Source organism: Thalia democratica, chromosome 4 (genome assembly GCF_965202585.1).
Source record: "Thalia democratica chromosome 4, ktThaDemo2.hap1.1, whole genome shotgun sequence".
NCBI classification, from domain to species: domain Eukaryota; kingdom Metazoa; phylum Chordata; class Thaliacea; order Salpida; family Salpidae; genus Thalia; species Thalia democratica.
This window is the reverse complement of record NC_139168.1, coordinates 52,567,877-52,639,965: the sequence shown is the minus strand read 5'-3', so window position 1 is coordinate 52,639,965 and position 72,089 is coordinate 52,567,877. Positions and strand designations below refer to the sequence as shown.

The 72,089-nt window shown below is 25.3% G+C and overlaps 3 protein-coding genes across 6 annotated transcripts in view; all 3 read left to right on the top strand.

Moving 5' to 3' along the window:
* Positions 1 to 26,177: 26,177 nt before the first annotated feature.
* On the top strand, positions 26,178 to 47,551 carry LOC145833719 (uncharacterized). Of its 4 annotated transcripts, none has more exons than XR_014369760.1 (8): positions 26,178 to 26,448; positions 28,048 to 28,237; positions 28,610 to 28,703; positions 29,201 to 29,254; positions 29,358 to 29,504; positions 32,992 to 33,167; positions 40,477 to 40,609; positions 46,697 to 46,832. XR_014369760.1 is itself a non-coding variant. In XM_082940872.1 (8 exons), the coding sequence occupies exons 1-8, from the start codon at positions 26,402 to 26,404 to the stop codon at positions 46,908 to 46,910; spliced, it is 1,227 nt and encodes a 408-aa protein (XP_082796998.1). In that variant the 5' UTR covers positions 26,178 to 26,401; the 3' UTR covers positions 46,911 to 47,551. The 4 variants fall into 4 exon arrangements, 3 of the variants coding, with proteins under 3 accessions (XP_082796998.1, XP_082796999.1, XP_082797001.1); XM_082940872.1 differs by having other exon boundaries at positions 40,305 to 40,609; positions 46,697 to 47,551; XM_082940873.1 differs by having other exon boundaries at positions 40,305 to 40,609; positions 46,705 to 46,871.
* Positions 47,552 to 68,057: 20,506 nt separating this feature from the next.
* Positions 68,058 to 69,096, top strand: LOC145835280 (transcription initiation factor IIA subunit 1-like). Its single transcript, XM_082942851.1, has one exon. It carries the CDS (start codon positions 68,098 to 68,100, stop codon positions 69,094 to 69,096), a length of 999 nt encoding a protein of 332 aa, XP_082798977.1. The 5' UTR covers positions 68,058 to 68,097.
* A 1,229-nt stretch (positions 69,097 to 70,325) lies between these two features.
* LOC145835281 (uncharacterized) overlaps positions 70,326 to 72,089 on the top strand; it is a 5,461-nt gene continuing 3,697 nt past the window's right edge. Inside the window, exon 1 of the mRNA XM_082942853.1 lies at positions 70,326 to 70,476. Within this exon, the coding sequence (XP_082798979.1) occupies positions 70,350 to 70,476 (127 nt within the window). The 5' untranslated portion in view covers positions 70,326 to 70,349. The remainder of the gene's footprint in view (positions 70,477 to 72,089) is intronic.

The window sequence follows — 72,089 nt, the reverse complement described above, 5'->3', positions numbered from 1 at the left end:
CTAGCTTAATAAAATAAAACTTACCTTAAAATTTTATTTAAATTTCAGATAAATAATGAAGCCTTTTCGTAAATAACAGAACAAAACGATTTGGGCTTTTATCTAATCGATCACTTGTCAACTTTTTGTAAATAGTTTATACTTCTTGAACTTATTTTCATCCATAGAAACTAGTACCTCTGGATCCCTGTTCTCGCTTTAACTTAGTTTGTATAATCGGAATCCAAACAATACCACAAACAGACACCAAAAGACCCATACTCAAGCATACAGGCCCTAACATTTGAACTGAATCAAATCCATAGAAAAACAGTGCTGCCATAGCAATACCTACACCAAAAAGTATCCCCCCTGATACTATTACAGCAATTGGTTTTTTATAGAGTTTTTTTCGAATCGCTTTCTGACGCAACTCTGCTGGATCTGATGATGTAACACGATTTGACGAAGTCATAAAGCCTTTAACTGAGTTGCCGGTTGTTGCAATAGTTGCTGGAGGTCGGTGTTTTGGAGCAGTGGCTACATTTAAACTTAATGCACCCTTTGAAATTTCTGTTGCTACTCGACTAGCTCTTGAAACTTGACTAGCAGGTAAAGGTGATTTTTTAATCAAATCACCGTTTTGCTTGAATGAAGCCATATTTACACCATTACCTTGGTGGCTGATCGAACTTAATAAAGGTTCTTGGTGTTGGTTTCTTCGATTTGAAGGGTTGTAGTTGTTTCGAACCTTTTTGTTCGTTTGAACATTAGAGTTTACCTGATGCTTGTCCTGAAATAAATACTGCTTTTATAACCTAACAAGATTTTTTAAATAGAAGTGTTTTAGATTAGCAGATTAAACTAACAAAATACAAAATATATCAAAGTTCACGAATTAAATTGAATTACTTAACTAACAGTTAACAAAAAAAGATCAAAGCATTTGAATAAAAAGTATCCAGACGAAAAAGGAATAAATACACATTCAAAGTTTTTAAGCAGAAAACTTTTTAAATATTATGTGAATAAAGTATTAAAGTTACATAATGCTAATAGGAGATAAAAAAATACTTACAAAAAAAAACTAAAATTAAAAAAACACTTTTCATATTTTTAGTGAACCTAAATTCGTATTACAAAGTATTTAAAATTTTCCATATTTTTTTGATAAATATCTTTTATGGATGAAAATTTTTGAGTAAGAATTAGTTTTGACAAAATAGTAAAAATATAAAAATAATTTGGTAAATAATTGTAAAAGGGCAACTAACAATCTATTTAAGTTTTATAAGAATAAGCAACTTCTACAGTCGTTAAAAAACCATCGCTTTTGTAAAAATATTACATCTTAACTTATGCTACGAAAATTTGACGTATCGGTAAAGTAACAATGGGAAAAAAGTTACAACTGTGTGCTGATAGAAAAAGCTAGCAGGGTAAATTATTAATGTTGTTTCCAGTTCCCGATAATTTTTTGCAGACGAAACTGTTCAATATGATCGCTTGGTGGTGCATAAGTTTTGTGATCTCACAGAGTTATCTATCGATAATTCTATAAACAAAAACTGTAGACAGATTATAAACAAACCTGACCATTTAAACTGTATTCAAAACAGTGAGACATCTTCCGATTAAAACAATAATTTTATATGCCAAGTTATGACTATAACTTTGTCAGAAAAAAGTAATTTTACAGTACATACTGAAAAATAAAACTAAACTCAAATTTTATAACCTCTTATTTAAAATGAAAAAAGTTAATAAATTAAATTTTATTAAAGTGTATTAAACTTTAATAACTTATGCTTTTTAAAATATACTTACAAAGTTCAATATTTTTTTTCTTAAAAATAGTAATATATATTAACAAAATTAATTATTAATTTTTACGGAAATGCTTTTTTGAAAGTATAAAATGTTTTTGAAACTGTTAAAGACAGGTTACTTGTTTTAGTTAATTTCTTTAGTGTGCTAGCTATGTTATTAAATAAAACATTTACAGGCTTTAAAAGCTTCTATAGTATTTTTTTAGTAAACTATGGTTTAAAAAAGGCTATCTTATTAAAAAATGTTTTTTTAACACAGTAGTCTGCAACTTGTATTCGCACTTTTGGACTAAAATTTTTGTGATTAAAGTATATTAAAAAAAAAACTTTAAAAACCTTATAAATAAAAAATTATTAAAAATATAACTTTCAATCATTTAACTAATTAAAATTTTAACTAATTAATTCGTACTAAATTTAAATACACAAAAATATAACGATTCAATTTAAAAATAATTAATACAATGAGTATACTCTTCTAACAAATTAAAAATTTATAATTTTACATAGATAAAGAGCACAACTTTTATTTAACTGTTAATTATTAATATTTGATAAGTCAAAAGTTTGTTACAATGCTATTTTTTTCTCTATTAGTTAGTCAATTGTACTTCAGAATGAAAAAACAAATATAAAGAAAGATATTAAGAACTAATTTAACTTTAATATGTAGTAGCTAGAGCTTGTAATTTTCTTTTTTGTAAAAATCAAGTTGGGAACTTTAATTATTGTATTATTGCATAATTACTATGTTGAATATAATTTTAAAAAAACTATGCTATTAGTTTAAGGTAGAAGTGACGATAACATAGCCATAAGTGCAAAACTATAACTGCAACCTTAGACAAAATTCAGATTAAATTATTGTAAATTAGAAGCCTAGCAAGCTAAAAAAAGTTATGAAGCTACAAGAAGCAAAAATAAAATATCTCAGTTACGACGCGTGATGACGTCATAGGGGATATAGAGCAGTTTAAACTTTCTCGAATGCTAATGTATTTTATATATATCAAAGCATTTAGTTATATTAAACCTTCAAAATAACTTAAATATTAAAAAACAAGATATATATGTTTACTAGGCAGTTTATGTTGCTCCGCACCCCTTATTACTCCTCACGTGTCACCACTTATGTATGTACAGTAAACTTATTGAAATTTCATATTGAATAAGTAGAAAAACTCAAAATTCTATTAAAATTTTTTATTTAGGTTTAACATTCTTACTTTTAATAAAAACTTCAACGTTTCTTATTTATTTTACATAAATGTGTTGTAAAAAAGATAAAATTTTAGGATTTTATTGTCAAAAAAAAAAAAACAAAAATTATTTAGCATCAATAAATAATTAAATAAACAAACACATAACTATATTCCAATTAACATGTTTGGCTGGAATCTTTATTAGTAAACGCTTAAACTTATATTTTGAACAGAAAATTTTATTTAACTATTTTATAAAAAAACTCTGTAGATTTTTAACAAAACTAGGTTTTAAAAAGGTACAGTTGTTTCAAAACTATTGAAAACTACATTATAAAAAGATATTAAAAGTAGACATTGTCAAACTAAGTTTTATTTCTAGTTACTTTGGTTACATAGAAAAAAAAAACAAAAAACAAAACTAAAAAAAAAAACTAACGTTTTACTTGTAAAAGAATAAAATTTATTTTTTTTACAACTAATTTATTAGAAGTCCTACAACTTTCTATTAAACAAATTGTAATAACAGAATCACTAAAGTTAGATTGAAAAATAAATTAACAACATAAAATATATAAATATAAACTATAGCAATTTTTTTTTTTTAAACCTTTATCTAACAAAAAATAAGGTCAAGAAATTGTGTCTATTGTGCAAAAACTTTTTAATTTTCAAAAAATCCGGTACGATCCAAAACTGTTAGTGTAATTTCTTAGTTGACAACCAACGTCTGGTATCTTATTTTTTTAGTTTTAGAAGTTTCATAGGATCCTTTAACCCAGCAACTCCTTCCAAAAAAAATTAAGTTTTCAAAACGAATGGTACAAGCTGAAACTGTGTGCGAAATTTCAAAACTGCCAATTAGAACGATGTACTTTTTTTGAATTTTTTTTTGGGGGGGGGGGGGGTTAAAGGAACCCTGTGAAGCTTCTAAAAAAGGTACCAGACGTTGGTTGTCAAATAAGAAATTATACAAAAAATTGATATTTTTTAATTTGAAAGTTTCATTGCGTCCAGTAAACCCAAAAAAAAAATTGTGTGAAACTTCATGGTAAAAAAATTAACGTCCTGTACTCTAATTTTTATTTTATAAGTTTCATGGGGTCTAGTAAACTGCAATTAAAAAAAAAATTTTTAAACTTCTGATCAACATTAAATAATTCAAAAGTAAAACAACTTGTCTCTCTCTTATCACTTTTATAAAGTCTTAAGATTTTGGTATGATTACATGATTATGTTAAATGAAATGCTTTTCAATTTAAAAAATCTACAAAGTCTATAGACTTTAAACCAAAAATTTCAAATAAACCTTAGTCGTTAACACCTAAATACACCAAAAAAGCTAAGTAAATTTGTTTGTATTTTAAAATAATCTTCTAGAAGTACTAAACTAAGTATAATTGCAAACAAACATAGTAGTTTATAGCTAAGGAAGTGAAACAAACGCGCAATTTTTTGCAAAAAATATACTTTGCCGTTGTTCAGATTTGCAGCAAAGCACCAAGCTACGTGTCTGCTGTACATTATCATACAGTTCTGGTTTAACAGTGTAAATTAGGGGTATCGATAGAGTACGCCTTTTAAGAAGTAAACACTAAATCTCGAAAATGATGGGCTTAAAAAATTTCAAAAAGCTAACTTTTTAGTATATTTTTACTAATGACTAAAATTAAACAAAAAATTACCCAATATAATAAATTCAAGTGTAAAACAACTATATTTAAAATAAAGTACCTGACTAAATATTTGTCAAAATTAAAAAAAAAATACACTAAATTGTTTAAAAATTAACTTGAACTTGTACCATTTAAAAAAAGTGTAAGTGTTCACAACCAATGTTAAAAATTTTAATTGGAAAATAATTCATCCGATTTACTAACATTTAACACTTTTCAATTTAACGAAAATATTTTTTAGACTAATAAATTGTCGATAAAAATATAAACTACAATTTATCATAATCAATTTTAGTACGTAGATATAAATTATTTTTTAAAAGTATATAAAACTGCATCAAAACTGTAAAATATGCATTTCATGTACATAAGGTACTAGACGTGCCTAACCGATGTCAAAGTGCGTGCCTAACCGATGTCCCTTTTGTATAATAAACAATGGTTATGCTGAGTTCTCACTAATTAACTGTGTTCAAAGTGCAAACTCAAGCGGTAGACTACTGTACTGCATAAAAACTAACAAAAAATTGATAACAAATAATGAAATGAAGAAAAAATAAGCATCTAAACTAACTATATTTTGGATCTATAAATTAAATGTAATCTTTTACAAATTTTATCGAGCAGTTGTTGCCTCATTAAAAACGCACAATTAAATTTGGTTTCGAGCTGATGATTCTTCAAAACTAATTAGTTTTAATTTGCAAACATGCTAAAAGTAAATTAAAAGTTTTGTCTACACTTGTGTAAAAGATGTATAAAACAATGAGTTTTTCTCATTACCATTTTTTAAAGACATAAATTTCTAACTAAAATGTAACTTCTTTTCAAAATGTTTACACTACACAAATATTAATGAAATATTTTTTATGTTTACGCTTAAAAAGTTACTTCTTGACTATTATATATTTAATTCTTTGTTCTAAAGTTTGTTTTTATTAATTAATTTATGAACACCTTTTTTGAACAGCTCAGACTTATTTATATTTTTGTATATAAATAAACATGACAATTAATTAACATTTTTAAAACTTTAAATTAAAAAAAAAGAATATATAAAGAAAGTAAACTTATAATTACACTTGTAAAGGTAAGTTTTTGTTATCTTTGTCTTAAAAAAGTATGGTGTTATCAGAACTGTAAAAAGTAATAAAACTCAGTTACAAAAAAAAGAATATGTAATAAAAAAACATTATGATTTAAAAATAAATTCTTAAAGTGATTTATCCAGTTTAGGTAAACCAAAAATTTAAAGTTGTTTTGTTTTTTCTCAATAATTTATGAGTTGATTTTATGTGAAAAACTAAAAAAGTATACTAATTCAACAATACAAGCTATTGTTTGAAATAAAAAGTACAACACAAATGTCTTACTTGCACATCATGACTTAATCTGTAATACATTGCTCTCTGTAATTATTTCCTACTTCAACTAAATTTTATTAAAAAATAGTTTTGATAAATATTTAGTTACTAATAAAAGAGTTAATTTAGTTAAACTAAAACATATTTTATTACGTTGCAATGAAAATTCCAAAGTATTGTCATGACAAAATATGTCAATGTGTTTAAAAAGTAATGTACTTCATGTATTTTAAATCCGTATAAACTAAAAAATTGTTTAAGACAAGTAAAAAAAAAAAATTAAACTTTTATATAAAAACTTGAGACACAACTCATTCGAAAATATTTTGTTGTGCGAAAAAGTGTAAGATATATTTCGGCTAACCTTTTTCAATTACTACTGTTAGAAACTTAATTCTAAAATAAAATTTTGAACAAGTAAACAATTTTAAATTACATCATAAAATGCACAATTAATAAGATATAAAAAAATAAGAAATTTAATTATATAGTGATTAACGATTTATAATAACATAACATAAATTAATTAGTAATTTAAGTAATATTAACACACGTACAAAAATAAAAAAATGAAACAAACAAACCAACAAACAGTAAATGAAAATAAGAGACAAACTAGACAAAATAGTTATAAAAACTTATAGATATTTGATTTATAAACGTACTGCTGTTTGCAAAACTTAGGTCTAAACGTTTTTGTAAACAAAGCTACTTAAACGCTTAGATGATGTTCTTTACGTGCTTTACTTTAATTCGAAAAACGACTATCATTATAATTTTTTGCACATTTGTAAAGTTCAGCAATTGCATATGACCTATTGGATGGTTTTATTAAAACCCGTATCGATCCAGGTTCTAAGGGATTTTGGTCTAAGTTGGTCTTTTCTATATATAATATTCGGGAAGTTCTGCCGATATACAGAAACTGTATTGTCTATTTTGTCTCTTATATTTATTTACTGTTTGTATGTTATTTTATTTTATTTTTGTACGTATACTTATCTTAACTAAATTACTAATTATTATATATGATGTAATAATAAATCGTTAATCTATCTCTAACTAACTTTTCTTAATTTTATTAATTGTGTATTTTCTGATCTGTTTTAAAATAGTTTACTTTCTCAAATTTACTTATAATAATTAGTTGCTAACAATAGTAATTGAAACGGGTTAGCCAAAATATATCTTACATGTGTTTGCTTAATAAAACGTTTTCGAATGAGTTGTGTCTCAAGGTTTTGTATAACATTTTCAGTACTAGAAAATTATTAAAACTTTTATTAAAATAACAAAGTTTTTATAAAAACATATAATATTTTGTAAGCCTTAAATATAAATCAGACCACTTAAAAATAACAGAAATAGATACAAATAATATATTTTTCTACCTTAAAGTTAAAGGAAAATAATTAGACCACAAATTTCAAGTTATAAACAAAGTTTTATATTTCTAAACTTATACTAGCTTAAAATTTTTTAAGAAACTGTTCAATATAAAAGGTTAAAAAAACTAGCTTTTGAAAGTAAAGTGAATTAGTAGATCTTAAAATGATTTTTTTTAAATTTTAATTTAGAAGTTAAGCAATATTTTACCATTTTGAAAACTAAATAAAAAAATGTTAGGAATACTCTCACACATGCTCTTAAATATGTACGAAGCTCTGAACTAACAAAGCGTAATCATAGTTTTCTAACAGAAATAATATAGTATCCAAGTTTGAAGGTTAAATGTTTGTTTAAACACTTAAAGCTAGTTTCGTTTTTTTAAACAAGCTTTATATTAATAATTTATTGAAAAATCTTTTAACAGCCGACTTTAAACTTCAATCTTTAAGAATTGTAATAAATTTTTAGAATTAACTACAACAATAATTTTGAATTTTAAATGTTTTTAAAATTAAAACATATTCTAAACTTAGTTACTAAATAAACTAAACCGATTTATTATTAGCTAAAAGTAAGTGAAAAGTTTAAAAGTTACTTGTAAATAATTTTAAAACTACTAAGTAAAAACTGTATAAACTTTGCAAAAATTTTAAGAATTAGTTAGTTTAAAACTTATTATCATTTGTATAAATATTACTTAGATTTTATAGATGTAATCAAAGTTAAGACACATAATGTTTTTTTGAAGTTATATAAAGCAATTACTTAGTATATGAAATATATTTTTCTTCCTAAGAGTTTGTTTCTTTTCTAGTTATTTAAGTTTCTACAAGATTTAAATGTACAAGTCGCTTTTAAAAATGAAGTGACTCAAATTAATGAAGAACTGTTTAATATTTAGTGTGCTTTTTTATATCTAAATTACTAACTCCTTGGTATATTTATTTTAAAAAATTCTAATAGTTAAATCATTAACTGAACCTACTGTTGAATTAAAAAGGCAAAAGTTTTTAACTAATTTTTAAAGTTTTTTTTTTTTTCTTACAAATAAACTAATACAGTATACTGTTTAACTTTATTTTCTTTTGTGCCTGTTTAAATATTTTATCTCCTTGTAGTTAAAATAATAAGTAGAGATCAATTGCCACGCTTGGTATTTTTAAAGGTTTTTACTTTAGTAGTACGTATACAAATATTTTTAATCATATATGAATTATTTTTTGACAAATATACGATATTTAGCTAAAAACAAACTTTTATTGTGACAATGGATCACATAACCTTGAAAATTGGTTTTAAAAAGTTTTCTCAATAGTACATAAACAAAGTTTTACAACTATGTGTGCAGTAAATTTGTTAAAAACAAGATTATTGCTCAGAACTGCACTCTATCTGTTCTCCAATATAGGTGCATGTATTTAAAAATTTCGAACTGCTTAAAATTTTACAGTTTAAAGTTTTTTTTTATCAATCATAAACGCATTCTCATTTGTTATCACATTAACCTGTTGGTTTTCTTGTACCTATAATTCAGTCTTGTTTTTAATTATGATTTCACATTTTGATGAAATTTAGTAGATTATTTCACAGAGTAAACATATTAGTTCCATTTGAAACTTAAAATAACTGTATACTTTATCTATTGGAAAAATAAGTTAAATCTATTAGAATTGTAACTTCAATTCTTTGTCAAAAATTAAATGAAATGTAAAAAACTTTGAAACGTGTTAAGGTTTCACTAGTTTTAAAATGCGAACCATGATCGTTTTAAGAGTTTTTACTTAACTTTTCAGATATATATACTTTAAATTTTCAAGGTGAGTCAATTGCCCCAATAACCCACTCAACGCATCGATCCTGATATAGATTTATATTTATAGATCTTAAAACTTTAAAGCTCAAAATAGGTTAAAATAAATGTTTTTCTAAAAGCACATAGATTTAAACTTTCACAATTTTACCTATTTTTTACAGTTTAAAGGCCTGAGTTTATTACATTAAGCAAATTTTTTCTACCGTTAATTTTTGAATTTTAAATTGATTTGAGTTAAATGTCACATTTTTTTTATTGAATTTTTTTTGCTTAAGGACATTTTTTTTCTTTTATAGCTCACATAGTAAAAATAAGTAGCGTACAGCTTAGATGACAAAAAAGTATTTCTATACATTAGCTTTATTTACTGTACTTTAAGCTTCAAATATTTATCGTGTTCTATGTTTTAAGTATTAAAGGCAAACTTAAAGCTTTTTAAGAACAACTTCAAAAATAAAAGCTAACGTTATTATCAATAAATAAAAGCAAAATAAGATAAATTAGTTTGTATAATACAAAAAAACTTACCCTAACTTTCCTTCCTGCTATAGCGGCCCTCATCCTACTTACTTTCTTTGTATATATATATGAAATAAAAATTTGTTGGTGCTGATTTATAACTGCAATAAGATATAAATTATTTTTGTTTACTTTAATTGAAACCTACAATTTTTAATTAACTTATCTATTTTCAAAAATTAAAATAACTATTAAGGGACGAAAATAAACTTAAAAAGTAAACAAGAAACTTAATTTAATAAAAAGAGCATTTTACGTTTTCATCATTTAAATTATTTATTTAGTAAAATATATTGTAATTTAAAACATTCTATATTTCATAAAATAAAACGCATTTAAACTTCATTGATTAATTACAGTATTTTTATTTTATAGGGTTTAAGATTTGTTCTGTTAGAAAATTTTTATACTTTTTTGTTCGAAGCTTACCACCTTTATGCTTAGTTAAATAAATTTAAACAAGTATGATATCATAACTAAAGCTTTAAAAATAAATTCTACTATAATTTAAAACATTTAAACTAAAAAAAACTGTAATTATTCAAGAAATAAATTTTATTTTTTGGAAAAAAGTTAATTCAAAAATAAAAATTATAATAAAGGTATTTTAATATTATATTCATAACTATTGACCTGTTAGAAAAATTTAACACATTTACGTAGGCTAAGTTTAAAGGTACGAAATTAAAAAAAAACACTTTTAGTTTCTAAAAGTTAAGCAAATTATAATTATGTGTTTAAAACTAGTTAAGTTTTTTCAAAGTTTGCACTAGTGAAGAATACTTGTTTGTAGGAAAATAAGAAACAACAAATATTTAGTTTTAAAACATAAAGGAGGTTTTAAAGGTTTAATTAATAATGTATAGAAATAAATGCCGAATCAACAGCATAACTGTATAAAATTTTAACTGTATTAAATGATTTATACTTTTTGGTCAGCTAAAATTAAAAAATAAAACTACAATTTTAATACCTGTTTAAGTTTATTTTAGATAATGCTAAAATCTTGTTCCGCAAGACAATAAAAAAGTAAATTATTCAATGCAAACAAAAGTTTTGAATAAATATGCTTTATTTAATATTGAAAAAAAAAAGTAAATTTTCATTAGTAAAAAAGCAGTAACAATAGTAGTAAAATTAACTTTTTGAGGTTTACTATACACATTTAAGTAATTTTTCTTGTTGACAGATATAAGCGAAAATACTGAAACAATAATTATTAGTTATTTTTATATACGATATAAAAAGTTAAAATTCAAAATACTAGCAAAATTTTTCAAAAAAAAAACTTCAATATATTTCTAACTAACACCAAACTATTCTTTTATTACTTACGAAAATGTAGTAATTTTTTAAGACATTTTTATACTAAATTCATTCAAAGCATATTAACTTTCTTAGCTCTTTAGCTTATCTAAACTACAAAACGAATTAAAACATTACTAAGTTTTTTAAGTAGCTTGTATGCAAGTTTATATTGAATTAAGATTTAAGTTTTCTTTTTAAACTAAATTTAGTCTCAAATGTAGCATTAGTTTATAAAAATTTATGATAACTATATGAACTAACCAATCATACTAATACTTATATTTGTTAAAACCTTTTAAACAACCTTATTACACTAAAGTTTTGTATACATTATCCAAAAAATAGTTTTGAAGTTTTTTTGAAAGTAAAGTAGTCTGTAACAATGTTTTATTCTTTTATAAGTAACTAAAAGAATGAAATGAAAACATTGAGTAGCCTTTTTTAACTTTATACAATAAATACAAAATATCAGGCGAAAAACCTTCAAAACTTAAGAACAAAAATATTTACCATATAAGCTAATTTCGTTTTAGAACTTCTAATGTTGTTGTTTTTTTAATTAGTATTATTTGAATAATTTGTATACCAAATCAAAGTTAACCACGGAAAATTTTTATCTACCTTAAGTTAATAAAACTGCTATCGTCTGACGATTAGAGTAAGTTAGAAAAATCAATATCTCTATGAGCCTTATGATAAACAGTCTATTTAAGTTAAAAAATATAATTTTGTCCCTTTTAGAATATAACATGTTGTCTGTACTTTAATTAAACTTTCAATTTTTGTTAGCTAACTGACATACTAATTCTTATTTAAACTATTTTATATTGTCTATGATTTTCTTTTCTTTTAGTACTTATTTTTATTTGTTAAAAATACTTCTACAAAAATTTAATTGTAAGAAAAACAAAATACGTGTTTTTTAAAATTTATGTTTTGTTAGATTAAATAAATCTTCATAACCTGAACAATATTTTAAAACGAATTTGAAAAATTGTCTACTCACATAGCTGAAAATTTGATGTCTTAAACAATTTTTTCTTGAAAATATCTTAGTGCAACTTTTTATGACAATGTTTTTTTTTATTTCATTAATAATTAAAACTTATGTGAAACTTGTTATTTTGCAGAAATAAGTTATTTTATTAAAAAAAAACTCTTTTAAATACTTATTCATAATTGTCTTACCCTTTCTACAGTTTAGAAAGTAGTATTTCAATCTAATCTTGTAAATATCCCAGTGGATTTTTCCTTGTACAATTCTTTTATTTTAGTTTTTTACCTTATTTGTGACTATATTTCTCTAAACCTATCGAAATTTTCTTACTCCAGTACGATAGTGTTAAAAAATTAAATCGAAAAAAAAAATCAAAGTATTTAAATTTTAGCTGTATAGAGGTTTTATTTTTGTAAAACAAAAATATATTTAAAGTCCGCTAACACTTGATATTAAAAATAAACTTCTAGATTATAATTAAAATTCAAAAGTATTTTTTTTAAATGTATAGCTGTAAAAAGTATATACATTGAAAATTATAATTTTTTTTTAATTAACAATTATAAAACTAGAACTTAAAAATTTATAATTAAAGCAAGTTGTTTATTAAAACAACATTTTTTTAAAGCCTCTAGAAACGTTTAAAGAGGTCTTATATGTATGAAAATATCGAGTACCGATTAAGCTCTTCGATTAAAAATTGAATTAATTGCAAACAGCACTCTATGTGGTGAAATAAACAGTATTTTTTTTACTTTTAATTTAGCTATTTTTACACTTCTTAGACTATTTTGTTGATAAAAATAAATTACTTAGATTTCTTATTACATTTTTATTAAGTTTTTGATGTATAAATTTTCCTAACTAGTCTTATTTCATTACTTTCCACTTAGTTTGTTGTTTTAAATGTACTTGGAAAAGAAAAATACGACAAAAAATACATATACCTATAAGAAACACAGTCATAGACTCTGTATTATACACAAACTAATAACTGAAAACTTTACTTGAATTATATAACTAAACACAGTCGTAATTTTTTACTCAAAAATCGAAACTTGCATACTTCACGTTTTATAGACAGCATGTTTTTGTTTTAGTATTATTCATATACATAAAAAACTTGTTATTTCTAAACTTAAAATTGCTTTGACGAATATGCAACTTGTAAACAGTTTTTCAAGTTTCTTTATAGCAGTAGAAACAAAAGTTTACAAATTTACGCTTACAACTTTGCTACATTGATGACATCAAACACTGGTAACTTCAAAAGTAAGTTATCTGTTAGACCATAATAACCAAAGAAGAATCCCTAAAAATTAAACTTGTCTCAATTTATCTTTAGAAAACAGGTAGTATAATTAATGTTTTTTGAAAATTTTAGTTTATTGAACACGACAAAGAAATCTATGCTCAAAAATAACTATACGACATGATGTATAGAAAGTCATCGAGCTACACATTATTTATTTACTTTATTTATTTTGAGCTATATCGAATTAATTATTAAAATATATAAATAAATATTTAGATTAAGTCGGTGAAACTTTAATAAAGCTGTTTTAATTATTGATTTAGGATGTTAATTAAACTATTCACTTACAAAACTAATTTTTTTTTACAGAAAAATACTTATAATAAGATTATGACTTATTCAAAGTTGTTTTATATAATCATTATCAGCTTTCTTATTTAGTATTTTATTTACAAACTACTTAGTAAGTTATTGTGTAATTTGACTTATTCCATAACTATATCTTTTATATTTTTTAGGATAGTTATTGTTAATATTAAAAATGCTTACTATTTAAAAAACTAAAAAGTGCCTTGTTTGAATTTTAAACATATATAGTTATAAACATATATAATATATATACTTACTACTCGGTAAAGTATATAGTTTTCAAAGTTTAGATATCATGCATTAATTCTTTTTTACTTGTAAATTTTAATTAAAAAGAGCATTAAAAATACTAAAGTTATGTTAACTAAACACTAGTCCTATACAAATAAAACTTAAATCAAGCACTAAAGATTTATTGTAAAAATCGTAGCCTTTATATATCTATCAAAAAAATAACAAAACATACTTTTAATATACTTTAACTTTCACCGCTTTATTCAAAAATTTAAAGTTTTTCTAACTTGTTTTGACTAATTTAGTCTCAACATTGTTTTTTGAGTATCAAAAAGGTTTAACAAAAACTTAATCAGAGAGTTGTTACAACAAAAAGTAATAGTCAATTATCAATTCCTGTTAATTTCATATAATATACTAAAAGTTTTATAAGTTGTAGATAATCTAATTTTTTTATAGCATACTATAGATAGTTTTTAGCTCCGAAAACTAAAAAACTCAGTAAGCTAAATAATAAGTTGTCGTATTAATAATTACCTTAAAATGCATGTGTAAGTTATTTTAAAACTTACTGTGTTGATTAAGTTTTTAAACTTAATTATTACATGCTAATTATTTGTCTTAACTTACTTTATTTTAAACGTTTTGAAATTACTTAATAATTTATTATACGACGTTATAAACACAGCACTTTAGAAATTAAAGTATTTTCGATGTATAATCATAATGTGTATGTACTTTAGTTTAGAAAAATAATTAGAAAAACTGGTATACTACCTCGACTAAGACAACTTTTTAGTGTTTTAGAATTTTTTTGAGATAAACATAACTTTTTTTAAACTTCTGATACATTTGTTTAATAGCTCGTATATTTATTGTAATCACTAGTCTAAAAACTAAAAGTGAAAATTTAAAGTTTTTAAAAACTAAAGTTTAAAAAAATTCAATATATAAAATGATCTACAAATTTGACTTTACTTTATTTTTACAACTTTCAATAAAGTTTTAGATCTATCGTTTAAAGTAGGGGTGGGCAACGTTTTTCAATTAACGGGCCGAATCCGGAAATATTTAGTCCTTTGCGGGCCGGAGCATTTTGAATTAGTTATTTACCGGATCCAGCCGAATAATGACTTTATAGATCCGAATCCGACTGCATACTAATTTTAAGTCGAGATCCGGATCCGGTCGGATTCTAATTAAAATATAAGCTTCGGATCCGGCCGAATCTAGTTATATTGATACAGTGGATTCACACTTTTGGAGTCCTTAAAATTCACAAATTTTTCTCAAGTCTGACAACTTAAGATATATATTGAGACATGTCAGGTGTTAAAACAATGTCTATAAGTATAATTGACATTTAATTGACAAAGGTACGTATGTAAATGTCGTACTTAAAAAACACTTTGCTTGGGGTAATTTGACAAAACAATATTCCAACTAATTTAGAACAACACAAAACATTAGGACAAAATGGTATATTTATTACTAAACATTAATTTACAAAGTCATTTTTTAGCATGTTTTTAAAGTCAAATTCTTACAGTTTTGATTTGTAAAAATATGATGCAAAGTTTTATTAAAACTTTGTTATATTGACCCTTAGTGGGCCTGTCACTCTGCTTGCGGGCCGGATCCCATTAATGTTTAAAAAACGGTCGGGGGCCGGTCGTTTTCACTCTGCGGGCCGGATCCGGCCCGCGGGCCGTACGTTGCCCACCTCTAGTTTAAAGGCTCTAAAAGTCTAATAGGTTTTTTCAACTTGTGTAAATAATAATTTGAAAATAAATATTATTGTTTTGTCTATATCTTAACTTAGTTTCTTGAGTTTATTAATCATTTCATCACAATTGTATTGACGTTGAACTAGATTCCATTGGGAAAAAGCCAAATTTATTTAAAGTTTTTTTACTTTACTAGTTTTTTGTGAAACGCTTAGAAGCATTGAAATATTTAAAAAATTACTAACAAACAGCTTCATACAATTAAGTAGTTTCATTTACAGAATAAAAAAGTGTTTAGTTTTAGTATAACCTGGTTTCGTATCATTACATTTAATAACTAGGTATTATTTTACTAGTCACATTTTTTACGTATAATTGGTAAAAGCTTCTGTTCTAAACCAAACCTAATTATTTTGTTCTAGATCAGCACATAATTTTTGATATCATTTTTTAAAAAGTTATTACCAGGTATTAAATTGATTTTCTAACCCATTAGTATACTTAACAAAAGAAAAAGTTCAACTATTCTTGATCTGCAGAGCAAGTATATTTACAGATATCATTTGCGTCAAATATTACCTAGCATTTGCTTTTGGTGTTAAACTAATCTGACTTTATTTTGCTAGTGTTTGCAGAGTTTAACATTTAGAACTGAAATTTAAATTGCAGTAGACTACCGCTTAAGTACGCACTTTTTTTGGTACGCACCCCGCCTTAAATACGCACTTATCCAGAATGATTCCAGTTTTATTGCCTAATTTTTCAATCATCAAGTTTTTCCAGATTATTTTATGTTTCCAAGTAGAATGGCCAACCTGCTGAGTTGGCCTGAGACTTTCACAACTTTTAAACTAGGGTGAGTAATCCCGAGTAGTCTAAGTGGCCTGAGATTGTGACAGTCCTGTTATTAAATGTTAATAAACTAAATACTTATAAAGTGGTTGCAGAAAAGTGAAAAGAATAATGATATTTGAGCTGTAATGCTATAAAATAAATAAATCTAGATGACAAATTTAAAAAAACCTACAAATACAACATAGTTAAGTCATAATTTAATTCAAATGTACACACATTGATATTTGAAAATGTTTGGTAAACACAATGTAGTTTGGTACTTTGCCTCTAACAAAACAAAATACGAAAAATATGGCTTAATATTCTTTTTTATATCATTGACTGACATTGACTTTCTATATTAAATGTATGTATTAATTATGTAGAAACTTTTTATAGAAAAAATAAATCATTTTAAAATCTATTAAAAAATTTTGCATATTAGAATTATGTATTAAATGTTATTTAAAATAAAAGACTTGTTTATTTGGCTTAATTATTTGGTGGCTAGTTGTAAGAAAGAAAACAAACGACTAAATTTCATATTATACTATGTTGTCAAAAAATACGCACTACCCGTGCTAAGTACGCACTTTTTGGTCGGGTTCAATTTGCGTACTTAAGCGGTAGTCTACTGTAGTTTACTAAAGTGAGAACTAATATTTAATATTTCAAAATCTTTGAATTAAGTTTTCTAAATCCTAAGTTATTAAAAAAGATATAGTTCAACTGACCTTTAGGTCAAAAATGTACTGTACAGTTGACAACTATTTTTGTTAAGCTATTTTATAGTTTCTGATAAAAACTGTTAATTATTCTAGTGAATTTGTAAACAAAAATAAGTTGAACATGAACTTTAGATTAACTTGTTCACTTTGGTTTAGCTGATTGTCTGAGGCTAGATTTTCAATTAGACCTATTTCTACAACTAGCCCTTTTACAACCTAGACCTTTTTCTGCAACCGAGCCGACTAATTAAGGAGTTTACGCTTAGGGGTCGTGTCAGGCGATTCCTGGTTCTTAGTATTTATCTTAGTCATAATAAATTGTCATAATAAATAGTCATAATAAATAATCTTGTTTGCTAACTAACTGTTTAAGAGTGACTTCTAATGTTAGTCTTAACAATACTATATGCTACTTAAACTATTTTAAAAAAACTAGGCATATATTAATGGATGTTTTTACTCTATCAAAGAGATATACAAATAACATATTAAAAAAACTTTACACATTCAACATATAATTTACTTTTGGAAATCTATTAGGAATAACTAAGTTAAATAAATCTTTTTTGAAAAATTGTATAAACTTTAGTGAAAAAATAAATTTAAGAGATTTATAAAAATGAGCAACCATGTAAACAAAATATTTTACATTAAAAAATCAAAACAAAACAATTAAAACACCATTATTACAAACAAACTTTGATATTCATTCTCTTAATGGTAATCTTTCTTTTTTTACGCTTGATTGAAAACGAAAACAATTAGAAAACTTTCATACAAACCAAATGGATTAGCATATTAAATTTGCTATTTGTTACAAATTGATCTAGTTAAACAACTGGATACAATCGTAAAAAATGCAAACTGAACAGATAAAAATTATTTGGATGAAAAAAGAATTGAATCGTAGTTTTCTGATTTGAAATTGATCGGATAAAGTTAGTGATGTACCGGACCCACAATTTCGGGTTCGGCCGGACTCGGATCCAGACTTTTTTTTTCAAATTAGGATCCGGCCGGACCCGGATCCGGACTTTTTTTTCAAATTAGAATCCGGCCGGAACCAGATCCGAACTTTTTTTTAAAATTAGAATCCGGCCGGAACCAGATCCGGATTTTTTTTTCAAAATAAGATCCGGCCGGAACCGGACCCTCAATACTCTAAGTTATTTGTAATGTAAGTAGTATAAAAACTACTATGTACGATAATGAAATTTTATATAATTAACTACTAACTAAGTATAATTGTGTGAAGTTTATCTTTTATGTGTTAATTCTAATTATATACTTTCGAACTTTGAAAAATTATAGTTTAAAAAAAAATTAGACTAAAAGTATTAATGTGCTGCTAAAATAAATAAATAATAAGAAAGTTTATGATATGTTATTAAGGTCTAGTTAAGATTAACAGTTAAAAATAGTAGCTGGTATGTTTGCTAATTTTCTGAACAATATTTACATTTAAACTTTATTAAAATTGAAAGAACAAAAGAAAAACTTGAAATTGAAAGAATGGTATAAAAAACTTCAAATTGAAAGAACAATAAAAAACACTAAAATATCTTTTTTGCTAAACTTATAAACTTTTCATGATTTTTGGCAACCAGAATATCAACTAATTTTAGCTAATATCAGGGTTGCCACTCTTTGATTCAAAAAAAATAACCTGAGTGATTATAAGCTTTCCTGAGCCAGAATGATGTTTTGGAAAACCAAAAAAAAATTACTTTAAGCTAATAATCAGTAGAACAGCTAGCCACAAGGTTGAACATTTTAAGTCATGTTTACAATTAAGGCTATAGAGGTGTTAAATACTTTTTTTTACAAGTTGATCTTATTTAATAGAATACTATCTTAGCTACCAGATGCTTTTTATAGCTTTACAAAATTCAAAGTAGTTTTTGAGATATAAGCGGTCAAAGCCGGAGAGTTCCATAGGGACCTAATAGAAGGTGCGAGCTAAAAACGCGGAAATATCCATTTCCCTAAATACCTATTTCCTACTAGACTTTTTAAGCTAGGTACCTCATATTTTTAAAAAAATACTCCTTGCACAGTTTAAAAGCTTTTGAGTGTTGGAATTTCATATAATTGAAATTTACAAATTTAAGGTCTAAAGTTCAAAAAAAACACCTTTTTTTGAAAAAAGGGAACTTTTACTCAAAATAAAAAAATTTCCTACACTCAAATGATTTAAAATTTAGTAAAGAGTAAACTGAAAAAATTTGAATAAGATTGCTTAAAAACTATAGGAGGACATAGATACTTAATGAAATGGTTTTTTTTCGTATTTTTAGTTTGCACCTTCTATAAGGAAGCTATTGAGCTGGCCGGCTTTAACCCCTTGTATCTCAAAAACTACTTTGAATTTTATTAAGCAGTAAAAAGTATCTGGTAGCTAATATTAAAATCTATCAAATAACTTGTAAAGATCACGGTGGACCCCATATAGCCTTATCAATCTAAAATCAATTAAAATCAAGTTCTTGAACAAAACTAACTAGAAAATCAAAAAATATTGAAAACTGGATCATCTCAAACTCATTCGAAATCTAAAAGAAAACTAGCCTGAGTTTTTCAAAAAATTTTTAAACTAGCCTGAGTTTTTATAAAAAACTAAACTAACCTGAGGCAGCCTTAGATTTTAAAAATTCCCAAAAACTTTCAAACTAGCAGGGTTGCCACTGTTTAAGTCAAAAAAAAAACTAGCTAGAATGAGTTTAAACTATCCTGAGTCTAAAATTACTTTAATCCAATAATTAGTAGAACAGCTAGCCATAATGTTGACAATTTGGTAGTAAAGTTTTTAATTTTACAACATAGGTAAAGAGTTGCATTTCTGAATTGTTTTTCTGAACCGGATCCGGACTTTTTTTTCAAATAAGAATTCGGCCGGAACCGGATACGGATTTTTTTTTCATATCAAGATCCGGCCGGATCCGGATATCAGACAAAAATGGCAATATCCGGCCGGATCCAGACCCGGATAGTGAGTCCGGTACATCACTAGATAAAGTTGAATTGGATAAAATTGATTGAATAACTTAAAAATTAAATTGTCTGATGAAAATACCTTCAATAGAAAATAAACGGATTAGGAAAACATCAGATTGAAACTGATCGAGTTTAAATCAATCGGATGGAAAATAATCGGATAGATTAAATTTATTTGAGTTTTATATTTGAGCCGATATTGGTCGGATAGGAATTAACAGCAGGAAAATAATTTGTATTGTTATTGATATGTTTTGAAAAAATGATATAAAGTTCGAGCATGTATGCTGACGAGGATTGTTGTTATCTTCATGGTATGTATACAAAACTTTTCTTCTTCTTTAGGATTTAGCTTCAACAAATTCAAAAAACTACGTACTAATTACAGAAAAGCTTACACTGTGTTTTTTTTTTGTTGAAAGATTGACCATATTGTTTAAACAAAGAATCATGTTAAATGATCATGTTAATTTTTTTTCTTTATCAAGTTTTGACCAGCAAGGTGTGTTTCTTGAAAAAAAAGCAATACCAACCATGAGACGTTGATATCAAGCTTTTGTTGTACTGTTGAAACCTTGCCTAATTCATATCTTGGTACACTGCTGAAGTACTAATTTCAATGACAGGCCCGCTATCAGCCGAAATTGGCTTTGCGTGTTTTGCTCTAAAATTAGTTATATACACAATACACAACACTATATATACAATACAAAATAATTCTTATAACATTATATAGATAGTAAACAAACTTTAAGAAATAAAATTGAATTTATTTTGATTCTGATTGCTACGTATTTTTTGCCTTTTAAAAAAGCATCTTTTCTCTTTCTCTTGCAGCCTGTATTGAAGACCACCGCTTGTCTTGGTCATTAACAAGATGCTTCAATTCATAAATGCTGGAACTGCTGCTTTTTAAGTCTACGTTCTTGAAACTTAGTATTGGACAAACGCGGTTGCGTCAAACAACAAACAACTCGCAGTAAAACAGACATTTTGAGATTCGTTTGTTCCAATCTTCTAACAATACCAAGTCAGCGAAGCCTGCGCTAGCTGAAGGTAAATACATGGTAGTTATATCAGTATGTCTCCTCACTTTCTCATTGGTGATTTTTTGCTGCTATCCAATTGTAAGGATACGACTGAGGCATCGTAGGTGGAAGCTGTTTAGTTTCTTCCCCTTTGCACTTGACAGGATTCACGTTTCGCTAGCGCATATTAGATTACTAAAAAAACATACACATAAACAATAGACTTTGTTCGAACACTTAGCTAATGGTTATCTAAAACTTTTGCAGACAGTGATCGAATGTGATTGAAGCTTTACCAACAACTGATCATTGTGCCCAGTGATGCGTTTGACGCAACATTTGAGGTGTATGAACTTTTTTACACTTTCAATATTCTTGCTCTTGATGTTAATTGATGGTAGAGTATTTGTTTTTTAGATTAGGACTTAAACTTTTTCAAGGCTAGTTGTAAGACCAAAATCTAAGCATGCTGACGAAAACTGACTCAGTAGTGTCTGAAGATCTTTTGCAGAGTGAGCTCCTAGTTCAGCATCATCAGCAAAAAGAAGATTTCGTACTTCGAAGTTTTGCACCCTTTGTTTTACTATCAGATGAGCAAGATTAAAAAGAAAACCATCAGTTCTTGTTAAGAGCCTCACTTCTATAGTTGACGATTCAAAAGTGTACCAAAAGAGCACTAAAAATAAAATCCCAAAAAGTCTTGGAGGAAGTGATCCAACTAATCAAACTAACATCCGGGTCTTGGTATTTTTTAAAAGTTGAGGTTCGGCAGGATTCGGATCTATAAAGGCAATAACCGGCCGGATTCGGTAGATCACTAATTCAAATCTTAATAAGACCGACGTCATAAAAAAACAGTAAATAATATCAAAGGTTACTCGAGTTAATAAATAGATGTTTTCTTATGATATATAAATGAACAGTGAATGGGAGCTGATTTAATTTGTGTAAAAGTTTTTTTCTTAGTTTTTAAACCAGTACAGTAACCTCTCGCTTATTTACGCACATTGTGTCTACAGAAAAATTCCGTAAAGATACGAGAGATCGTAAAGATACGAGAGGTACCAAATATACTTACTATATAAACTGTTTTTTTTATTGCTTCTAGTTAAAAGCAGACTGGGGACTTACCCACTTTCAACAAATTGTTTACTTTTTTTATAAATATGAAAACAAAAGATAAAACTATACATATATTAAAAAAATAAAAGTTTAAATTTATATGAAATAATAATACTTGTAGAAAAATTTTACTAATTTTAATAAAAGCTGATTTAAAGATGAACCTAGTGACTGAAGTAGAAGTTTTTATTTGATGGGCTGATAAAAGGTTTCTCAAAAATTAACATTGATTTAGAGGAAAAAGATATAAACAATTTTGTTACAATTGACAATGAAACAACTGAAGAATACTCAGAAAGTGTTTTAGAGGAAGTTGAAGCGGCAAACAGTGAAGTTGATTCAACAAACATGCCTGTAACTTCGAAAGATCGTCTTGAAACTAATGAAGAATATTTTTCAGAGCAAGAAGAAGAATTTGAATTTGAGGGTTTTAAACCATTGTTAATGAAGACCATCAGTTTTAACGCGCAATTGTGTTCTTCCAAAGCTGTAACTGGTGCTGGTGAGCATCACGAAGAATTGAAGGCAACGTGCGAAAAATTTCAACGCATGCTGTGCAAAGCAAGTGTTACAGAAGAAGAACTTAAACTAAAAAAAAAACGTCAAATGAAAACTAGTGATATGTTTACTAATAAAAACAATTGAGATTTGTGTTAAGTGTAAGCTCAATATTTATTAAGTATAACAGGTACTTTTTGCTAGGAAGTTTCATTAGAATTTTAGATGTTTATTTATACATAGGGCAAGAGTGCTGTATTATTTATTTGTGTTTTAAACTCTCATTATTTCATTATAATTTCATTATTTAACACAGTCATATTTCTTTTAGAATTTTAATATAATTTATTATTGTTCACAAAATTTTTGATATACTAAGGTATGAATGAATGTTTATCAATTAGTCAAGGAGCATAAGTTTACAAAGTCTAAAGATATAAAGAGGTGAGTTAGCATTTAAAAACATAATTTAAACAATAAACAATAAACCTAGTTTGTGCAATATTAAAGAAAAAAAATCGAATTTTTAGAATTCTAAAATGCGTAACTAAAAGAGAATGCGTAACGTCACGAGTACGTAAAGATGCGAGAGGTTACTGTACTTAAAGTTTTTAAACAAATACAAAACTGATAATAACAAAAACATCATTCTAAAACTGGAGTTAAACTGTAGCCTGCGGGCAAAATATCTTTCTCCAAGCTAACATTTATGGTGCGTGGCATGCTTTTAAGTTAAAATAGATTACGAGCGTTAAGTTAGCTCGATTAGCATTTTTTTTAATTTAAAAAAAATGCAAAAACTTTAGATCCAACTATTTTTCTAAACTAATTTTTATTGGAATTTTTACTCTAACGGATGTTTTAGTCAAAATGTTTTTTTTGCTTTAATACTCGTAGTTTGCTGTGTTCTCAATGGTTGTTGTTTATTTTTTTCCAAATTTCTTATATTTTTATAGTCTATACAAATATTTCCGATTGTAAATTTCAAAAACTTTCAATTTTCTAACCGCCACTGAAGCAAAAAGTTTTTTTTTCTAACTTTTTTTAATACACTTTATTATGATCATTTTAAATGGTTCACGCTTTTTTTTAAATCTAAAACGTTTTTTTTTTGTAAGACATGACCCATGCACGTTTTACTAAAATTATCATTATTTGAACATGAAATTCCATTTATTTTATGTTATTACGTAAAATTTTTACTTTAAAAGTAAAAAAACATTGTGTAAAAAAACTGAAGTTTTAAAAACGAAACTTTAAGAAGTTAATTCTTTTTATTTTACAAAATTTGATGAATAAAAAACAACACATGTTTTACACAATGCATGATTAGCATATACCTTACCATTTTTAAATATAGCTTTTAACCTAAAGTAATTGCTGTATAAATAACAAACTGTAAACAAATACTTCATTTTGATTATAAAAGTAATACTTTTTGAAAAATATATTAATAATTTTTATTGCGAAATAGTTAGCTCTTATTTTCTTTTAACTTGAAGTTATTTTATTAATCAAAGAGTTGTAATAAAAACAAAATAAAATTATGTTGTACTAAAGTATTGATCAATATTTAAAACTTTACAATGTTCTATTATTATAAAGAAATGTTATAGTCATTAATGATAATGAATATGTTTTTTATTTAGTCATGATTTCAGACAGTCAAACGGGCTAAATCTAAAAAAAGCTATTCATTTTTCTAAAATAAAAATTGAAAACACAAAAGCGGTTTCTAGCACAAAAGAAGTAATAAAAAAAGTGTGAAGTAAGTGTACAGTGTAGATTTTAAATATAACCATGTAAAAAAGTTTGTTGCATCGAGTATCAAATGTGTTATGTTTTTATAGCTTTGATTCGTAGAAAAATAGAATATTTTACCGTTTATAAGACTACTTTCATTAAAGAAGAAAAAAAAGTAATGTTAAGTTTTATGGCTTTTAATTAAAACTAAATACTTTACGGAGTAATTATAGCTAAAGTATTTTTTCTTATTTTGAACTACAGAAAACTTTTTTACTTTAAGGCCTTTGGATTCTAATAGGTTTTAACAGTTCATTTGAAATGTTTAACATCATATTGTTTAAAACAGAAATAAAAAAAGTTAAAAAAAACTTAAGTCATTATTAATATATATTAATTAAACTTTTTAAGACGTTTTAACAGCTAACATAAAGCTAAAAATATATACTCTACAGATGAACTAAGTTTTTACGATTCCATGTTGTGGCTCACTAAAACTAGATTTATTTTTACATTAGTTTACGATGTTATCTTAGTGTGCTAAGTATTTAGTAGCAAATATTTTTAAATTTTTGTTTTGGTAAAAATAGTGCTACTTTACCTCTAAACGGTTTAATTTTGTAGCAATTTAAGTGTGTAAACATGAATAAATTCATCTTTGTATTTTGTATCAATAGTTTTATAACTTATTTTTAACTTTTAGTCTCTCAAACACAGTTGTTGGTTTAGTCAAAACTGTACTATGTCTACCTAATTTATTTAATGGCATAACGAATTTTTCTTAAATACAAAACTATTTTGCTGGCCATAAAATTAAAAAAAAATATATATATAAATAGTAAGTTTAATTTTATCTTGTTTACTTATAAAATAATTTGTTGAATTGTAGTAAGTTTTGAATATATATTATTAAAACAAAACTTAAAAGATACCAGCCAGCCTGCCAACTTTTGCAGTTTACTAGATTTAGTTGACTATTTTCGTAAGTTTATAAAATAAGATTTTTCATTTCGAAATTAAACTTTCATTTGTAATGTCAAGCACTTTTTTCTTCTTTTTTCTTCTTTTTTCTCACATATTTTCATGCCTTGATAGTGAAGGACTTAAATTTGTTTCAAGACATAGATATCTAAAAAATCTTTAGATTATTTTCTTGTGTTAATAGTTTTGTTGAAAGTAATAGATAATATCTAGGTTTTAGATATTAAACTTTTCCAAACTATCTATGCATAATATAAGTAATGTATATATATATATATATATATGTATTTTGTTCAATACTTTAATATAAATTACTTTGTATGATATTTTTTTTAATTTGAGTTTTTCACTTTTGTTTTTCTCTATCCTTATAAAAATTTTTCTAAGGTTAAGCACTATAAAAAAATTTAATCAAGTAATAAACTGAAATGAAATCAAGACGTCCATGGAAAAAATTAGGAAATAATTTTAGTAAACAAACTTATGTTGTACTCATCATTATACTCATCCTATCGTTGTTACAGTTTTTAATAAACAAAAAACCTACCCTCTCCTCAAAAACAAATTGCAAATTATTTTTTGATAGAACATTTTTCTATCAGATAAAAAATTGTCCATATAATAACCAGAAAAAAATAAGAAAGTTAGAAGAAAATGCTAAGCTTGAGTATTCTCATTCTCCACAAAAAGGTTTCAAAAACTGTTCAGTGTTAAAACTTTACGAATGGAAAAAAAATCATATAAAGCCTCGATTTGTGCTCAGAAAGGATAAATTCATTTTACCACTATTGTACAATGGACCAAATAACCAAATGCTTGGATTTCAACAAAGTATGATTATGGCAGTTTTGTTAAACAGGTTAAACGTTGTTTTTAGACTATAAGAATAATATTTTTTAACTTAAAATACTATTTTTTAACTTGATTTTTCAAGCCTAAAACAGATCAAGCTTAAAATCAAGCTTTAAGATTAAATTGATAAATACTATCAGGTTAATAAATAAACTAAAATATTATTATTTTAAGTATATTTTCCTGCTGCCAAATTAATTTAAAGAATATAGATATAATTTTTCGATGTTATCGAATTTAACTGATCACTCTTGAGTTTATTTTATATCTTCAAAAAAAAAACTTAACACAACTAGATAGCTTTTAAACTATGTCACTTAATTTTTAAGAAAATAGCTCTAGGCTACAACACATAGATTTAGTCTATTAACAATACTTTGTAAGTAAAAAGATAAAACATTTTAGTGTTAAAAAATCGTTATTTATTGATGTTTGTATCTATAATCATTTATTTATGTTTTTTTTTAATAGACTTTTTAAATTAAGAACAAAAAATTATCTAAGAAAATAATTTTACTGTTATAAAGTTTTGGAGTTCGTAGTTTAAATCAAACTAATTTTAGAAGGTAAATTAATAGTTTATTAAAAGATTTTAAATCTGTATATTAATATGGTTACACAGCAAAAAACTTTAACAGTTTTACATATAAGATGACTGTATAAAATAATTTTTGTCCTGTGTTTACCATTAATAAGTTTAAGTTTCTTATTAGTTGTCTAAATAAAGACTAAATTTTTAACATTATTTGTTAAAACTTTTTAAAAACTAATTAGAAGCAAAAAAACTTTTCAAGAATGCTTATACTTATCAATTTACCGTTTTTAGCATTAATAAACTAAGCAACAAGTTTATTAATGACAACTTTTAACTTTAGTTATCCAAAACAAAAAGTATTTTGTTAAATTCATTCTTACTTGTAATTAGTTATACAACAAGTATTAAAGTTTTAACAGAGACTTTAAAGTAAAAAGTGTTGCTAAGATGTAAAAACAAGTAATAAATCAATTTTTAAAAGGGTTAATTTTTGTTTGCTTTTAGTTTTAAATTTATTAAAATCGTTGAAATACTTTTTTACTAAAAAGTTTCTTAAATGTTTTATAATTCAATTTGGAGTCTTTTTTGTTGTACAGTTTGTGCAGCTCACACAAATTCAAAAGAGAGAGAAGCTTTATAATAACATACTTTTGCTTGTAATTTAAATTTCATACAGTAACTTAGGTTTTAGCGTTTAAAAATTTAAAACTTTTTAGTTTTATTGTAAATTTGTCTAAATAAACTACATGAATATAAACAATGAGCTTCACCGCACGATCAACAACAACAACATCCGAGACAATCCTACGACCGGTTTCGTCCTATTTTGGACTCATCAGGCAGGAATAGTCGCGAGAAAACGCTGTTGTGATCTAATCAAACGGGCTTATATACTTATCGATGGCATAAAACATCTCAACTTTGTTGATGATGGTCGAAATAAATACTGGCTAAATAAACTACAGTAATGAATAAAACAATTAATTTCATTATTAATAAACACAACATAAAAGTTTTTTACAGTTTTCTAAACATTTTTTAAACATATAAATATTTGTTTAATGTTTTTAGAACACTAATACTTCCAAACTTTTATAAACATCAATATGGAAAAAAAACGTTGAAAACTACTATAAAAGCAGAAGAAAAATTAGATATAGATAAAGTTAGAAGTATTTTAACAGTAATACCATTCGAAGAAGGTATTAAGATGTGTTACAATAAAATTGATATAATTTTCAATGCGAATCCAAGTAGTCAAGTACGTTTTACTACTAAAAAATTAAGGCATTGATTTAAACTTTACTTCAAGCGTAAAATAGATATTCATTTAATACTAGTCATCAGTTGTAGTTTATCTTTTTAGTAGCTGTGATTAATTTTGCATCTGTTTCGTAAATTAATATTTTTTTAAATTATGATAAGTATATAACACTAATGCTTATTAATAACGATTTAAATTTTTGTTGTTAATCACTATCCAAATTTGTACAGCTGTAAAATTTAATAAACTCACTCTGAAAACAGAACCTATGTTAAAAACTTTTAGTTTTAAGGTAAGATTTTTTTTTTACATGTCAAAACAAATTTTTATTAATTTTATATTTATTTACTAATTTTGTCTATATTTTAGGTTTCACTATTACCATCATTGGTAGAGTATTATATAGAAAACGGATTAGAAACTTTAAACTTAAGAAATACGACTACAAAACTGGATATTAAGCGTTCGTTTTATGTCTTTTTCAAAAAAAAACCATATTTAAAATTTCCGTTTCTATTGATACTTTTTGTGTTTAATAAATAAAGTGTATGTAAAAAGATTTTAAATAAATTATTTTGATGGTAAAAAACTTTTGTAGTTAAAAATAATTTGGTAAAAAAAACCTTAGATTTTAGATTTCCTTAAACTTTTAAATAAGGTATCTTTTATAATAAGTGTTTGTTTAAACACATTTTTCGGACAATTTTTTTTGTTAGAACTACGTGTAAAAAGTTTGTGTTCGATTACAATATTATATTAAGTATGCACGCACAATTAAACTTTTTTTTTGTTTAAAAACTTACTTGGTTTAAAACAAACTCAATAAGTTTACTAATATTTTAACAATTATAAGTTACTTAGCTTTTGGTAAAAGATATCATAATATTTTCAAAACAGAAGTAGTATTAGGTTTTCAAAAATTATAAACAAAAGCTGTAACAAAAAAAAAAAAAACTACAGGTGAATTTGTACATTTGGAAAATAAAAACCTCAAAAACTTTTGGAAACGCTACGGTTCGTTTATTATGGAAACTTCTATAAACTTAAAAAAGTAAAACATTAAAATGTTTTATCCATAACTATATTTGTCTGATTTTTAAAACATACTTCAAAACAGTGAAGAAAGATTGGTTAAATGCAGTATATATGTCATCACCGAAAACTACAGATATTCGTAAAATAATAGAAGCTTTCAATACTGAATACAAATGTGCTATGTACTTCAAACCATTTAGGCAACTAAAACTTGATTTACTAGATGCAGGTAAAAAGAATTTAAGTAAAACACATAACTCATAACATAACAAGTTGTTAGTTCCTTTATATGTAATACTATTATGAAAATAACAATACTGATACTTTGCTTAAGATATGGCATATAACAGTTCTCTAGTCAATTTATTTTTTATGTTACTACAATTTGTTTTCATTTTTCAAAGTACGTTATTAAATTTTAATCTAATCAAATAGCACAACGCTTAGAAAAAATCAAAAAAAATAAACTTTAAATGTATAAACTATTGCTATAAATTATTGTATTGTGTTTAGATATTCAATTTAAAGTAAAAAATCTTAGAACCATTTAAAAATTGTTCTGGTTAAAACTAAAAATTAAAACAATGTTTATTTTATTCATTTAAGCTAGTAGTTAGATAAAGTTAATAGAACATCTTTTTCCTTCAACCAAACGGCGTTTAGTACTTAAAAGTTAGCTGAAATGTTTTAGTTTCTTTATCTTTTTTTATACTTGAAAACAATGCTCCTGCAACTCGACAGAGAAACTAGAAAAATATTCTTTGAAAGTTAGTAGGTAGAAAGTCAACGATCTAGCACATTTAAAAGTTTAAATAAAAATTTTAAATGCAATTTATAACAGAAGTTATGCCACTTGACAGGAGACGGTTTCAAGGGTTTTTGCATAGCTTAAATTTTGATATTTTTAAAAATTGAAAATTAACAGTTAAAGCAAAAACATTAAAACATTTAATACTTAACTAATTATTCAAAAAAAATTTTTTCTTTATTTTTTTTCATCTCCTAACTTAGCTTTAAAACTATTCCCAATTGAAACAGATTTTTTAAATATTTTAGACAGTTTTATCCTATGTATTCTTCGAAAGTACCGGGTGCACGATTATTTAAACTCTTACAACTTTAATCATAACTATTAATTGTTTGCCAAAAGAGATCCTAGCAAAGCAAGTTCACTAAAATATATAATAATAACAAATTTTAAGAATAATATTTATTTATTAAACTAACACATGTTTCTGTGTTTAATAACTTAACGCACTTCAACAGTGTTATTAAAGTTGAAGATATACTGCGTAAATTTGTTAAACACCTGATCAAATTCCATCTGAATCAATTCCCATCCGTTTAATTCCCATCCGTTTAATTTCCATCCGATAAATTCCTACTCAAATTAATTTCCACCTAAACATATTTTAACTCGATGAAATATTACTCAAATCAATTCCCACCCGATCGATTTAAGACCAATTAACTCCTACCTGTTAATTAACTACGAGGTTAATCGTCACTTTTGCGAAAATACTCATTTTAGATAGCATCACTTTTGTACAAGTGTAAACTTTTGCAAGGTGTCACTTTTGCACAGCATAAATTTTTCATAATTAAAATTTTTGAAACTAAAATTAAACTATAGCTTAAATAAGTTGAATTGTAATTTCATTAATACTTAACAAAAACTAATCTAAAACTATATTTAAAAAATAACTTTGAACATTAGTCTGCTATTGAACTTGATTAAAAACAAACAGGTTTTTTATTTAACAAAAATATATTTGAACAAATTTTCATCAGATACAATTGTAACAAAATATTTGGTTACAATTGTATCACACTGATGAAAATTTGTTGAAATATATTTGTTATGAATAAAAGACCTTGTTTGTTTTTAAAAAATCATTGTACAAAAGTTGAAGTACATCTGCACTAATCCTAACAAAATTGAAATAAACTTTTTAAAAAACTAAAGTAAATAAATTCTAACTTAAATTGCTTAAACGAAAATAAAAACAAAACTTAATTAAAACGAAACTATTTTAACATGAACTGAAGAACTTATTTCTAAGAGCAACTTTTTTATTTTCACTTTGATATTTATTATTTGTCTTATACCAGGTCTGAATATCCAAGAATACTTAGGTTTATTTTATTCTTGTTTTGTATTAAGTTTAATTTAATTTTTATTTAAGTTTAGTTTTAAATTAGTACATGATTGATCATTTAAAGTTTTATTTCATTAAAATTTAAAAAATTAATTATCTCTTTTAAATATACTTAAGAATTTTTGTCACCTCAGTTTTATCTTATTTTCACAAAATTTAACCATGCAAAACGAAAACTTGCGCTTAAAATTGTACCAGAGAAAAAGTAAAATGGTACAAAAATAACGCTTCTAGTCAAAGTGTAGCCATACAAAAGTGATGACTCGTGCAAAAAAAAAAAATCCTGGCAAAATAAACTCTAAGCAAAAGTTACTCTCCGTGTATAAAAGTTATGTGCAAAATTAATTGGGTTGAAATTAAACGGAAGGGACTTGATTAAGGTGTAAAATTATTTGTAGGGGAATTGATTGTGTTTAAAATAATTAGGACGGGAATTAATCTGGTTGGAATGACTCGGGTTAGAATTGATCGGGTGGGAATTAATGGTATACCGTGTAACCGAATGCTTTAGTACTAAAGCTCTAAAAGCCGTTATAATATATTTATATAATAGCTTATCGTTGCTACCTGACCATTTATAATAAGAACAAAAAAGGGTCGTAGCGGGAAATACTGTTGATGGTCAACACAGAGCTACTTATATAATAAAATTAATCCAATCTATGTGAATGATAGTAGTAACATTGTTACTAGTCAAAACTTTGAAAGTTCAAAAAAAAGATAACTTGTATGATAGTTAAAAATTATATCAATGTTTTTTTTTCAATACCTTTACAAAAAAGTTGAGTCTAACACAGGTAGTAGTAGTTGTATACTAGTATTGAAACTAATTAAAAACTATTAGCATTTTTTTGTTTTTTAATTTTAGATGACTTAAGTCATTATTTTTAGTATACTAAAATTGGTGACAGCCTCATGTAATATACAAGGACCTGGTTTATAACTGACGATAAAGTTTTATTTAATAGAATTCCAACAGTTAATTAGTACTTTGTTACTAGATTCACTAAAGATTATGTCTATCTTTGAATCTAATAGAATTTACTTCTTAAAACAAAACAGTACTTTTTTATTACATATTGACTAACTATAAACTTACACAATAAATTTGTAAGGTTAAACTATTAATGTTTTCTCAATAATAACTTTATCATAACGAAGTTATTCTACTAAAAATAAAGTAATAATAATAAAAGTGCAACAAAAAACATTGAAAAGATAAAAATATCAGAGCTGTATTGTGCATAGCGCGCAAGCTGAAGACTACCAAGTTACTTTTTAACGTTGTTTACAAATGAGTACAGTAGTTTTGGCTCGGTTACAAAACTAACTAGCAAAAAGTGTTTAAATAATAAAACCAAATGTCGTTTTTATTACCATAAAATATAACTAACTATGTTTAAAAGTTTAAAGATATAATCATAAGAGCTGTAATATTGTAAACCAAACAAATCTCAGGTAAATATTACATAATATGTAGTTGTAAAAGTTATCTTATATTTATACATCATACACGCTGTTTAAGTTGAAAAAAAACTAAGTCTTAAATTATTTCAGATACTTCAGATTTAGAGTATAAAACGTTCAAAGGAGCATCTATGTTAAATGGACTATTTTTCAAAAGTTTAAAAGCACCTAGTTTTTTGATAGAGCTTAAAAATACATTCATAGAAAATGTCATTGATCCTAAAAATACTGGATATATAGCAGTACATTGGAGATACGATAAAAATGTTAGTGAACGTATTTGATTTATGAAATTTTAAAAATATTTAAGCTTTTAATTTACTCTATACTGTCATTGCTACACCGAAGTAGATCAAACTTTAAGAGAAGCTGCTTGATAAAACAGATTCATCAGTTGGAATTAAAATAATAATGTTTCAAAAGAAGTAGAGAAAAAAATAATTAATAAACTAGTTTAAATTAACTTTAGTTAGTTTTCAAAAATGTTATGATATATAATTTGACTATTCAAAACTTTAAACTAACAGTTGCTAATAAAGATCCTAGCGAAACAAGTTCACTGGAATATATAACAATAACAAATTTTTACAGTACTCTTTCTTTATAAAACTAACACGTGTTTCTTCAACGGAGCTATGAAAGTTGTAGAAATACTAGTATAATAGAGAAAGAGTAAAAAAAGAGTACTGTTTTTATTTGTTATTATGATATATAATTCTACAATTTTTTAGTAAATATATTAAAAGCTATTATAGAATATATGCTTAAATCAACAAAGATATAATAAAGAATAGATATTTAACAATAGTTTACCAGGTGTTTGTTTAGAACTAATCAAATAGCTTAAAAAAGGTCTAAATACTTTTTTATGTTATAAGCTACCATGTTCTTATTAACAGTCATTTCTGTTTGAATACGCTTTTTTTGGACGTAAAGTGTTTTAAAATAAAAACTTGCACTTTTTTACTTTTACCTTTAAAACCGAATAAGTCAAAAAAAACAGTTTATTTATAAGTTTTTCGTATTCATTGAAGTTGTTGATGTAAGGTAATTTTGTTAGAGAGAGTAAAGTGACTGTGAAGGGTAAGTGAGGTCGCAGATAACGTTTTTGAAAACAAGGAATGTGGCTATGAATTTATTCTATACACTTTTGTTCTAAGAAGTATCTAAAAAACTGCTTTAATCTAAAAAGTAGTTTACTTACAAATACTACATAATACTAAAAATTTTCAAAACATAAAGCAAAATTTAGAATTTTTTTAATCTAGTTATTTAAATAATTACCAAAAACACTGAAATTTGGGAAATGCAAAAAAAAAACAACTATTTGTAAATTAAAAAAAAACTGGGTATAACTTAATTTAATCAATTAACACTTTTGATAACTTGAACTGAAATTTAAATAACTTTAACTGAAAGAATGTTTATCATTTGTTTCAGGGGGCTTCTTGATTACATTATAACTTTAGTTTTTTCATTATATTTTGATTGGCCTCAATGCATAAAATTTTTGACCAGAGTTTTTTAAGCACGCACTTTTGGGCGTTCAAAAATTGTACTCAAGCGAAAGATAAACGTGTGACAAATCCGCTCTTTTTTTATTAAATTTTAATTTTAACTTACGGCCATTTTCGTCATGTGTTTGCGGTTAATGTTTATTTTATTGCTGTTGTTGTATTCATGAGCTGTTCTACACTTACTTGTTCATATTGACAACCTGCGTTTGAAAAGTATTAAACTTTATATTTATAAATTGACACTGTTTAGCATTGATTGAATATGTTGTTTATAAATTGTTTGTTTCTTTACTGCTGTTATTAAATTAAAATTACAAAGATTAAATCGTTTGTAACTGTAAAACAGATTGTTGTCATTTCATACCTAGTTTTAACTTATAAAGTTAAATTATTTGATATATACTTTCTTGATCATTTTTATAACGATGGAGCAGGAAAATATGGATCTTGCCCCCAACGATAAATGCTCTAAGCGTTTGGCTGCTAAAACATATAACAGTAAGAGGAGCCTCAGCTCTATAGTTTATTCTATCAAAAGTAATTTTGACTTAACTCAAAGGGTTACAAATGGCCTGAAGGGTTACAAATGTATTTATTTTTTTGAGGATTATTTTAAATACGTATGAAACTTTTTGTACATTGATTTAGTAAGCCTGTTAAATAATTACTTCTTTTTTTATCTCATACAAATATAAGTAAAACAACTACTTGTACTGTTAAAACGATTAATTACAAAATTATAGTTACTTTATAACTACTAATTATTTTGACAGAAGTTGTAGCATAACAAATTATTTCGAGTTCAAATTTTTTTTTGTAAGACTCTCTTTAAATTTCATCACGACTACAGATATTTTTTTTTTGCTACTTTAGTCTTTTATAATGGTTTGTTAAATAAAAAATTCAGTCAAGCACTTTTAATGAGCTTCGTTCTTATTTTCTACAAAACAGAACATTTACTGACTTTTTTATAAGAAGCCTAAAATTTTGTGCCATGATTGTTTGTTTTTGTATTCTTTTCTTATTACAGCTATACCTAACTTTATAAATTTTTCTGTTAAAAACTTAATTATGTGGATAGTATTTTGTAAGTCTTTAAAATTAAGCAGATCATTTAAAACTTGCTTCATAACTTTTTATTAGAAAATATCTTTAATAAAGATTAACACGTGACTTTATAAATGCTTGATTAGCTAACAATACTTGGTTATTATTAATTTTTGAGTCTGTAAATATAACTAGAAATCTTCGAAAATCGGTAATTTTTTGCCACCAAAAGTGTTTCAAATTATGTTCTGAATAGTTTTATTTGAAATTTATACACTTTGTTTGCAAGTTTTATTTGATATGACTCATATATCTTTAGAACTTTACATCAATTATAAATTTTTAAATTTTATTAACAATACAAAGTTTCACTCGCTTAAAAATCTTCAGTCAAACGAGATCTTCAGTTAAATATAATCTGTAAAAATTTCACAATAACATGCAGGAAGACAATAAGCTAAACTTGAAATTAAATAAGTTAAAAAAATAAAAATAAAACAAAAAACTATTTAAAGTCTAAGTAAAACTTATAGTTTAAAGTTACTAATATTTGAAAATCATAATGTTATTAGGTTAGATTTAGAAAAATATAAGTTGCTATATAATTTTATAATCGTAAAACTCAAAAAAAAAAAAAAAAAAGTAAGTATACTAGCATTTAGCAGCCTTGCGAAGATTGTAAACAATTAACAAACAAAACAACTCTTCAACTAAAGCATTATGTTAAACTTACTTGTTTAAAAAAGTTTGACTACTGTATTGTGACGTAATTATATACTGGTTTAAATATTTGCTTTTACAAGTTAAAATAGTGATTTACTAATCGAAATGTTCCTAAGTTTTAAAATAAAGCTTTTTAAAATGTAAACATGATCATATTAATTCGTTCCTTTATTTAAAGAAGTTTCCCGGTTAGCATTCGCTATTTCCATCTTTTCATAGGTGCAGGTCCTGCAGACTCTCTGCGGTTTCCTTATATGCCCGATGTGGTGTAAAATTTCCCATTTAATGTTGTAGCTAATATTGTGCGTTTTAGCTTCCAAGTATATTTGGACAGTTCGGTTCCGTTTTCCTTGAAAACTTTCATATCACTATTATGGCTATACCACCTTGTTTTGAAAGTTCCTCCCGTGTTCCCTACATATTGCTTTATTTATTTTTTGTCATAACCATAGCTTTATAGATAAAGTTCTTGGTTAGGTATTCGTTTTTTAGCGGACATAAGTTCTTGTTTCTACAATTACATAGTGGCTCTTCTGTGTCAGTATTTTCAGTTTTTTCTATATTTTTTTAAGTTGTTTTGTTGTACCCTTGAATAAACATTTTTAAGTTGCTCATACAACTATACGCTAACTCAGTGGTCGGCACGCTACTTTGAATCCGTGAACCCTAAATCACAAAATTAAAATTAAATAATTTCTTTTCGGTACTAACTTTATATAAAAATTTGAGACAACAATTCTTTTTGCAGTATATTTTATTTTTTTGTGAACTAAAAATTTTTCAATCTACCCTTTTTAATAGTTTTTGTAGATAACTAAATAGATTTTTCTAAAATAGTAAAATTAATAAAATTGTAAGATTATGCGTCATGGTAGGTAAATAAAATTACATGTAATTTCATGCACACTAGTGTACATGAAATTTCTTTTAGGGTGCACGAGACTTTTGGGGTGCATGAAACTTGTTTTGGGTAACATGAATTTTTTTTCGCGCAGAAACTAAATCAAAGTTTTTTTTTAATCTTTCTACATTTAAGACATATTCAACCTTGATATCTAATTGACCATTTTTTTGTTAATAAAACGACCATTTTTGTACTCTCCTAGTTCTGTTCTGTTACATTATGTAAAAATTCTTCTACCCTTAGCCGCCCAAAGAAAAACTGAAGTGAGCAAATCTCATAGATTCTTAAAACAAAATAAAACGATTAGTATTCTATTAATGTTTAATTTTATCGACTCTTATTGTTTAAAAGCGTTTTGCTACATTAAAAATCACTATATTAATCAGCTTAATCAACTGATATTTGACAAAAAATTAGTTAGACCGAAACAATTCAATTATGTTTTACTTATAATAAAATTAAAGTATAGAACGGGTCAATAACATCAGGGCTGTCAATACTTAGCCCTCTAAGAATAATCAGGTCTAGTTTTAAATAATGAATGTATTAAACTAATCTAGTTAGTATTTTAGACATGGGTGATACAAGTAAAATATTGTTGTAAAAATTAGATCATCGATCTAAAAAATTATTTAAATGGATAGGGTAAAATGGTAAAATTAAAGTTAGTGTGTAAAAACTAACTAGATGTTACCGAGTTCTTAGTAAAAAATAAACGATTGAAAGTGTTTACATGTTCAAAAACACTAGCGGCGCTAAAGAATGCAAATTGGGGTGCACAAATTTGAAATTTTGTGATTTAGGGTTCACGGATTAGAAGTAGCGTGCCGACCACTGGTCTAAACCATTGGTCTTCTATGTATGAGCCTGTGTGCATTGCTCAGTAATGTGCATAGAATTTATTTTGCTGTGCATAGAAATTTAGTAACGTAAAAAATTGTTTTTATATGACGTTTGTTTTCTTTTTTTCTTTTCTAAAAAGAAAAGTAATAGTAGCATAAAAATAGTTTCTAACACATTACTTATATATTAGGACATTCAAAACAAATAAAAAATTAATTAAACAAAAGTTTGTATGTCAGCTATCTCCGTTTTAGAATTTGTTTCTAAACAGTTCAATTTATTACTAGCATTAGTATTTATTTAGTAATTATACTGGTATTTATAGATAAAGTAAGCATTCTTGTAAACTACTCATTAGACAATATGTGCTATAACCTATATATTGTTTACACTTTGTTTTTTCAAACGTTTATTTAGCAAAACTAATTTCGCTCAAAGAGCTCGTCAGTGCTGCAAAAATAGTTCTTTATTATTAAAAATATCTTTATAATAATTGTTTTAAATAGAATTTTGTTTATAATTAAGTAACTGAAGATCTAGATTTTGAACGAAAGTATAAAATATGTTTGTTAAAAAAATGTATTTTAACATTTGCAGTATAAGATACATATATAAATTGAAAAATTTTAATCATTAGAACTTTTTTGTGAACATTAGTGTACACATTTAAAGAAAAACTTTGAATAAGCATCTATCTATCCACATTTATCTATATTTAAAAAAAAACTTATTTTTTCATCTCTACTGCATTATCAGAAGTGTAAAGTTTAAAACAAAAGTTTGCATAAAAAATAAGCAATACAAAGTAATTAAACGTTGGTTATGAAGTACCTTTTTTTTAATCTTTTTCATTTTATACTAGCTCGGAGCTCGAACTATTTTCAAACAAACAATATATCCACTTTGTTTTACAACACATACTATTATTTTTAGAAGTTTGAAAACTTAATTAACATTTTTGTTAAGCTTTAATCTCTAAATAAATCTCTTATCCATGTGACTATCTCCACAACTAAATAGATAGCAGATTGAAATTTTTAACTAGAAGCAAAAGTACATAAAACCTTTCAGTTCTAGAAACGCTATTGATTAGTACTCGCAAGCCGAAAAACTGCAAATAACGAGATGTTTATAACTTACACCGTGGTCTTCAATATTTTCAAAAGTTGTGCAAAAGAGATTACTGGAAAATAAACAATGTTCACAGTAGACTAAAAAACAAACTAATATTAAAGGTTTGTTTTAGCTTACCCCTGAGCTAAACGAAAATTTCAGTTACTTTTTCAAAATTTAAAAAAGTACTATTTGGGTTAAACTTCATACTTTTCATGATGCTGTGAAGGTGAGTTTTCAAGTAGTTGTTTTTGTCATGTAATCAGTTATAAAAAGCCCTTCAAACTAGGCTGAGTTACTAAACAAAATTTTTGTCATACATACGTATGGGATAAATGAAAATTAAAATTCCAAAGAAAAATATTTAAGAGACAATATATCAAAAAGTAAAACATACTTGAAAAAACTACAAAAAGGTTTGTAGGTCTTATTAATATCTACAAGCAATTTTTTCTTATTTGCAAATTTATAAATATTTCTTTTTACTAAATTTAATAAAATTACTATAATTATTTTAAAACTTATTTTAGCCATATCAGAAAAAATATTTAAAATTTTGCATAAATAAAAAGACTGGTAGATATTTTTAAGACCTAAATATCTATTTTTAGTTTAAAAAAAATACATTGGTTTTTGAGTTGTGGCCCTTTAAACATTTTTTTAAAGAATTGGATTTCTTGGAATTTGAATTCTCCGAATTTTAATAGTCGTGCACCCATACATATGTGTTTCAAATTTATTTAAAAGTTAAGGTAAAGCTTTTAAGAAACTATACTTTGAACTATTGCAAATAAAATGATATCGTTACGTGTTATGAGGGAGTAAGGTAAATGATTAATTTAAAAAAAGTATTTTATAAAACCCGATTTAAAAAGTTTGTAAAGTATTTAGATGACTAATTAAAGTGCTACTAAAAAACATTTTAGTTTATAAAGCTTATGTATATATTTGATTATTAAGTTATACTTAAACAAGGCTAACGAGTTACTATTTGAAGTAATATTTTTACGAGCATTAAATAACTTTCTATAGTTTGAATGATCTACTAAAGTTTTCTTATATTAAAAACGGAATTAAATGATAATGTGATTAAGTTTGGTGCATACGTAGTGAACGATTTATAAAACATGTAGAAATACTATCTACTGAATTCAATTCTTTTAAATGTTGTATGGCCAAAATAAAACACACTACTTGTTGTATAAAACATTTTCTATATTCGTTTGAGATTCATTAATTGTAAAAAACTATTAAAGGACTTTTACGAATACTTGTGCGATAAGCACTTAATCAATAAAAGAAAGCCTTTGTGTGAAAATGTTAATTTTGCAATTCAAAATTCAACGGTGGTTGCAATGGCTATAACTTTGCAATTAAATGAGATACTAATCAAGGAGAAAAGGATAATCGATAGAGTATATATTGCAGCACCACCTACTCTTTACGATTTTGTAAGAAAAACATCTGAACATTTGAAAAAAGAAGTTTATGATAAATACAAAGTAAATATCGACGTATTTAGTCTTATAGACCTCAGGAACCATGCAAAACAGTTGTTAAGGTTTGTTTTTTAGTTTAATATGTTTTAACTTGTTTATGTACTTTTAGTCTATTCAAATTAAACTTAACACATACGTGAGTTTGATAAATTTTTTATTAGAATTTCGAATTTTGTATAAAGTATTAATTTTTTCAAGTACTTCAACCAATAAAAGGAGCTTAAAATAAAAACTTTGATGACTGTTTTCACGTGTAATTTTTTATGTATTTAGTAAATAATAGAAATAACTTTATCACAAAGAACGGTTGAAACACCGGGAATATTCAAGAAACTTTAGTATTTTAATATTTTTATGGTGAATTTTCATGGTAGTAACAAGAAAAGGTACAAAAAAGTTTAGTAACTTTGTACAATGTAAATCATCAAACTTATTTAATGTAAATCTTTTAAAATAATAGTATATTTACTTTTTAATTATCTTAAAGAGGAAACCTGGTCTAAAAATACTTGTGAGTACAGTTAAAGTTTAACATAGCATTTTAACGAAATTATTTATTTGTTAGCTGTTTTTGATATATTAAGATTACAAAATGCTTCTTTGAATTTATCTAATTCTAGTTTTTAAACAAACTACAACTCACAAAAAAATAGATAAAAACACAAAATAAGATAAAACTCAAAAAGATAATTGAAACTTATTTACCACATAAGTGACTAAAAAAATAAATCGTTAGAACAAACTGATTTTTTATAAAAGACTACGTCTAACTTTTTATCCCTTATCAGGACCAAGTTGGTAGTTTGTTTTGGCTTTTTATCATAAAGCTGTAATGAAATCAATACTATGTTTCCTTTATATTAAGATTTTCTACTAAATGGTGCCACTGATTTTTATTTAGTTAGCTAAAGTTGTTTTATATAAAAACAAAACAAACTAACAATCAATGTAATATATACAACATTCAATGTCATCGTAAGCTACACTTAGACATATGCCGTAGCTATGTTTTTAGCTCATTTCATGTTTATTCTTATTTACACTGGCTCATTAAAAATACTTGCTATATTTTCTTAAACAATTTTTTTTTGATTTTATACCATTTACATACTTTTTTAGAGAGTGTTTTTTTATGATGACTGTTGAAGTGTCCATTTTAGGCAAAAAAAAGTGTACGTGTTTTTAAGATTGCTCACTTAACTTAAACAGTTAAGATACTTTATTAGGTTTGTCGTTCAAGCTAATGAGTCAGGAAAATTCAAAAACTTACAACAATATCAATACAGACTTAAAAACCCTTACGCCCAAGCGATCAGTGCGTTTAGCAAGAAAAATATTTTAGTTAAAAATGATAAAAATCTACCTATATATAGTAGCTCTACTGAAAAAACCCCTCTAATTAGTAACAATAGTACTGTGCCACAGGCTTATTTGACTACAATAGGTACCAGTACTACATAGCTTCAACCGTTAGTATGTTACTACGTTTATAACACAATTGGTTTACTTCAAAACAGCTGAAAATATTTTTTACAATTTTGACAAAACTTACAAATTTTATTATAAGTAAACACTGAATTATTTGTTGGCGTAATGTGTTCTTTAATCCTAATTAATAGTCAGTGCTCTGTTTCTCTAATGTATTAAGTATCCAAATCTTGTAGACATTCAAATTTGACAGCTTTTAAAATAATATACTTTTAGTTGTTTCGAAGTAATACAGTTCTTTTTAAACGTAGTAACTTATTAGCAGAATGATTATATAATAATTAGAAAGTATAAACGTTAACAAAACTTCCAATTTTGTAGTCCTGATTGAGGATCAAGAGTTACACTTAACGATTTAAAAAATATATAGTTTTTTATAATTAATACCTTCTTAGTTTTCTATCTTATTGGCTATTTTTTGATTGTTGTTTTAAATATCAAGCTCATTTTTGTGTTTATTTAATTAGTTTGCTAGTATTTAGTTTTTCCTAAAATTGTAGCTAACAAAATTTGAAAATATAGATTAAATATTTAAATAATAGTTGGGTGCATGACTAACCAAATTCAGACATTTCAAGTTTTGAAAACACATTTAAAGGGTCACAACTCTAAAACTAAAGTATATTTGTAAAAACCAAAAGTACGTATAAAGTTCTGACTAATACAAAAAAAAATCTTGAAAAATTCTAAATAACTTTGGGATATGTATGGCTAAAAAAAGTTTCAAAATATATTAATCTTGAAAAATGTTTATTAATATCTTTTAATCTCTATTTTAATCTTATTAATCACAGCTAAATACCATTTTTTATTTATATATATACAAACAAAGCAAAAAAAAACATAAGTTAACTTGTACATAAGTTGCTTTTAAGGTTAGCTAACTAAAATTATTCAATTTTATTTGAAACGTCATGATGTGTTTTTATGTGATTCGTTGAAAAATTTTGCAGTGTTGTTTATATTGTTATGATAAAACGTGTTAAACGTTGTAACTTTAGTAAACAATACAAAAATTTGTTGTTTTTTGTATTATACATAAATAAATACATAAGATGTAACGTTAAAAGGCGTTAAATCCTGGAGATCCTGATAAGCTAAGCTTATCGGAATAAATACCACAGATGTTCTTGTGCTAAAACTTTATTTCAACTAACGGCGTTTCACTGCTCTCAAATAAATTTAAGAACAGATCTACGGAGTCTATAAAATATTAACACACATTAGAAAAAAAGCAGAAAAAGCATGTATAATTATGTATAGTGTTTATGTAGGTAGTAGCTATAAATGAACTTTATGGTTAAAAAACAAAGTTTGGAATAAAAACATAAAATTATAAAATTGTCTACAAAAAATACAAATTTAATAAAAGTAGGCACTAACCTCAAAAAGCTCTAAGATTAGGCAAGTTTTTAAAATGAAAATTAAATTGAGTTGTGCAGAAATGTTACGTTATAATAAATTTAACAAATTGGTCAATAATTTATACAGCTTAAAAACATGAAGTATTAAGCTTGCAAGTGTATGTAATTGTAATGTAAGTGTTGTGAAATAAATTAGTACATAAGTAGACAGAGTTATTTAAAGTAGAATCGTCGGTTGTGGGGAGAAATATTCAATAAATCTTGCCGATTATTCAGAAGTAGGTCTTTATCTTCTGCTGCAATTACTGCTCTTTCTGTGTTGCACGTTGGGCAAATTCTACTTACTCCGTTGGATGCATGTTTGATCTTTGAAACAATACTCCATTCCATGTTTGGCCTTTTACCGTACCTGTGAAAAAAGCTCCAGACATAATCCGATAAACGCGTGCTTTGATTTTTATTTATATTTTTAAAAGTATGTTTATGGTTAGCATATCTATCCTTGAAACTACCTGCTGTACTTCCGATATAAATTTTATCTGGGCCCTTACTTTCAACTTTAACTTTATAAATTACATTTTTAATCAAACAATTACCTTTTAATGGGCAGTTATCTTTGTTTAATTTACGGCAATTACATGTTTTAGGCATATTACTTAATTTATTACTATTAGGCTTAGTTGATTTTGAATATTTATTTATAGTTTTATTGTTATGCATTTTGCTTATACTTTTAGCGCTATTATCACTTACTTGTTCTAAGTTTTCTTTTATCATTTTAGAAATACTTCTAGTTATACGTTGATTATTATAATCTACACTATTATTAGTACTATTGATATGGATATTTTCATTATCGTTAATATTAAAGTTATCATTACAGCTTATATCTTTAATGTTTAAAGTTTTAATATGTTTTACATTATTGTTACCATAATTAAAATTTTTACTATTAGGATCATCATTGTTAAAACTATAATACAATCGCACAACAAAACAGTAATTTCAAGCTTTAAAAATAGACATATCAAAGCTAATACAAATTATAATTCTAGTAATAAAGTTAGTAATAACGTAGATATGTACAATATTTCTAATTATACTAATCATATTAATAATAACAGTAATAATAAAATTAATAATCTTAATAATAGTAATAATAACAGTAATAATAATGATAATCCTAATAGTAAAAATTTTAATTATGGTAACAATAATGTAAAACATATTAAAACTTTAAACATTAAAGATATAAGCTGTAATGATAACTTTAATATTAACGATAATGAAAATATCCATATCAATAGTACTAATAATAGTGTAGATTATAATAATCAACGTATAACTAGAAGTATTTTTAAAATGATAAAAGAAAACTTAGAACAAGTAAGTGATAATAGCGCTAAAAGTATAAGCAAAATGCATAACAATAAAACTATAAATAAATATTCAAAACCAACTAAGCCTAATAGTAATAAGTTAAGTAATATGCCTAAAACATGTAATTGCCGTAAATTAAACAAAGATAACTGCCCATTAAAAGGTAATTGTTTAATTAAAAATGTAATTTATAAAGTTAAAGTTGAAAGTAAGGGCCCAGATAAAATTTATATCGGAAGTACAGCAGGTAGTTTCAAGGATAGATATGCTAACCATAAACATACTTTTAAAAATATAAATAAAAATCAAAGCACGCGTTTATCGGATTATGTCTGGAGCTTTTTTCACAGGTACGGTAAAAGGCCAAACATGGAGTGGAGTATTGTTTCAAAGATCAAACATGCATCCAACGGAGTAAGTAGAATTTGCCCAACTTGCAATACAGAAAGAGCAGTAATTGCAGCAGAAGATAAAGACCTACTTCTGAATAATCGGCAAGATTTATTGAATATTTCTCCCCACAACCGACGATTCTACTTTAAATAACTCTGTCTACTTATGTACTAATTTATTTCACAACACTTACATTACAATTACATACACTTGCAAGCTTAATACTTCATGTTTTTAAGCTGTATAAATTATTGACCAATTTGTTAAATTTATTATAACGTAACATTTCTGCACAACTCAATTTAATTTTCATTTTAAAAACTTGCCTAATCTTAGAGCTTTTTGAGGTTAGTGCCTACTTTTATTAAATTTGTATTTTTTGTAGACAATTTTATAATTTTATGTTTTTATCCCAAACTTTGTTTTTAACCATAAAGTTCATTTATAGCTACTACCTACATAAACACTATACATAATTATACATGCTTTTTCTGCTTTTTTTCTAATGTGTGTTAATATTTTATAGACTCCGTAGATCTGTTCTTAAATTTATTTGAGAGCAGTGAAACGCCGTTAGTTGAAATAAAGTTTTAGCACAAGAACATCTGTGGTAAATAAATACATATATTACTTTTTGAACTATGTACCTATAAACATTTTTTTTAAATTAAAATTGTCGGAATTCAAATTGTCAAAATTTGAATTGTCATGCAGCCGTAAAAGTTGTAGTATAAAAAAGTTTGTTTTAATTCAAATATAATGGTATGTCAACAAATTTATAAACTTAGAATACACACGGTAATAGAAATTAATGTTAAAAAGAGTATCTTATTCTTTCTTTTACACTCGAGTCTTTAAATTTTTTTAGCAAACCTTGCATAAAAAAAAACTTTCTTTTTTACTTGTATTGTTAACCTTACACAATTAAACAACTAAATTATAAGTAACTATGCTATATATTTGTTGTTTAAGTTTAAATTAGTTATGAACCATGTCTTAAAGCCAGTATTGTCGCTTATAACATTCTTTTTTTTTTTAATTAGTCTAGCTAGTAAACAAAAAAAATCAAATACCAAGAATATGATCATTTTACTATTAATCATTGAGTTGCACAACATAAAAATGTTGCTTTTTTTGGTCTAATATGTAAATTTTTAAATAGTTTTTTATGTAAAATTAAATACTACAAAAAGTTACTTTCTTTACAATTAACAATCCCACTTGGAAGTTATATTCAAATTCACCGGCAAATTTATTTAGTTTACCGTAAAAATTAATTTTTACACAATTAATAAAAAGTTCAAATGATTTTATTGAGTTTTGATACCTTTTCTTAAACACGTAGTACACACCAGAAGTTGTATTAAATTGTATGTACTAAGCTTATTTTTGTCGTTAAATTATAAGTTTATACATAATTCAAAAAAATTTTTAAATTTTTTCAATCTTTTTTTTTTATACAAGGTTTATAAAATATTGAATGTAAAGATTTTTTTTTTGAAATCTCATCTTTAATAATTGTAGCTGTTTAGAGCCCGAAAGAAGTTATTTAAGCGAAGATTGGCTTTCTACGGTTGAAATGGAAATCTGCTCCGATAGTTATGTTTTTATCAGATCCCAGCAAAGTACTTGGACACAGCACGTTCAATTTAATAGATACTTTTTATTAAAAAAAAATAAAAATTATGATCCTGTGGTACTGGACCTGATTAAAAAAGTTTTTGATGGTAGCCTGTAGAGCAAAACCTTTTAAAACATGAGTATAATCCCGATTACTATGTAATCGTTGTAACAAACGCAATACATCATTTAATGATAAATTAATTAAACTTAAATAAAATCTCTAGAATATAGATGATGGGAATTTGGTTAATTATTTTTTATTAAACTATTAATGGCGAATATAAAGTTTTTTTCAATTAGTTTTCAGTTTTTCTCGGAATAATTATGACTTAAGAGAAATTAATTAAAAAGTAGCATGTAAACATGACTTTAAAAATAGTCAGTGGCAAAAATCATTTTTTCCACAGAACAAAGTCTATGTGAAACAAATTACAACAGGAATAAATATTGTTTAGTAGATCGGAACTTTTTCGTTTGAAACTAAAAATATTTAACTTCAATACTACAAATATCATAAAGTTTCAATAAATTTCCATAAAAAAATTAAATTAATTCATAAACTTTTTATCGCATCTAAATTAACCACTGAACCATTTTTTTTCTATTTATTATAATAATTATTTATTCCCTACACCTCCCCCTATAGACTATTTATTACTTTTATTTATTTTCTACTAAAGTGTTATATCTTATAATAAATTCTTCTACAAAATCATCCTTTTAGTTTGTACTTTTTTTATAAATACGTATTTATTTAGGCATTGTAAATTTCTTTTTTGTATGTACTAAGTTATCGCTTTTCTTTAAAAAACAACTTTTAACTTTTTTATTTAGTTATTTATCCATTTATTCTTGTATATGTTTATTTTCGAATATGGTTCTATATATTTCTTTTTTTCATTGTGTGTCATGTTTCAATGGCTCAGAATTCGATTTCTGAGTCCAATATTGCACAATAAACAATACAATAATAAATAATAATAGTGAATAAGTACTTGTTTTTAGCTTTTGTTATGGTTAGTATTATGTTTTAATTTATATGAACGCTGGTGCTTTTTAAAACGTTAATCAAAGCCTTTATCAAATTGAAAGATCATGTTGCATGTTTGTTACTCCCTTTGTTTCACAATTTTTAACTTTTTTAAACTTATTCTTGCGTGTTTTTAACTGTATACATTTTAATTAAAAAACCTTAATTACAAACACATTTAAAATTTAAAAGCTACTTGCTACTTTTTTTATACACTTATGCCATTTTTCGTAACATGTTTAAATTTAAATAAGACGAGACAACAAGTCTATTTAGTTATTGATAAAAACTGTTTTTTAATACTTCTTAAACTTCTATTGTTTAAGTTCTTGTTATAAAAGTTCTGAAACAAAAACTTCGTTTGTTACCACATTATTAATATTGTAACCTTTAAGTTTAACTTGAACAGCAAAAAGAACAAATAAAATATCAATTTTAATTCCTTGCTGATTAGTTTAATTAAAAGTTTTTGTATCGTAAAAATCCTTTAAAAACTTATGCAACGCAAATAAATACTTTTAAGATATTAATAAATAAAATTTAGTATTTTACAGCTTATTTAAAATTTATAACTAGTTTAAGTTCATAAGTTCATTCCTTCTATTTCTTAAAATACAAAAAAAAGTTATATAAATCAATATTAGTCAATTGTTTATCTGCTACCACGCTGTAGTCTGCAAGAAAGCACCAATTTTCAAAACTAGAAGACCAAGTCTTCAACAAGTTGCACGTCGTTAACTGCCGTTGCTATAGCTAAACTGCAGTGTTTGTACAGAAATTTGGTTGTTAAAATGGTCATAATAATTTCTTAAACTCAAATTTCAAACATAATTCTAGATGCTTTATTTCAAATCAGTCTAAAACTTTTTTTTGATTTTTTTGTTAAGTTTTTGGGTGAGGTAACTTAGGAATAAGAGTAAATATTTAATAAATTATACTTACTCAGAAAATATGCAAGTTTGTTACAGATTTGTAAGCTACCCAGATATAAGCATTTAAACTTAGTATACAAATTTTTAAAACCAGAAAATGTTTAGTTAGTAAATAATCATTAATTGCAATTTCTAAAAGTTTTTTATTTGCTTTTTTCGTAATTTTTTTGTCGGTTTGCAACAAGCGTACTTTTTATCCAATCATTTTAAGTCCAAACATTCCCTTAGATATGTATTTGATAAAAATATCCTAAAAATAGCCAATAATTTAAATAAACAACTTTTTCTGTGTACGTGTTTGCAATATCCATAGTTTTATGCGTTTTTTATACAAAAAAGTATAATATTTTAATTTGTAATGCAAAAAAAAAACGACTGTCGCTCAAAGCCGCGAGCTACTTTTTAACAAAAAGCATCCTATTAGAATGGTAAAAACAAAAGTATTTGTTGGAAAACTTAAACTTAGGCTCTTTATTTAGTTATTGCTGTTTAATAAAGCTCTTATATTGCTTCATTTATCATAATTCTGTTTAAAATAGTGTAATCATACTACTTACTATAAAAGTTTTGAAACAACTGCGGCCCTCAAAAGACTTTTTTTTGGAATGCGGCCTGCGACTTATAAGAGGAAAATCTAGAACAGAGCTAGAATAGTAAAGCTAAAACCTACGGCCAGCAAGGTACTTTTCAGGTAAATACATAATTTTCGAAAAAATAAAAATAAAGCTTTTGTGGTAAACCTTACGTTTAGGTTCTATAAATAGTAATTACCAGTTACTGGTGCTTAATTTTTTTTTAACCAGCATTTGACCCGTGGACCGTAGTTTGCCGACCCATTGTAATAGTTATAAAAATATTAAGTTTAGTAAAAGTAATAATAATAATTAATAATAATAATAATAATAATAATAATAATAATAATAATAATAATAATAATAATAATAATAATAATAATAATAATAATAATAATAATAATAATAATAATAATAATAATAATAATAATAATAATAATAATAATAATAATAATAATAATAATAATAATAATAATAATAATAATAATAATAATAATAATAATAATAATAATAATAATAATAATAATAATAATAATAATAATAATAATAATAATAATAATAATAATAATAATAATAATAATAATAATAATAATAATAATAATAATAATAATAATAATAATAATAATAATAATAATAATAATAATAATAATAATAATAATAATAATAATAATAATAATAATAATAATAATAATAATAATAATAATAATAATAATAATAATAATAATAATAATAATAATAATAATAATAATAATAATAATAATAATAATAATAATAATAATAATAATAATAATAATAATAATAATAATAATAATAATAATAATAATAATAATAATAATAATAATAATAATAATAATAATAATAATAATAATAATAATAATAATAATAATAATAATAATAATAATAATAATAATAATAATAATAATAATAATAATAATAATAATAATAATAATAATAATAATAATGATAATAATAATAATAATAATAATAATAATAATAATAATAATAATAATAATAATAATAATAATAATAATAATAATAATAATAATAATAATAATAATAATAATAATAATAATAATAATAATAATAATAATAATAATAATAATAATAATAATAATAATAATAATAATAATAATAATGATAATAATAATGATAATAATAATAATAGTAATAATAACGATAGTACTGCTAATAGTATTGTAGTTTCTGAACTTTTTATTTATTTTAAGTATAGTAACCTCTAGCATCTTTACGCACTCTCGTTTAGTTACGCATTTTAGAATTCTAAAAAATTCAAAAAATAAAAATTTAAACTTTTTTTTTAATATTGCACATAATAGGTTTATTGTATATTTTTAATATTAAAATATGTTTTCAAATGCTACCTTACCTCTCTATTTCTTTAGACTTTGTAAACTTATGTTCCTTGAACAATTGATAAACATTTAGTTATACCTCAGTATATCAGAAATTTGTTAATAATAACAGATTAATTTTTATACTTTTATTCAAAAGAAGAAATCCAATTACAGCACCAAATGCATATTTTTGTAAAAGGCTATAGAAACAAATTTTAATATAGACACTACACCATTTCTTAGTTGTAAACAAATGCTTAATTTTAAATTGAATTTGCTAAGTAGAATAGAATATAAATGTTAAGTATCAAATAAGTCACATATAAATCAAGATAAAGAAAAAATATACTTATTATTAAAATAAGTAAAATTTTTCTACAAGTATTATTGTTTTATATAAATTTAAATCCTTTTTTTTAAATATGTATATAGTTTTATCTTTTGTTTTCATATTTATAAATAAAGTAAACAAATTGATAAAAGTGGGAAAGCCATTATAGTAAGTATATTTGGTACCTCTCGTATCTTTACGATCTCTCGTATATTTACGCACTTTTACTGTGGGTGTGCGTAAATAAGAGAGAGGTTACTGTAATGTATTTAAATTTTGTTCATATATTTCAAAGTTCTAGTTCATTGAACACTAAATCGTTGTTTAAAAGTATAATAGATAGACATGATCTATAAAAAGACTTTTCGAATTAAGTACAAAAATCAAAAACTTTTCAGACATAAAATTTGAAATTATTTTTTCTAAATTAATGCCTTAGCCAAAATAACAACTTATATTATTTACTAAACTCTGAAATTTTTTAACTATACTTATTTAAACCTAATATAAATAAATGATTGTAATGTAATGAAATATACATTTTTTTTTATAATTTTAAAAGCGTGTGAATAAATACGGAGTTTTTCGTAAAAATAAAAACACTCGATAAGTTTTCTCAAAACAGTTTTACCAATTCCCAAAACAACATTAATATTCAAGGGAGTTAATTTCATTCCGACGCGTATATATCAGCGTTTGTATTTTAAATACACGTTAGTTGTTTTACTTACTTAAAGACGTTTCATTAACTTGTTTCGAAAATCAAGAAAACGTCTACATCGCGGAGTTAATGTTAGTATTCTTTATAACTTTACGATTGTTAATACTTTTGATAGATTTTATTTGTGTCGTGATTAAATAGTTTCTTTCTTCAGAACTAAGAATTATTATTTAAAATAAAGTAAATTGCAATTATTCAAAAAGTGTTTTATTTATAACTTAGAAATAAGTTTTGTAACTTATTACTGTAAGCTACTCGTAAGTAAAGCAGTAAGTTTAGTAAGTTACTGGAGACCACCTAGTTTAAACATAAACCAGCAGCATTAATATAGCTTATTTGGTAAAAGTGGAGACCACGCAGTGTCTATCAAGAACCTTATGTTTTCTGGTTAGGAATCTTTAAGCAGTCAACAGAAGAAATGCACACAAACAACAATGACGATCTCAATCTTAATATTTTTCATCAAACAGAGATGATGGAAGATGATGTTGAATTTTGTTAGTCAAACAGTATTCAACAACATTTTAAGAAATCAAACCAAGCTAAGCAGCTAACAACTGAAGAAGAGTTACCAAATTTGCAAAACAAAATTCAAAATTTGAATATTATATTAAACCATTATAGATCATCACATTACGAACGTGCGATGCTAGAAAAACGCGAACCTTTTTACGATAATTACGAAAGTAATGATACTAGTTTTGATAATTTTAGCGATGCATTAAAGGCGCAAAGACTGAGTAAAAACTTTAAAAGGTTAGACTTTGCGAGAAACCCTCGTGACACTTTAAGATACTTTGAGGAGGAAATGTTAAATGAAGGTATTTCTAGTAATACAAAAAAGTATAAGTTTTTAATAGGGTTTTAGCCGAAAGAAGAGTTGGCAGATTATTATAAAATGACAGAACGAGATGAAAGAAATTACAGTTCTTTAAGAAACTTTTTTATTAATAGGGACAATCACTAAGCTGAAATTTTAGATAAAGTTCTAGTTTGGAATGAGCGTACAAATTTTAATAAAATATTTTTTACAGCCGTAAGTTGGGCCAAAGGTCCAGAGCAGGTCAGAATTAAGTTTTTTCTTGCATACTAAATGCCCTTTTCGATCAAAGATAAGACTAGGGAACATTTTGATGAAAGCTTAGATGTCTTTAAAAGGAAAGGACAAGCCATATGGAATGCTTATAAAAAAATGCATTAATGCCTAAGCAAGTTAATTACGATAGACTACAGCAGTATGAGCAAGATCATTATAAGTCTAAAATAAATTACCATAAGCGAGTTCGTCCTAATAATCAACAACATTTTCATTTAAGAGATAATGGTATTGATAATAATTACAATTTTCGTCAACATAATCAAGATAGAGATAATTTTAAACCAAGAAAATCATACAATGGGAATAGTAGTAATAATTTTAACATAGCACAGTGTTTGTCATGTCATCAACACTTACATACAAAAACATCTAATACAACCAAAGAGTTTCAAACAGTCAAAGAAAAAGCTCAGGTAACCAAAAACACTATAGGAATTGGAGTAACTGGTCAAGTAGTATGGTTTAATGTTCGAAAAGGTTACGGTTTTGTTTATCGTAATGATCGGAACAGCAATATTTTTGTTCATTATACAGCTATTATAAAAACAACCCAAACAAAACTTTAAGGTCTCTTGCACAAGGAGAAAAAGTCCAGTTTGATATTGTCGGGTAAAATAACATGTCAGAAGCCGCAAACGTGACAGGTCCTAATGGTAAAACAGTTCAAGGGTCTAAGTACGCTGTAGATAAGAATTCAAACTACAATCAAAAATTTCAACAACAAATATTTAACTCAAACCATCATTCTAGTAACCTCCAACAGCAGAAAATAAAAGCTAGTAGAGCTTATAAGCAACATTTTTGCTTTTACAGCAAAACAAGGTAAACTTAGCAAAGAAAAACATCAGAAATAACAGCAGAAAAATATCAGTTACAATAAAAAGTATGATAGCGAGCCAAAACATCAGGTGCCAACAGTGCAGCTTAAAAGTTATAAACAAGACTCAGGCTATTACAATTTTTCAAAAACAAAATCAGAAACTAGTGTATCAAGCAACATATTACCTAAAGAGAAAAACAATTTGGCAGTATTTGATTCCTTTAACAAAAAAGAAATTATAACGCAGAAAAGAGAAGAGTCAGAATTACTAGTAGCAGGTCTAAAACTTTTAACATTTATCATAAAGCCCTTTTGACGATAAAATGTAAATATTTTCGCAAAACTAACAAATCAGACTTCAATAATGGTAAAAAATTGTAAATCTTTATCAACCTGAAAATCTTTTTAAATATTTTTTAAAGTCAAGTAATTTTTTTAAGAAGTTAAACTGAAAGAAACTATTAAGTGTATTTGATTTGTATTCTTTTCTGATAAAATTTCTGAGTTGTAAAATTTTATAGCTTTTTTACTTTTAATGATGTGTTATAAAGTATTTTATATTTTAAATTACAGTTAGTAACTGAACTACTAATTAAAAGCTACGACATAACAATTATACAATAAAAAAGTTAAATAAGCCTATTTTTATATTAAAATATTAGTAACTACATTTTTGTTTACAAAAAAAACTACCAGATTTTTTTGATCGTAAAATAGTCAAGTTCAAGTTTAAAGCTTTCAAATTCGACTCGTGATAAATTTTTCCTAAAAATTTTGAATTTAAAAGTACTTTCGACTCCCATTTAGTTTTGACTGTTAACGATCAGAAAAAAGCACTCGCTGAATTTTGTTTTTATAAATTTCTATAATGTATTAAGTATTTGGTCGCTTTAAAAAGAAATACTTTATTCTTAAATCTCCTAAAAGTTTGTTTGTGCATGAAAATAGTACTTATTGTTGTGTAAAGTATTTTACAGTTATAGTTTTTATAGTTAGTTAAAAATAGTTTTCTTTTCAGTGCATCTTTAAATGCTTAGAATTTTTTTGTTTTTTATAAAATAATGGGTTTTAAAGTAAATACTGACAGTTTCGTTATTGTCTTTTGGCATAGTAACATAGTAGTTTTTACTAAACTTTCTTGAAAGAATATCTCAACATTGTTTTTTTGAATCGCGTATTTTTTTACAATGAGTTATTTCAAATGAATACTACAATGATGGACAATGAAAAAATATTTTCTACATCAACAAGTGCATTTGATGAAAATTTGAAAACTTGAATTGAAGTTTAGAGAAGAACAAGCATTTTAAAAAACTTGTTCCTGCCCACAATTAACCACCGTAAAAGAAGCAGCTTGAGGACAAGAAGCACAAGGGACAAGAAGCCCGATAATAAGACGCCCGATGACAAGAAGTCTGATGACAAGAAGCCTGATTACAAGAAGCCGGAAGACAAGAAGGCCGGAGAGAATGATTAAAGATAGGTAAATGACTATCATTTTTACTTCGTCCTTATGTTATGTTTTATCTTAGTTGTTGTATAATATGTAATTTCTGATGTAATAGGTTTCTATTCTTACTTTTTTTGACCCGCGCTTTTAACACTTGTGTAAAAGTTTAAAGTTAAGTAGGATTTTAAGGATTTAAAATGTTTTTAACCAGGCTTTATTCACTAATTTTTAAAAATAAATCAAAAAGTGTAATGAAATATAAATTTCATTTTATAATTTTAAAAGCGTGTGAATAAATACGGAGTTTTTCGTAAAAATAAAAACACTCGATAAGTTTTCTCAAAACAGTTTTACCAATTCCCAAAACAACATTAATATTCAAGGGAGTTAATTTAAATACGCGTTAGTTGTTTTACTTACTTGAAGACGTTTCATTAACTTGTTTCGAGAATCAAGAAAACGTCTACATCGCGGAGTTGATGTTAGTATTTTATATAACTTTACGATTCTTAATACTTTTGATAGATTTTATTTGTGTCGTGATTTAATAGTTTCTTTCTTCAGAACTAAGAATTGTTATTTAAAATAAAATAAATTGCAATTATTCAAAGTGTGTTTTATTCATAACTTAGAAATAAGTTTTGTAACTTATTACTGTAAGCTACTCGTAAGTAAAGCAGTAAGTTTAGTAAGTTACTGGAGACCACCTAGTTTAAACATGAACCAGCCGCATTAATATAGCCTATTTATTTACATGATTAAACAAATTTAACATGCATCATAAGATTATACGACGAAAAAAAAACACAAAACAAATATCTTTCATAATTTGCTGAAATAACTGTCCAAGCGGTGAAGATTTAATTGTAGATAAAATGCAACTAGTTTTAAAAATAGTTTAAAACTAAAGTTAAAATTGAAAAAGAAAATAAACTACACATCTATTGTAAGAAAAAGTAATTAAAAGTTATTATTTTTTTTAATGAATTTAAAAATTATTAAAGTATCATTATGTGAAACTTTTTTTAAGGGACACTATTTAAAATTCACACCCTAGTAAATGTTAAACCTGTTTCAATGACAGTATGGATTTTTTTTTGAAAAATAGCACATTCTATAAATATACCAAAAGCATTATAAAAACTCACTGTTGAATTCGGATAAAGTTAGAAAATTAAAAATTTGATAAGAAAATCTTTTACTGCCGTATTTTAATTACTACTAAGTTATTAGTTTTATGCAGTTTATTAAAATTAAAAAAAAACTGAATACTGTACTATGATGAGAAGTTTTGATTGGTTAACATTTTCTTTTTAATTTCAAAATATTAGAATAGACATAGTATTTATCTTAAAATTTAACGTGTAAACAGTTTTTACAATACATGTGTGCACAAATTAGCAGCATAGTATTCCGTTTACTTCTTTATTTTTTTTCAATCTGAGTTGATTTTTCACCTGCATAGGGCAAAATCAAAAGAACTAGACTTTTCTCAGGAACATAAGATTTTGTGTAATTTAATCTGTAAATTTCAGTTTTAAAACTTAATCATTCAAAGGATTAGGATACCCGTTCTTTAATAGAATTTTTTATAACATTAAGTTCAATCTGAAAAACTTCTTGAGAAGATATTTTGTTAGCTCTGCGAAATAATGTTTTGATTAAACCATTTTTTTTGTCTTGCTACAAAAATATTGAAAATTTAAATATTGACCAGTGAACGAAGGTTATAATTATTTTATAAACTTTAATTTTTTATTTATTTAATTTTATTTTTTACTATCACTATTACCCCTAACCCTTACCCTCGGCCCGTAGGCTACTTTTTTTTAATTATTTTCGTTGTTATTATTATTTTTTAATTAATTTAATTTTTTTAATTAAAAACAAATTATACAGTAATCTTCCTTTATTCTACCAACATATGTTTCTGTGTGTCAACGAATCAACACACTTCAACTGGGTTCTGTAAAAAAATAATTACTGTAATGAGAGAATAGAAGCATAGAATAAAGTAGGTGTATATATGTTTTCATTAAAATAAGATATATTCTACAGATAATAGTTATTAATAGGTGAAATACTTAATATTAAATCCGACTGTTGTAAAACTATATGATATTTGTAATTATTAAGTCTAAAATAAATGAGTAAGCTAAATTACACAACAGAACATAATATAAACAAACAACTTACGTTAATAGGAAAGATAACTAAATCAAAATTTACTGTCGTTAACTAACGAAAAAATTACATTTGTTACAACTAATAATTACGTCACAATGTAAATGAGGCCATTTAAACTATTCAATTTGTATTGCAAGAACGTTAATTTTGTTTTTATGTAATCTATTTAGAACAAAAATAAAACATTAACCATTAGTCAGTAAATCAATAAAATTTAATAAAACTTAACGACGCTGAAGGCAATAAAAGTCACAGAAACTCGGTGTAACATGTATATTATATATTGAAAGTTAGTAATGATTGAATCAAAGTTATATAGAATTAGGAAGCAGATTTAGTTCAAATGTAAAATTCAAAAAGTGAAAAATGAAAAAATTAAACTTTAAGGAAAAAAATTAAACTTTAAGGAAAAAACAAAACACAAAAAACATAATTATTAGTAGGCTTACAATGTACTGACCGATAATTAATTTACAGCGACATACATAAAATCATAATGACCTGAATTAAATATATATAGTATTTTATAATTAATAAAATAATTAAATGGTAAAGTAGGAGTCGGCTGTTTAATTTAAATATCCCATACAGATATTTTATATATTTAATAAGTAAATTGTGTTATATGTGAAAGTTAAAATGTAAAACAACAAGGTGGTCATATGCTAAGTATAAACCTGCAGTAAAAAACCTACTAGCTCTCTTGGGCGTAGTAGGTAAAAAAGCACGGTTTATCTGTGATTTGAATACAGGCTTCCAATTAAACTTGGAACTTAACATATAAAGGTGTGAAGAATTATAGTCGGAGGGTAAAGTGAATATATGAAATTTCAATTTTTTTTAATTACTATATTTTTATCTCCTAACCCTTATCCTCGGTCGGTAGCTTTTTTTTTAAATACAGTAGACTACCGCTTAAGTACGCAAAATGAACCCGACTAAAAAGTGCGTACTTAGCACGGGTAGTGCGTACTTTTTGACGACATAGTATATTTTTGAAATTTAGTTGTTTTTTTTTTTCTTACATCTAGCCACTAAATAATTAAGCCAAATAAGCAAGTCTTTTTATTTAAAAACATTTAATACATAGTTCTAATCTGAAAATTTTTTAATAAATTTTAAAATGATTTAATTTTTCTATAAAAAGTTTCTACATAATTAATAAATACATTAATATAGAAAGTCAATGTCTGTCATTGATATAAAAAAGAATAAGTAAGCCATATTTTCCATATTTTGTTTTGTTAGAGGAAAAGTACAAAACTACATTGTGTTTACCAAACATTTTCTAAACTACAATGTGTGTACATTTAAATTAAATTATGACTTAAATATGTTGTATTCGTAGGTTTTTTTAACTTTGTCATCTAGATTTATTTATTTTATAGCATTACAGCTCGAATATCATTGTTCTTTTCACTTTTCTGCAACCACTACATAAGTATTTAGTTTATTAACATTTAATAACAGAACTGTCACAATCTCAGAGAAAAAAATTATAAAAAATATATAAAAAAATTACAATTTTTTTTTGTCTTTCTCAATAAGTGCGTATTTTAGGCGGGATGCGTACCGAAAAAAGTGCGTACTTAAGCAGTAGTCTACTGTATTGTATATTTTTTTTAATGATAATTATCATTAGTTTTTTTTTTACCATCACTGTTACCCCTAACCCTTATCTTTGGTCAGTAACTGTTTTTCTTTTTTATTATGTTTTTTTTTTTTTTCTGTTTTTTTTTACTCTCGTGCAAAAATGTAACTCGTGCAAAATTGACCCTTGGTGCAAAATCGTCTTCGTGCAATTTTGTTACCTTGTGCAATTTTGTGCCCTCGTGCGAATTTGGCTTTATGCAATTTTGTGCACTCGTGCATTTTGTTCTCGTGCAATTTTGTCCCCTCGTGCAATTTATTAACCTCGTGCAATTTTGTTTTCGTGCAATTTAGACCTGTTCCCCAAATATCAACCACCTCATTTAAAGATACATTTGTAAATAAGCTTTTCACATCAAAAGAGTAAAAAAAAAGTATCATTAGCTTTTCGATGTTTTAATTCATATACGAATTCAAAGAAGTCTTTCACAATAAATGTTGAAAAATATTTTAAAACTGGTCCTAACAAACTATTTAAACACATTGCCAACTCGTGATGCCAAGATCAAATAGAGAGTATAGGCGTAAGTAAGACGTAGATCAATTTTATATAATTCTGTTTAACCATATAAACAAATCTTATAAAATTTACTGATCTAGTTAAATTATAATTTTCTTGTGGTAATTTTTTGGTTTTAACGAGTCCTTTTAGTGTTCTAAAGATTTTATTTTCTAACTTAATTGTTGTTAAATTATCTTTCAAAGGTCCTAATTCTTAAAACTGCGTCTCATCAGTTATAATTTTCAACATTTTATGAATATAGTTATCCTTATTAAGAATTTCAACTCCTGATCCTTTATCTGGTTTGGAAATAACAATTTGTTTAAATTTTGAGCTTTAACTTTCAACAGTCTATGTAAAACTTTATCAATTGCAAACCTTGTGTTTACTATAGTATTTCTATTTTATTGCAACTAATTTCAATGTAAGTCTTGTTTACTACTATTTTAACTTATTAATTATTATTATTTTTTTAGTCTATAGTATCTATAAAATTCTTAAAAATGTAACATAACTATTTATTTTTTACTTAAGTTTAACATCGTTAATTTTTATTTTTTGTTGTTGTTAAACCACAAGTTAAGTTTTTAAACTTTAAGTTTAATACTTTGGTTTTTATTTTGTTTCATTTAATATTTTTACATAACTTTCATTTATTTTGTTCTAAACTTTTTTCAGATTTGTTTATAACAACTGATTATCTCCTATATGCCAATATATGAGTGAAACATTGTTTTGTTGATAATAAACTGTAAAAAAAAATAAGAGATCTGTTTAATACCTTTAATGTTAGCCAAATTATTTCTCATTTCTTTGGTGTTAAAATTTTGTTCTAGTTTAAGTTTACAAAAATTGTGTGCAACTGAGAATAAGTTTTATTTTAATGTAATTACATCTTGTTTAGAGCAAGGTTTAGGTTTCAATAGCTGATTTAAATATTTGTCAAAGCCTAAATAAGTAGCAACTTTGTCAAACTTTTTATTTAAAAGTAAAAAATTCATTTCATAGCTTAAAGAAACCTATTCCTTTTTATCAAATTAAAATCTATTTCTTTTCATTCAAAGTCAAGTCTAAATTTTACATTTTTAGTTGTATGTAAAATAAATAACTAGAAATAAAAAAACTTTTTACTGGGTAAGAAAATAATATTAATATGAAAATGAACATCGCTGACCAAAGAGTTTTGCTTTGCGGTTTGCAAATGGTTTGCAGGCCGTAGTTTTCCGACAACTGGTTCAAATTTTGCATCTAGATTCACGTTACGTTACACTCACTGATTCAATCTATAATTTATTAAACGACAATAAAAAAGAAGCTCAAAGTATTTAGCTCTAGGACCTGGTGCACGAAGAAAATTTTAGTTATCGAGTGGATCTAACAACAAAAACCTTTTAACCTCTTGTCCAGGACAAACCATTAGGACGCAAGTTATTAATAAAATCGTTATGAAAAATTTACTTAATGAAAACCTTAATATTCTTATACGGATCTTTAAAAAAAATTTTTTAAAACTCACAAAATAGTTTAGGTAGATTTCAAAGTATATTTTACATTTTATTTATCATTTCAAATGGTTTTCAAGAGTAACCAAGTCTCTGCAAGTATTATTTTTTAAATATTTTAGTTTCAAAAACTAATAAATTTCTCATGCTTTTAGCTATAAAAATGTTTTGTTTATTATAAAAACTTACTTTTGTTAAAAAAATAAAACAAACATAGATTACGAATTAACTTGAATACAGGGTCCCTGTTGAAGCCTAAAAACTGAAGTTCTTATGTAAAGTCCAAATTGTAACTTTATATATATTCTATAACTAGTCTAATTTTTTTGCAATTATTACAAACTTAAAAAATAAAAGTAGAAAGTGTTAAATTATATACAGTAATGCAGAACCAGATTTAATTTTGAACATTATTTATTCATTTGAAAGTCTATGCGTCAACCACATTGATAAAAATGTTTTGTGTTCAGAGTTGTTTGTTACAACTTTCTGTTTAAAATGTATTGTACAAAAACCAATTGAAGTTCCTATTTTGTTATTAATATATGTTAGTGGAAATGTTTTAACCAATAGAAAATTGTAAAATGATAATGTTAATAGCACCAACTTTCACAGGTCAGTCTTATAATTTATAGGTTGTTTAGATAATTACTCTACTTTATAAATATCCTATCTTAAATTTCTACCTTAAAAAAAAAATCTTAGAGAAAATATGATTTTAAAAAAATAAATTAGTAATATATATTAAGAAAAGAAATTAAATACATTGATCTCAAAAAGATTGGTTTAAATATTTTTGATATATAGAATTTATACTATGGGTTATTTTAAAAGTAGAAATAAACTCAAAACCTTATTCACAATTGCTAAAAACCTGAAAAATCTTGAAGTTGATTATTTAGGCCAAAAATAACTGGAAAAACCTGGAATTTGAAAATTTTTGAAAAAATTCTATAACTATAACTATAATCTTTTAAATATCTTTTCAATGTCATTATACTATTTAACACAGATTTTACCTTAAACTTAATTTAAACTAAAAATAAACCCTAAAGCTTGTAATTTAAAATATCTGGAGAAAGTTTGCCAAAATCATTTGGCAACCCTGCTTATTTGACTAAATATATTGTCAAATCTACCAGGAAATAAAGTTATTTACTGCACATCAAAAGTTTTTATTTACATTGAAAGTATTTATCAAAAGTGAGTTTGAGTATAAGTGTTTGAAATTCATTTATGGTATAGTTGTTATATATATATATATAGTTTATTGAACAACAAAATAGACACTCAAAATATTTGGTCCTAAGATCTGGTGCACAAAAAAACCTTTTGGTTATTGAGCTGCATACCATGGATATCTTTTAATGTCTTGTCCAGAACACAGTTGGTTACTGTGAGGAGTAGATGAGTTGCAGCAGTTGTTTTACAGGTACATTGTAAAATAAGATTGTTAAGACAAAATTTAACATACAGAACTCCCTTTATACAACACGGTATGTAGACAAGGTTACTTATAAACTTTGAATCCTGAAAAAAACCATGAATTAGATTATTCTGTCTATAAAGCTTGGAAAACCTCAAACTGATGTAGACTTATAAAAGTCTGATCAGACCTGGGGTTTTCAACAAAAGTCACCTTATTCTCAAATTAGTGTTATTTTATTGAGTATTAAGGGGATAGGGGGGTAAGCACCATTTTTTGGTTTTTGATCTTATGTTATATAGTTTTTACTAAGGTACAAGATGCTTTTTACTGATTTTAAAAATTCAAAAATTTTTTTGAGATAGCTGGTCAAAGTTAGCGGCAACAATAGGTTCCTTACGGGAGGTGCAAACTAAAACAACAAATAACTAGAAATCACTAAAAATCTATCATAGCCTATGTTTTTAGAGATAACCACCTCAAACTTTCAGGATATGTTGCTTGCAATATTTAAAAAATTCTGTACTAACAGAGTTTAAAAAAATAAAAATTATGATAAAAAAAAAAAAAAAAATTTTTTTGTTAATTTTATTATAATTTTTTTAAATTATTTATTGAAATTTCCTTCTAACAGAATTTTTTAAATATTGCAAGGAAAATTTCCTGAACATTTGATGTGTTTATCTCAAAAAGCGTAGGAGAAGATAGATTTTTAGTGAAATAGTCTTTTTTTGCTGTTTTAGTTTGTGCTTCCCATAAGGAACTCATTGTTGCCTTCAATTTTGAAATGCTATTTCTAAAAAACTGTTTTGAATTTTTTAAGTTAGTAAAATGCATCTTGTAGCTTAGTTAAAACTCCATCAAATATAATCAAATTGTAAAAAAAAGTGGTTTACTGTTCCCACTTATGCCATTAATAGGGTTGCCACACCACAGGTCAACTCAGGCTAGTAAAGTTTTTGAAAATTCTCAAGCCGACTCAAACTTGTTAAAAGTTTTTTTTTGAAAACTCTGAATGATACTCATATTTTGGCCTAGTTTCTTAATAAATAAATGCCTTTTTTTTCTAGATGATAACAAGTTCTTAAAATAATTTTATCTTATTTATAAATATTTAAGCTTGATAACACAGTAGTTATTTAGTTGGTTTTAATAACTTATTTTAAAACTTATTATAACCTTATGCTGACTAAGGCTTAATTTTTTCTAAATCAAGCTAGATTTAGGTCACTCAGCTATTATTTTACCAAGAAAAAATATGTGCACAGTAAATGACTGAAGAAATATTTTGTTTCAAGTAAATACATATTTAACAAAAAAAAATATTGATAATGGTAGTTGTTACTTAACCAAATTAATTTATGATTCAGGTTTGCCACACAGTTATAATACTCAGACACTCAATATATTTTTAAGTTTTTTGAAAATTTCAGGATGGTTCAGTATAACTCAGGATAACTCAGTATATTTCGAATTATATTTTAAACTCAGGCTGACTCTGGATAGTTTTGTTTTTTAATAGAAATATCAGAAAAGTTTTTTTTTTAAATCTCAGGTCAGTTTTTTATGGATTTTGAAATAGATTTAATCAACTTAGTTTCAATATATTTTATGTAATTTTGTAAAAGAACTTTGTTTTTAAAACTTATTTAAAAAAACTCAGGTTGGCTGAGGACAGTTTTAGGTCACTAAGGAAAGTTTATTTTTGACTAAAGAGTGTGGCAACCCTGATAATTATATATTATTAATAAAATTTTTGAAAAAATCTCAGTTAAAAATATGCTTTTAATCATAGCTTCTAGCTAATAAAATATATTTCTAAAGTTATCATCAATTTTTGTCTTCCTGCTAAGTTAAAAAAAAAAATTTAGTTGGAAACCTGCTAATGTGAATTATTTTTCTACATTTGTATGTTTATAGTTAACATCACATGATTAGCTTGATCACATAAACTATCATAGCTTAAAAGTGTAAAAAAAGGATATGAAAATATTTAGCTAAAAAGTGCGAAAAAATCTGCTTCAATAATGTCACTGTAGTGTATGACAATGTTGGGTTGAATTTCCTAAATATTAACTTAAATAAACTCGTAGTACTACAACAGAAACTGCTCAGTTTGAACCTGCGCACAATACCGTTTAATCAAGTCTGAGAACAGCAGAACAGCTTACCGACCAAGGGTAAGTTTTAGGGGTCACAGTGATTTGAAAAAAAATAAGATAAAAAAGGCACAAAAACTTTGTGCAGATAGTAATTGTGAGTATACCACTGAAAATACTACAATAAAATAACTTTCTATCAATATATGGTTGTAAGTAGAAGGGTTAAAATTGTAAATATAGGGTCCACCTTTTTTAAAAGGTTGATTGAATTTAGTAGTTTTAACTTAGCTAACAGAAATTTTAATCTCTTAAGGGCATAGGGGGATCCACCTTGATTTTTACAAGTTGATCTTATTTTATAGAGTTTTGTCTGAGCTATCAGAAGTTTTGAATTGCTTGAAAAAATTCTAAGTATTTTTTGAGATATGAGCGGTCAAAGTTAATGACCTTAATAGGTTCCTAATGGAAGGGGCAAACTAAAAACACAAAAAAAGACCATTTCACTAAAAATCTATCTCCTTCATTTTTTAAGCAATCTTAATCAAATTTTCACAGAAAGTGTATTATTAAATTTGAAAAGATTGAATGCAGGAATTTTTTTAATTTTGACAAATAAAAATTTGCAAGAAAATTTACAATGATGAATTTGGGGTCCATATGTTTGTATTGGAAACAAAATATAAAAACTACCATATTTCAAAGTTTGATTTAAGTTTTAAAAACCATTAAAGTTGCTTGTAACCTATACTTTAAACTTAAATATAATAATCAATTTTAATTAAAAAATGTTGGATCCCCTTAAGGCTTTAAATAAAAGTTTAGGTCAGAATTGTTTCTGTATGTGCTTGCCTACTAGTAAGTTATATATTTAAAAGATTAACACTTTACTATGGGTGTCACATACTTAATTCAGGCCATAGAAAGAGAGAAAAAACTTTTTTTTATATAGTTAATTTGACAATATTAACTAAGCTATTCAGTTGCTATTTACTTTTTCTAAATTTCAATTCTTTATTAAAATATAAGCAATCTAGGTTAGAGAATTTTTTAGATTCTTTAAAGAAAGAACAGTCTACAAAGGCAAAAATTGACAATTTTACTTAAACATCTTTTCCCTTTTCCAGTTTATGAGCAATTATTTTTAGTTTTTCTCATTCAAGTCTGAATTCAATAATAATTTTTATTTGTAGTAGACAGATCTCTTAAATTATTTTATTTTGTTAAATAAGCAAAAAAAATCTTTTACTTTATCAAATAATTTTTATTTAAAAAAGTTTGCTCTGAACAAGATGTTTAAAATATCAAAAAAAAATACATTTTCTATAATTTTAAAGCAAAGTGCGTTAAAATTGTAGAAAATCAGTTTTCAAAAAAACTTTCATGTAAAATATATTTCAAATTTTAAAACTCTTATTAGTTTTTTAAATAGTATCTTAAGATGTGTACTTCACGCTTACAAATAATTTCAAATGATTTTTTTCTAAAACAAAATGTTGGACCCTCACCATGAACTTGACAGACACGAAACTAATTATTAAAAGTAAAAATAAAAGAAACTTGCAAAAAAAAAAAAAAAACACATAAATAATATTTTTGTTAACACCTTACATGATATAACAAAGATGGCTAATAATAAAGTTCTTTCCCACAAAAGATACAAATAAGGTTCATATTTAACAATTAGCTTGGTTAAGTGTTTCTGGTTGTATAAGTGAATAACTGTGCTTGTCAACTTCTATACAACCTTTTAATTTCAAAAAGATAATGTCTATTTTATATCAATTCCAGGAAAATTACTCTTATTGTCTGGGTTCTTTTATTATCAAGGAGTCCTGGAAAAACCTGGAATTTGAGTAGAAAAAAAACCTGGAAAAACATGTAATTTTTAACAAAAACCACTAAAAAAAACTTAAGTTTAAAAGAAATTTTACATGAATAATGATAAAGTTTTGATTATGTACAAAACATCTATCATGTACAATAACATTTTTTTTGTTATCATTTAGAATTTTATTTATCATAAAACACTTGAGGTAGAATTACAGTATTTTTCAACATTTTATACTACTAGCAAAGATTTTTACCTTCAAGTTAACTTTTTACTATAAATGTAATAAAAAACTTCCACTTTCAAAAATCTGGAAAAAATTTAGGAATCCTGGAAAACAAACCTTAAGTAACCATATAAAAAAATATACATGGTTGCCACACACTCAGGACACTCAAGATATCTCAGGATATTTTTGAAATTTTGAAAACCTCCAAAAGGCTCAAGACAGCATAGGATAACTTGAAATATTATGATTTTTTTTTAAACTCAAGACAGTTTTGTTTTTTTATAAAAAACTTGGGATACTTTTGAAATTTTTAAAACCTTATGATGACACATGGCAGCTCAGAATAACTCAAAATATTTTGAATTCTTTTTAAAACTCAGGCTAACTCTTTTAGATTTGAAAAATCCCATGATGACTCTGGAGAGTTTTTGGTCACTCAAGAGAGTTTTTTTGACTCTAAGAGTAGCAACCGTGAATAACAGTAATATAAGTTAAACTGTTTCAGGTGTGCAGTGCATTTTATGAAGTTAGGTTTTATTTGAACATTATTGAAATATGAAGTGATAATCCTATTTAGTAGTTTGTAAATTCTAGTTATGGAAACAAGTTGAAGTATTATTATTAAAAAGATTTAACCCAGCCTGCCAAGATTGTAATATTTTCTAAAAAAGTCTGCGCCTTCTAGTAGATGAAATTAGTTAAAACAGTAGTGATTTTTTTACCTGAAACTTAATTTCAACCCTGCAGAGTGGCATAAAAACCTGGAGTCCTCAAAAAACCTGGTATTTTTCAGTTTAGCTAAAAATAACTGGAAAAAGCTGGAATTTGATAAATTCTAATAAAAAATGCTGGAGAACCCTAAAGTTTTGAACAAAATCACTAAAAAACCTGGAATTTTAAACACTTTTTACATGTAGGGTAATACAATTTTGATTGGAGACAAAAAATTTTTGTCATCATCATTAAAAATTTTTATTATTAAAAAACATATTTAAAGAAGCTTAACAATATCTTAAAAATGTTGTACTATTTAACACAGTGTTTTACTTATAACTTAATTTTAAACCAAAAATAGCCCTTGAAACGTGTCTTCTAACCTGGAAGAAATACAGAAAACCTGGATGAAATTTCTAGAAAAAGTTGGCCAAACTTTGTGCCTTCCATTAGGTATTTTGAGCATACCAACTTAGATCGCTTATATCTCAAAATTTACTTGATATTTTTTAAGGGGTTAAAATAGTCTGATAGCTCAGATAAAACTATAAGTAAGATAAATTGGTAAAAATAAAAGTTGAATCCCTATACCCTTTATTGTAAAGTTATTATGGTTTGAACCATTCTAGGAATTATAAAATACTTATGGTTAAGTAATACAATTTCACAACTAAGTTTAAGCTAAAAGCAATTTTAAGTATGAAAATAATACAAAATGCTAGAATAGTTTAAATCACTGAGAAACATAAATAAATGTGATGTTGTGTAAGATATTGTTATATATGCACCTAACCTTTTTTCATGTTAGATACCTCAACATTTTTACAGTAAACCAAATTTGTAAATAAAAAAATGCAAAGTATAAGAGGACATCCACATATGGTGCCTCAACAACAAACTGTTGTATCAAGGTTGTACCAAAGTGTAATTGATGATGTTTGTACAAACACTCGGGAAATATTTCTTGATGAAGGAGTTGATGAAAGTACAATTCAAGCATTTAAAAAGACTTGGGAAGAAAAAGTCATGAGCTCGAAAGCAGTTTCAAATCATCAAATTCAAAACCAGGGTGTATATATGCTGCAACAAGGAAGATCAGCCACTCCAATGCTCCTTAAAAATGGTGTTACACAACAACTGCTCCAATATTCACAACATACTCCTTTACTTTCAAGAGCTGCACATCAGGCTCAAGCAGCTTTACCTGCAGGCATAATGTTTCAAGCTGGTGATAGTAGACCACAAAAATTTCAAGTAGCTCATGTAAGCAGACCTGGACAATTAGTTGGTAGCCAGCAAATTGTCTCATCAAACAATGTGTCTGCAACTTCATCTAATAAGGTATTACAAATTGATGGAAGTACTGACTGCCCTGAAGAAGTTGACATAAAATGTCAAGCTAGTCCTTCAAACTTAATGGTAAAATCAATTCATAATAAACTAGTGAATAAATCAAACAAAAAAAAGCTGTCTCGTAAAAAACGCATAAAGATTGTATTACAGTTTGATGGTGAAAATGATGATTCTTCTGAAGATGAGGAAGAAGAAGAAGAGGATGATGATGAAGAGGATGACGATGAAAGTGACAATGAAAGTGATAATGAAAATGGAGAAAATGATAATACAAATAAAACTTTAAAAAATGAAGACAAAGAGTTGTGCAGTGATGATGATGTATCTTCTGAGGAAGACCCAACCGAGCTATTTGATACAGACAATGTTGTTGTATGCCAGTATGACAAAATTCATCGCACAAAAAGTAGATGGAAATTTAACTTAAAAGTTGGCATCATGAGTCTTAATGGGCGAGATCATGTTTTCCAAAAGGCAGTTGGAGAAGCCAATTGGTAAAGTTAGATGATACGTTAGATTATTTTCAGAGGTTGTATATGATGTAATACCAACATGAAATATACAACATGTTACCATTTGATAACGTTTAACGATGTTAATTTCAAGAAGTAGAATTGAAAAGATAGTAATTAAATACTTCATTGATTAACATTACTTAGATTTTTGAACTTTGTTATTTTTGTTAAAAGTTAAAAACTGAGCAGTAAAAAAAATAAGTTTGAAAAGTTTTTGTTTCAAGTAAATTTTGAGTAAGGACAACCATGATTTTCCATTATGTTGAACATTTCTTGTTTGGTGTTTATATATTATAAAACTATGTTGTTATAAATATTTATGTACAACTTTATTTTCTTAGCAGCTTTCTTGATGTATTAACATTTCCGGTTAAAAAAAGATTTTATTAGTAAAAAATTTCATCTGAACCATATTCTGATGCTATATGATATCTAATAAATGTTAAACTTTTCATTGAAAAAAAATTCAACTTGTTTTAATTGTAATATATTTTGAATTTTATTAAGAATTGTATAGTAATCCAACTTGTGAATTCATAAATAAACTTTTGTCAAGTTTAACTGTCTGATATTTACAATTATACATTTCTTTCAATTTAATTTTTTAGTTCTACAATTACAAACTCCAGTGATTTAAGCTTCTAAAATTTTTGAAAAAATGATAAATCTAGCATGTTTTGTTGGATGAGGCAAACAATAATCTTAGTTTTTATACTACAACAGTTTGTCTTAATTTTAATTAATGCATTTCAAAATTTGGATTTTCTCTATGTATTGTTTTTGCAAATTTAAAAAAAAAAACAATATGAAAGTATCTAAAAATTATTTTTTGCCCGTTTTTTTATTTCATAAATTAAATAAAGTAACAAATTAGCAGCCCGAGTATACATAACAAATTGTACTTTTTTAGTCTTAAGTCAATGGTTCTACTAAAGCGGATAAAGTTTGACAAATGTTTAATCTAGAACTTTTTTTATAATCCATTTTGCATAAAATATCTGAACGATTTTGTCTACAAAAATTATGTATTTTGACTTTTCTTAGCTGCAAAAATTTGTTATGTCTTTGGTAATGTTTCTAAACGTTTTTATTTGAACTACATAGTTTTTTTTGTTATTTAAGTTTTCTAGTAAATTGTCTACTAAACAAAATGTTTAAGAAGGTTGACAGTTGCATTTTAAAAGTAACATTTTTTAATCTTAAATCTTTAATTTGCAGACTTGTAAAATCAGAATAATGGAATATTCTGATAAAATAGCAGAAATAGAAAAAATTAGTAACGAAATAGAGAGATGTATGAATTTATTTCCTCAGAAAGACTACTTGCATAAGTCTTATTCTTCAAAAGGCTTTGATAAAGATGGTATGATATGCTTTGATAATAAGTACTTTCTAGAATTTTTTTAGTTAGATGTTTTTGAGTTTGATTTAAAAATGACAATAAAATAATAAAGAATTATTTATTATTAGTAATTAAAGTTTCAAAATACTGTCCTTTAGAAATGTTTCAAATACTTCAAAAGGTTATTAAGTATCTCTACAAATACATCAGTACAATTTTTGGTCATATTAGAATTCAATACTGATAGTTATTAACGATATTAATGTTTGGAATCCCTGGCTGACTTCTACTAGTCTTACTTTGGATAAAGAATTTGTAGTTTAAAGAAATTGAGTCTAAAGTCGGTATATATATTTTGATATGTAAGGCTATAATATTCAGGTTCTGTATATTTTTAATGTATAAAACTTAAATAAACTGTTGTATTTTTACTTTTTCTCTTCAAAAGAAATTTTTATAAATACTTAAAAATTAATAGTGATTTTAAATATTTTAATATATGTTTAAAAATAAGTATTTAAATTATTAAACTAGATAAAATATTTAGTTAAGGGCATAGGGGGGGGGGGGTAATTTTTTTTGGTTTTTATTATATAGATCTTATTTTATATAGTTTTTACTGAGCTACAAGATGCTTTTTACAGATTTAAAAAATTCGAAATATTTTTTGAGATATAGCTGGTCAAAGTTGGAGGCAACAATAGGATCCTTATGGGAGGCGCAAACTAAAATGGCAAATAACTAGAAATCACTAAAAATCTATCTTCTCCTACGTTTTTTGAGATAACTACCTCAAACTTTCAGGAAGTGTTCCTTGCAGTATTTAGAAAATTCTGTCGGAACAGAATTTAAAAAAATTAAAAAATAAAAATTTTATAACAAAAAAACAAAAAAAAAACTGTTTTTTTGTTTATTTTTTATATAAAATTTTTATTTTTTATTTTTTTCAAAATTCCTTCCGACAGAATTTTCTAAATTTATCAAGGAACATTTCCTGAAAGTTTGAGGTAGTTAACTCAAAAAACGTAGGAGAAGATAGATTTTTAGTAAAATAGTCTATTTTTGCCGTTTTAGTTTGCGCCTCCCATAAGAAACCTATTGTTGGCTCCGACTTTGACCGTCTAGATGTCAAAAATTATTTTGAATTTTTTAAATCTGTAAAAAACATCTTGTAGCTTGGTAAAAACTATATAAAATAAGATCAAAAACCAAAAAAGGGTGTTTACCCCCCCCTATGCCCTTAAGGCTTTAGAGCGGTCCAACATTTTTAATTTCAATTATTTATTTTTCTGTTTGAAAATCTTTGGTAGGTTTTCATAGTTTGAAAAATTTAACTAAAGCAAATTTTCTAAAAAAGTGTCCTGTATATAAAGACCAACATTTTTCGTTGTCAATTTCTTGAAGTTTAATAAATAATATAAAGTTAATCTCCATCAATTTTCAACCTTAGATTTCTAGGAAGTTGTCCTCTCTTTATTAAAAAATTACCAAAAGAAAAAATCTAAAAAAAATGATGTGATATTATCGAACTCTACGATAAAATAAAACATGATTGCTTTTTAAAACGTTATGAATACTTGAGGTTGAGAACGTTTGGTTAAAAACTGTAGGAAAATACAGACTTGTAATGAAAA

Excerpts from the sequence above, each read along its gene's own strand:
- LOC145833719 (XM_082940872.1), top strand. The coding sequence starts at position 26,402 with ATGCTTGGATTTCAACAAAGTATGATTATGGCAGTTTTGTTAAACAG. Across the intron at positions 26,449-28,047 it reads ATGGCAGTTTTGTTAAACAG|AACACTAATACTTCCAAACT; the intron begins GTTAAACGTTGT and ends TAATGTTTTTAG. Across the intron at positions 40,610-46,696 it reads CATGCAAAACAGTTGTTAAG|CTGTTTAGAGCCCGAAAGAA; the intron begins GTTTGTTTTTTA and ends TAATAATTGTAG.
- LOC145835280 (XM_082942851.1), top strand. The coding sequence starts at position 68,098 with ATGCAAAGTATAAGAGGACATCCACATATGGTGCCTCAACAACAAACT.